This window comes from Oncorhynchus kisutch, linkage group LG26 (assembly GCF_002021735.2).
Source record: "Oncorhynchus kisutch isolate 150728-3 linkage group LG26, Okis_V2, whole genome shotgun sequence".
Classification (NCBI taxonomy): Eukaryota; Metazoa; Chordata; class Actinopteri; order Salmoniformes; family Salmonidae; genus Oncorhynchus; species Oncorhynchus kisutch.
The window spans coordinates 29,426,850-29,498,938 of NC_034199.2; the positions used below are offsets into that span (position 1 = coordinate 29,426,850).

Here is a 72,089-nt window from a genome sequence, read left to right on the forward strand (position 1 = left end):
GAAGATAGATGGGGGGCAATCAATTCACATATGGTGTCCAGGGCACAGCTGGGGGCTGAAGGGGGTCTATAACAAGCAGCAACGGTGAGAGACTTGTTTCTGGAAAGGTGGATTTTTAAAAGTAGAAGCTCAAATTGTTTGGGCACAGACCTGGATAGTATGACAGAACTCTGCAGGCTATCTCTGCAGTAGATTGCAACTCCGCCCCCTTTGGCAGTTCTATCTTGTCAGAAAATGTTATAGTTAGGGATGGACATTTCTGGATTTTTGGTGGCCTTCCTAAGCCAGGATTCAGACATGGCTATGTCATCCGGGTTGGCAGAGTGTGCTAAAGCAGTGAATAAAACAAACTTAGGGAGGAGGCTTCTAATGTTAACATGCATGAAACCAAGGCTTTTACGGTACAGAAATCAACAAATGAGAGTGCCTGGGGAATGGGAGGGGAACTAGGGGCTGCAGGGCCTGGGTTAACCTATACATCACCAGAGGAATAGAGGAGGAGTAAGATAAGTGTACGGCTAAAGGCTATACGAACTGGTCGTCGAGTACGTTCGGAACAGAGAGTAAAAGGAGCAGATTTATGGGCGTGGAAGAATAGATTCAAGGCATAATGTACAGACAAGGGTATGGTAGGATGTGAGTACAGTGGAGGTAAACCTAGGCATTGAGTGATGATGAGAGAGGTTTTGTCTCTAGAGGCACCATTTAAGCCAGGTGAGGTATGGGGAGGGGGGTGGAACAAAAGGGCCAGCCAAGGCATATTGAGCAGGCTGGAGGCTCTACAGTGAAATAAGACAATAATCACTAACCAAAACAGCAATAGACAAGGCATATTGACATTAGAGAGAGGCATGTGTAGCCGAGTGATTATAGGGTCCAGTGAGTAGCTAGACGAGCTGGAGACACTGCAATTCAGACAGCTAGTGGGCCGGGGCTAGCAGATGGGCCTCCAGGGGACGTCGCAACGGAAGAGCCTGTTAAAACCCCCGGACAGTTACGTCGGCAGACCAGTCGTGATGGATCGGCGGGGCTCCGTGTCGGCACCGTGTCGGTCCAGGCCAATTGGCAAAATAGGTTTTGTAGCTCAAGAATTGACTGATGGACCTCTTTGGCTAGCCAGGAGATGGGCCTAGCTCGAGGCTAGCTCCAGGCTAACTGGTGCTTGCTTCGGGACAGAGACGTTAACTAGAAGTAGTCACTCGGATAGCAGCTAGCTAGCTCTGGTGATCCGGTGAAAAGATTCAGAGCTTGTGGTTGGAATCTGGAGATGTGGTAGAGAAAAAGCAGTCCGATATGCTCTGGATTGATATTGCGCTGTGCAGACTGGCAGGAAATGGACCGGGCTGAGGCTGGCTGATGTCCGAGTTAATGGTGATGACCGCTAGCAGTGGCTAAATGATGACTAGCTTTAAAGGAGAGTATGTTCTGTCTGTAGATGGAAATTGAGATTAAATATATATGAAAAATATATACGAATAAAAAGATATATACATGGGACAAGACAAACAGACGACCAACTGCTACGCCATCTTAGAATTACCACAGAACCTTCCAGCAGAACCTTCTATTTAACCCTGAATAGGACACATTACAAAATGCAGTGGATGTATAATATACGTGCTGGTAGGGTCATTCATAGACCCAGTGTTACATACTGTTTGTATGCCTTTGTTTTCTGGTTTTCACAGGAAGAACAGATGGCTGTTTGAACTCTGCTCTCTCCATCTGCTGATACCTACCTACACACACACACACACACACACACACACACACACACACACACACACACACACACACACACACACACACACACACACACACACACACACACACACACACACACACACACACACACACACACACACACACACACACACACACACACCTATTGAAGTGGTGGCTTTTTATTTTTGTCCAATTTTGTTATTTGTTTTTATATGATCTTAACATTTATATTTTATCCAACCATACATCATTTTCAACCTATATACCATCTGCTATGAAATGAGCATCATGTTGGGATTGGCTATAATGTGTGTCTAATGCATTCTGAGGTACAGATGATTTCACTAGGAAGCAATCAACAAAGAAATGACGGAAACAGTGTTTGACTCCTCTGTCATATAATTATGAGATGCATGTGTTTTATATGAGTCTCATGTGTTTTATATAAGCCTGTTTGTTTGTTATGGACTGAAGCTGAAAATTAGAACCTGAGTTTTCTAACCAGTCCAGAATGTTTCTGTGTGGTAATGGTGAAGAGAACATCACACAGACATGTCATATCTGATCTCTCCTCTTGAAAGAGCCCTGCAAGTCCATGCTGAATAAAATTCTACTTACTATGCTGCTCGTTGGGTGTTGGTTCCTGTTCAGGTCACTCCTTGTTTACAGGTTTGCCTATGACTGTACAGACTTTTCTAAAATGTTGGTCTGCAGGTTTGTTTCTTCATCACTTCACCTCACATCAGAAAAAAAAGTCCTGCATAAGTGTGTGCCTGCATAAGTGTGTGCCTGCATAAGAACAGCATGCGCAAGTGAGTGCTGCAGAACAGTCTTGTGGGGGTGCTGGTACCAGTTAGTTTAATAAGGCTCTGTAACCGTCCTAAACACTCCTAACTGCTTCAGGACCTGTCACTAACTGATTTATCAACTTTCATTACTCACTATGGGCCCACAGTGGGTCTGCTATGTGCCCTGCTCTCACACACACACACACACACACACACAGCCCCTGCGCAGCGTCAGGCCCTGAGCTGCGGTCCCTATAATTTATGTTAGTGTTTCCCAGTGGAGCAGATCTCAGTGGAAACTCAGTTAAAGATTCCCTGGCCTCCAATCTGCCCAGTCTACCTCATTAGAACGCTATTTACCTGTTTAACATTAGTGGTTACGCTTTGCCACAGATATAAAGTCATTCAATCATGTTGGACGTTACAGACCACCAAATGTATATTATTCCTCTGAGTTGGCTGAGTTATGAGATGGCAGTAGAGTGGTGTGTGATGCATTAAAAGCATTGTGCAGCAGTTTATGCCTCTAGTCCTGAGAGAGTGGAACCATGTGGTTGGCAGAGTGCTTGGTGAGAGAGAGAGAGAGAGCATGGCCACAGCAGCCTGTTAACCTGGGCATTCACTCCTTATTAATGAAGGGGACTGGGTCTGGTCCTGGGCTCTCTGTCTCTCCCTCTACTTCTCTACTTGCTTATAGTGCAGAACTAGAGAGACACGGGCTCTATTCAATCGATAGCGCTGAAGATCCAACTTTATAGCACGATTGACAATTAAAGGCAATGTTCCCGCGGTCGCGGAGACTGCATTACAGTTAACACTGCATATTTCGGCTCAATCGGAAATTAGCTTTCCGTTTTAACACAGATCTTCCGCGATACTGATTGAATCCAGTCCTAACATACAGTAGCTAGTTGATACAGCCCTAGTTTAACACCGTAGTCCTCGGATGCCCTGTCCTCTCCTGCCTTTGCTTCTTATGTAAGCGATCTTTGTGCTGTAGTGTCAGATAAAAGCTTGTTTAGATTAAGTATGTGTGCTAGAAAGCCCTCTATATTTGACATGTTAGTAATTTATCAGACGCACTTATCCAGAGTGATTAGTGCCTTGCTCAAGGGCACATCACCATAATATTCACCAAGTCCGCTTGGGGATTCGAACCAGCGACCTTTCAGTTACTTACCCAACACTCTTAACCACTAGGCTACCTGCTGTGTAGTGAGCACATTCTTCCTCTTACACTGAACAAAAATATAAACGCAACATGTAAAGTGTTGGTCCCATGTTTCGTGAGCTGAACTAAAAGATCCCAGAAATTGTCCATACACCTAAAAATATTATTTCTCTCAAATCTTGTGCACAAATTTGTTTACATCCCTGTTGGTGTGGCATATCAAGAAGCTGATTAAACAGCATGATCATTACACAGTTGCACCTTGTGCTGGGGACAATAAAAGGCCACTCTAAAATTAACCGTTTTGTCACAACACAATGCCACAGACGTCTCAAGTTTTGAGAGAGAGTGCATTTGGCATGCTGACTGCAGGGATGTCCACCAGAGCTGTTGCCAGATAATTTAATGTTCATTTCTCTACTATAAGCTGCCTCAAACATCGTTTTAGAGAATTTGTCAGTGTGTTCAACCGGCCTTACAACTGCGAACCACGTGTAACCACGCCAGCACAGGCCAACCGGGCAGCCGATGAAACTGTGGGTTTGCAAAATGGAAGAATTTATGCCCAAACTCAGGTCCATTGTCATGCCATTCATCTGCTACAATCACCTTATATTTCAGCATAATAATACACAGCCCCATGTCGCAAGGATCTGTACACTCCTGGAAGCTGAAAATGTCTCAGATTTTCCATGGCCTGCATACTCACCAGACAAGTCACCCATTGAGCATGTTTGGGATGCTCGGGATCGACGTGTACGACAGAGTGATCTAGTTCCCGCCAATATCCAGCAACTTTGCACAGCCATTGAAGAGTAGTGAGACAACATTCCATAGGCCACAATCAACAGCCTGATCAACTCTATGTGAAGGAGATGTGTCACGCTACATGAGGCAAATGGTGGTCACACCAGATACCGACTGGTTTTCTGATACAAAGTACAGTGGCTTGCGAAAGTATTCACCCCCATTTTTCCAATTTTTTTTGCCTTATAACCTGGAATTCAAATGGATTTTTCGGGGATTTGTATCATTTGATTTACACAACATGCCTAACACTTTGAAGATGCAAAATATTTTTTCTTGTGAAATAAACAAGAAATAAGACAAAAAAACGGAAAACTTACATAACTATTCACCCCCCCAAAGTCAATACTTTGTAGAGCCACCTTTAGCAGCAATTACAGCTGCAAGTCTCTTGGGGTATCTCTCTATAAGCTTGGCACATCTAGCCATTCTGCAAGGCAAAACTGCTCCAGCTCCTTCAAATTGGATGGGTTCAATATTTAAGTCATACCACAGATTCTCAATTGAATTGATGTCTGGGCTTTGACTAGGCCATTCCAAGACATTTCAATGTTTCCCCTTAAACCACCCAAGTGTTGCTTTAGCAGTATGCTTGGGGTCATTGTCCTGCTGGAAGGTGAACCTCTGTACCAGTCTCAAATCTCTGGAAGACTGAAACAGGTTTCCCTCAAGAATGTCCCTGTATTTAGCACCATCCATCATTCCTTCAATTCTGACCAGTTTCCCAGTCCCTGCCGATGGAAAAACATCCCCACAGCATGATGCTGCCACCAACATGCTTCAGTGTGGGGATGTTGTTCTCGGGGTGATGAGAGGTGTTGGGTTTGCACCAGACATAGCGTTTTCCTTGATGGCAAAAAAACTATTTTTTTGTCTCATCTGATCAGAGTACCTTCTTCCATATGTTTGGGGAGTCTCCCACATGCCTTTTGGCGAACACCAAACATATTTTCTTATTTTTGTCTTTAAAGCAAGGGCTCTTTCTGGCCACTCTTCTGTAAAGCCCAGCTCTGTGGCGTGTAAGGCCTAAAGTGGTCCTATAGACAGATACTCCAATCTCTGCTGTGGAGCTTTGCAGCTCCTTCAGGATTGTCTTTGGTCTCTTTGTTGCCTCTGATTAATGCCCTCCTTGCCTGGTCTGTGAGTTTTGGTGGGCGGCCCTCTCTTGGCAGGTTTGTTGTGGTGCCATATTCTTTCAATTTTTTAATAATGGATTTAATGGTGCTCTGTGGGATGTTCAAAGTTTTGGATATTTTTTTACAACCCAACCCTGATATGTACTTCTCCACAACTTTGTCCGTGACTTGTTTGGAGGGCTCCTTGGTCTTCATGGTGCCGCTGGCTTGGTGGGGCCCCTTGCTTAGTGGTGTTGCAGACTCTGGGCCCTTTCAGAACAGGTGCATATATACTGAGATCATGTGACAGATTATGTGACACTTAAATAAAGTCCACCTTTGTGCAATCTAACTAATTCTGTGACTTCTGAAGGTAATTGGTTGCACCAGGTCTTATTTAGGGGCTTCATAGCGAAGGGGGTGAATACATATGTACGCACCACTTTTTTTGTTTTTTGTTACATTGTTTTAAACAAGTAATTTTAAAAATTTCACTTGACCAATTTGGACAGTTTTTTGGGGTATGTCCATTACATGAAATCCAACTAAAAATCCATTTAAATTACAGGTTGTAATGCAACAAAATTGGAACAAAGCCAAGGGGGATGAATACCCTTGCAAGACACCATAGCTGTATTCCCAGTCATGTTTTTTTAAGGTGTCTGTGATGAACAGTCATGTGAAATCCATACATTAGGGCCTAATTTATTTATTTTAATTGACTGATTTCCTTGTATGAACTGTAACTCAGTAATTATTTTGAAATTGTTGCATGTTGTGTTTATATTTTTGTCCAGTATAGCTTTCTCTATGCTGCTGCAAACCTTGGCTGGCTGGAGAGAATAAAGTGTTTCCCATATTTGTCTGACAGTGATTAATGGCTTTCACAGTGTTGGATGTGTCCCTGCATGCTCTGGGATTAGACATAACTGGTCCTTCATTATATCATCAGTAGATACTACTGTACCAACACTAGGCTATAGGATGTCACTGTAGCAACAAAGATATAGGACGTATGAGAGATATGGAACAAGCTCAGGTTTTGGAGACCTGTTTAAGGAATAAGTATTTAATGATGGAAAGTGTGTATGTGTGTGTGTGTTAGCAGGTACAGTGGCTGTATGAAGCTTGACTATTTGTTGGCACTCCCTGCCCTCAGGAGTCCAACTCTCTGTCTCGTCCCGCTACACTCACGCCAAGCCACGCACTAGTAACTGGCCCGCACTGGCCAGCAGAGAGATGAACGTCATTATTTATCACAAACGATGGCAGAGAGACTAACATGGCAGTCTCTGGTTATTGTACAGATGATGCTCCAAGGTCTGACATCATGATGTCTTACTGATATAGAGTAACCAGATTTCCACCAGTGCCCAGTTGTAGTGTAAACCTCTCTAGTAATCGGAGATATATGGTAATCAGCTGTTCCAGCAGATTCCTCTTCTTTGAGAGAATAGTTTGATCAACCACAGAAAACATTACATCCTTTATGTAAACAACGAGGGAAAAGGAGTGGTCTTATTATTGGAATAACATTACTGTTACCAAAACCATTATCCAAAAAGATAAAATGATCTTTTTACTGTAAATAAATAATAGCTTGAACTTTTTAAATTTATACTTCTTTATTGATGCATACAGTATGTACAATAATAAGTTATATATACATTTCCATTTGTTTCCATAAAATTGTTTTTGTTTCCATTGTTTCTAAAGTTTAGTCTGTGGAGCGTTTGTGATCCTGAGGTAAGAGGACCAGGTTCTGCACATACAGTACAGTCAGTCATCTTCTGTCACTAAACTACCTACCTAAACCACTAGCCTTCTGTTGACGCTGTGTTTGAATTGAAAATAACAAGGAGAAACTTAAAGAAGCTGTTATGGATACGTGCTAAATGATGAACATTGTACATGCACATTTATTATTCATATACACTACCGGAGTCCAGCCCCTTTAAACGTGGCTAACTTAAAACACCAGAGCAGTGAAGACACACTGAGCAATGGGAGTGTGCCTCCCCAGTCACTCAACCGAAAAAGCATTCTTGGAGGTATAGAAAGGCACTGTTAAAACACTATAAACCAAACACACAGGTGGCTTCTCTTGTTCCTAAAATGTCTGTAGCTGGGAGCTTATCACCATTAGCTGATACAGTGGGGAGAACAAGTCTTTGATACACTGCCGATTTTGCAGGTTTTCCTACTTACAAAGCATGTAGAGGTCTGTAATTTTTATCATAGGTAAACTTCAACTGTGAGAGACAGAATCTAAAAAATCCAGAAAATCACATTGTATGATTTTTAAGTAATTCATTTGCATTTTATTGCATGACAAGTATTTGATCACCTACCAACCAGTAGGAATCTCACAGACCGGCTCTCACAGACCTGTTAGTTTTTCTTTAAGAAGCCTTCTTGTTCTCCACTCATTACCTGTATTAACTGCACCTGTTTGAACTCGTTACATGTATAAAAGACACCTGTCCACACACTCAATCAAACAGACTCCAACCTCTCCACAATGGCCAAGACCAGGGAGCTGTGTAAAGACATCAGGTATAAAATTGTAGACCTGCACAAGGCTGGGATGGGCTACAGGACAATAGGCAAGCAGCTTGGTCAGAAGGCAACAACTGTTGGCGCAATTATTAGAAAATAGAAGACGTTCAAGATGACGGTCAATCACCCTCGGTCTGGGGCTCCATACAAGATCTCACCTCGTGGGGCATCATGAGGAAGGTGAGGGATCAGCCCAGAACTACACGGCAGGACCTAGTCAATGACCTGAAGAGAGCTGGGACCACAGTCTCAAAGAAAACCATTAGTAACACACTACGCAGTCATGGATTAAAGTGCTGCAGCGTACGCAAGGTCCCCCTGCTCAAGCCAGCGCATGTCCAGGCCCGTCTGAAGTTTGCCAATGACCATCTGGATGATCCAGAGGAGGAATGGGAGAAGGTCATGTGGTCTGATGAGACAAAAATAGAGCTTTTTGGTCTAAACTCCACTCGCCGTGTTTGGAGGAAGAAGAAGGATGAGTACAACCCCAAGAACACCATCCGAACCGTGAAGCATGGAGGTGGAAACATCATTCTTTGGGGATGCTTTTCTGCAAAGGGGACAAGACGACTGCACCGTATTGAGGGGAGGATGGATGGGGCCATGTATCGCAAGGTCTTGGCCAACAACCTCCTTCCCTCAGTAAGAGCATTGAAGATGGGTCGTGGCTGGGTCTTCCAGCATGACAACGACCCAAAACACACAGCCAGGGCAACTAAGGAGTGGCTCCGTAAGAAGCATCTCAAGGTCCTGGAGTGGCCTAGCCAGTCTCCAGACCTGAACCCAATAGAAAATCTTTGGAGGGAGCTGAAAGTCCATATTGCCCAGCGACAGCCCCGAAACCTGAAGGATCTGGAGAAGGTCTGTATGGAGGAGTGGGCCAAAATCCCTGCTGCAGTGTGTGCAAACCTGGTCAAGAACTACAGGTCTCTATTATTATGATCTCTATAATTGCAAACAAAAGTTTCTGTACCAAATATTAAGTTATGCTTTTCTGATGTATCAAATACTTATGTCATGCAATAAAATGCTAATTAATTCCTTAAAAATCATACAATATGATTTTCTGGATTTTTGTTTTAGATTCTGTCTCTCACAGTTGAAGTGTACCTATGATAAAAAAATTACAGACCTCTACATTCTTTGTAAGTAGGAAAACCTGCAAAATCGGCATTGTATCAAATACTTGTTCTCCCCACTGTATGTGCTGAGCTTTTTGGCACAAAATGGTTGCCATCCTGTGGAATCACCCAGCATAGTGTCAGAGCCCGGCTGACCATAGCGTTGCTCAGTGCTGGGTCTCCTGGAGTTCTGTCTCCCTGCATTCCTCAGGCTGCAGTAGGCCTAGTCTGTTAGCAGTCTCTTTAATAGTCTCTGGCATCTGGTCTTTACTGGTTCATTGGTTTTAGTGGTTAATTAGGTGCTGAAAGTCTCGACTGTGAACCACAACACTATTATACCAGACCGCCACACGATAACCAATTAGAGCCAGTGGCAGCAGCTGACCGCTTCTGGGTAATAGAGGGTCTGGGGCCACAGGGGTCCTGGCAGAGGTCCATTATGCCATTTTTAAAATCTGATATTATGAAATGTCCTACATGTGATCTATGTAAACAAAAGCAAAAATGTTAAAGAAGGTTATAAAAAGCTTTTGTCGAGCAAGGTTAATTGCCAGTCCATTGCCAGAGGAAGACCGAGAGACGAGGAGGAGAGAGATTGAGATCTGGAGAGGCCTGCTGGCATTCTTCATGTTGAGGGCTAAAACTGTTTGTTTCTGAATGTATGTGCGGGTATATGCACATGCGTCTATTGCATGTGTGTATAGGAATGTGTGTGAACATTAGTGTGTATATGAGTCAGACGCTTGCACACCGTGGTGAGGACAGAGGGACAGTGTTTGTATCTCCTCCTCCCAGTACATCAGAACATAGTGACTCCACAGCATCCAGTCTCTCTATCTGAACCAGTCTGGTGAGCAGGTCTGGGATGCTGTATCCGGCTGTACTGATCCTCTCAAACAGCTGCAGGCCGTCACTCATCCCTCCGATCTCATCCCTCTTCAGGCCAAAGCTCTCTGCCAGGTGTCTCCAGGTCTTCACCACGGCTGCCTCGCTACTGTAGGAGGAGCTCAGCATCCGACTGGCCTTCTCCAGACAGTCAAATGGTAGTTCTGTAGGACTTAGACCTAGGGAGAGGGAGGGTTAGGATGTGTTGTGTTATGGCTAGAGATCAGCATACAAGATTCCTTCGCTAGACAGTCGAAGAGTACTTCTATAGCAGGGGTGGTACACACATTATAAAAGGGCCACATTCGCAGGCCAGACAGAGCCTACTATGTTTGTTTTTACAAAATAATTGGCCATTGTTTTATTAGAAAGAATTTTGCTGTTTAAAATGTCCACTTATGTACAAAGGATGCTGTATATATCATTTTAACATATTAAAACAAAAGATGAGATAAATAATATTTGTCCAGACTTTGCTGCTATGCTTACAGATGTGCATAATATACTGCGACTCTAATCAAAGAGTAGCCTATTTGAAGGGCAGTTCTATAGGGCTGAAACCAGTCGAAGGGCAGTTCTATAGGGCTGAAACCAGTCGAAGGGCAGTTCTATAGGGCTGAAACCAGTCGAAGGGTAGTTCTATAGGGCTGAAACCAGTCGAAGGGCAGTTCTATAGGGCTGAAACCAGTCGAAGGGCAGTTCTATAGGGCTGAAACCAGTCGAAGGGCAGTTCTATAGGGATGAAACCAGTCGAAGGGCAGTTCTATAAGGCTGAAACCAGTCGAAGGGCAGTTCTATAGGGCTGAAACCAGTCGAAGGGCAGTTCTATAGGGTTGAAACCAGTCGAAGGGCAGTTCTATAGGGCTGAAACCAGTCGAAGGGCAGTTCTATAGGGCTGAAACCAGTCGAAGGGTAGTTCTATAGGGCTGAAACCAGTCGAAGGGCAGTTCTATAGGGCTGAACCTGGGGGTGTACGTGTGAGTTCTCACCCTCGGCCACATTGCAGGCTCTAGCATACAGATCCAGGATCTTTTTCCTCCGGCTCTGAATCTATAGGAAGAGAAAGGTAAAGTAATTACAAAGTAATTACATCGCAATATGTTGTAAAAGTACATAGTTGGTTGTGAATGACTGATCTCTCTCACCCCTGTAGCCTTGTTGTTGTTATTGATGATGTTTGCATTGCTATTGCTAATGTTGTTAGCGTTGATAGGGCTGGTGGGGTTGGATCCAGTCTTATCCTTGTTGAGGAGCCCCAGGGAAAGCAGGCAGAGGTCCGGCTTGGTTCCCAGGTTCAGGAGACAGAGGCTGGGGTTAGGATCAGCTGCCCCCTGCCTCTCCAAGGCTGCCTCCTCATCACTATCCATACTACGACTCAACAGCTGCTCGTTCTCTGATGATGCATCATTCTCACTGGGGGAGGAGAGAGAAAATCAAGCTGAGTTGTCAAATCTCCATATCAGTCAGCATTATAACACTAAGCCTTCATGACCTTTTCAACTGATATTTAGCTGTGTCTAGTTATGCTAATGTTATGTAGCTTCAGCCTAATTGTTACACTGTGAGTAGACTCTTGTTTTAGCTTGCATATTTAGCTTTGGTTCCACAGAACGCCACTGACAGTGTGTAACACTGGGACTTTCTCCCAAAAACACCTTGTTGACAAAGATTCTCAGAGATAGTTTTTACATGTGTGCACGTACACACACGCGAACACACACACGCATTGTTTCTCAGTCACCCTACACCCACTCTGGAAGCTAAGACAGTGAGTTAGCACATCCTCTGGAATGTAGTTAGCCACACTGTTTACCTCTGCTGAGTCTAGCTAGGTGATGTAATGCTAATGTTAATGTGTGTGTTGACATGTAACTTGTTCACACAGACCATATACAGTGTGTGCACATGTGACACTGTATGAAAAACACATCGTCTGTGTCTATCCATGTTTACGTGAGTGTATATGTCTGTTCTCATTGCCGTCTGTCATAATGAATAAGGCTTCATTGTCTGCGATTGTGGGGTTGAGACTGAAGAAAGGAGAGAGGGGGAAAGAGAGCAGAGGACAGAAAGGGGAAGGGCGAGGAGCTGTCATCCACCTGGTGGTTTGGCTGCGCTATAGAGTAATTATCTCTCTCTCTCTTTACCCCCAATCTTTCCTCACCTCTCTTTGCCTCTCTCTCCTACCCACCTTCCCCTCGCTCTCTTTATATTCATCCCCCACTCCACTCTCCCTCCCCTCCTCCAGGGCCAATCTGTGCTCAGCTACCTCACCCTCCAAAGCCACATAATCACTCAAAAATCCTCAAGTGAACTTGTTTTTTCCATGCCCACGCAAGGGGACACACACACACTGTCTCCCCACTAAAAGGGCTGGCAGCGATGCTCTGCTGCAGTGACTTGTCCTGTGGTAGTCTAATTACAGGCAGATTCCGAAAAGCAGATAAAATAACCTCTGTCTGTGAGGCCCCCAGTCAACCACTACACTGTAAAACCAGGAAGCATGTGACACGTTCATAACCTAAACATCAGTGTTTAAAACTGAAACATTAGGCATTTAGAACTGCCAATAAGTGTTCTCATCTTAAACACAGGCGTTTAGAATGCTTGATTAAACATGAAAGTCTGTTTCTTTCCAGTCAGTTTCCAACCACGAGAACACCCATATCTCCTTAGTGTTCAGATTTTAACCACTAGTGTTTTAACCACTGTTTAGAATGACTTTAGTCATTAGAAATTGATGTGACTTTATTTGCTTTAAATTCAGATCAGTATTAGGAATGTCTGTCACCTTACCTACATTTCAGCACTGAACAGGACATTTGATTCAAGAAATATTTTAAATCAAGTGGTGGTGTTGTTACTCAACTGTGTTGAGTTCATTTCCGTTAACGCTGAGTGAAAAAGACGTGGGAAGGGCCTCATTATCATATTTCCCAGAATGCTTTGTTGTAGGTTGCTCTTTAGAATAGTTTGTTTCAATATCTATGTTTACTCATGCATATTGATTGATTCATTTATCTTATACTATACAAAGATAAATAATTTAAATAACTGTTTCTAAACTAATCCAGTCTGTAAGAGGTTGGATTTATTGCACCAGTTACTGAGCTATTTGTTCCAGGTTAGATGGTTTAGGTCAGGGGTGTATAACTCATTCCATGGAGGGCCTAGGGTCTGCTGTTTTTGTTTTTACTTTCAAGTAAGCCCTAGACAACCAAGTGAGGGGAGTTCCTTACTAATTAGTGACCTTAATTCATCAATCAAGTGAAAACCTGCACACACTCTGCCCCTCTGTGGAATGAGTTTGACCCGTGGTTTAGGTAGTCTTGTTTGTTAAGTCCTTCACCATAGCAGCCATTCTGAGTGCAGGTTGTGGCTGATTAAAATATTCCAATTAATGGATATCCTCCCTCTGGCTGGAGGAAGGAATTACAAATCACTTCAAAAACCAGCATATTGTGTGTACATGTGACTTGTGATACTGTATGAAACAAACATCGTCTGTGTCTATCCATGTTTACATGAGTGTATATAGGTCTGATGTGGTCCATGAGCCAGGATTTTCAGACCACAATGTTGAGGATAACTAGGCCATAACTAAAGGCTTTATGAAACATGCAACATGTGGTGATAAAGGGTTTACTTAGAATTCAAACACATTCACTTAGGCAGTCACTTGGTGAAATTATTGAATGCAACAACTATGTCTCTGTTACTAACAAACACAGTCAAGGGTCAGAATCTCTCACATTCATTCGAAAGGCATGCTGGGAAATGTGCAAATACGGCTTTACACCCTACAGTGTTAAAACAACAGCCCCAGTGTTTAGCGTTTAAAACCTAAATGCCTTGTGCTGAATAAACGTGTTCATGTATTTAAAAAGTCTTACAGAGAATAAACATGTTTTCAATCTACACTGTGACGCGTTTTCATAGAAATTAAAAATACCTTGACAGGTTCAGATTCTAAACATTTGGTTTTACAGTGTACACAACCCCTACGCAACTCAGACATGCACATAAACAAGCTTGCAGACACCCCCCCCCCCCCCCCCAAACACATGATCTTAGTGATATTGGTAACCATTGCATTGTGTCAGTTTGTGTGTTTGATGTTTGTCATGTATGCAGGTGATCAGGATACCTTACCTTTTCACCGTCTTCGGAGGCGTAGGTTTGAGTTTGTCAAATTCATCCTTTTCGGAGAAAATTACAACATTGTCTGAAAGAAAGAAAACATATTTTGTAAATCAAATGTTATTTCTCCCACAGTTCTTTTAATTCTGGTAAAAGTCAGAAATGATCATCAAAATAACCTGGGGCATAAAGGGCCCATTATTTTCAAAATAAATCAATTAACATGACTAGTGTTCAAATGCAATCATATCAAAGTTTAAAGCCTATAAGTGTCTGGCACTGTCAGCCTAGATGGTGTACGCCTCAGAGACGTCTCAGACAGACTCATAGCTCCCAGCTCTACTGGAAATGTCAATCATAGAGACTTATGAGACAGCTGCTTAATGCACACACATGCACGCACACTTGCCCCAAAACATACACACACGATACAGTATGCTTTCACCAATACACGGAGAAAATGTAAACAGACATTCAGTTTTAAGAATAAAACACTTATGTTTGTGATTCTTTTAATTTGCAAACCCAAACACGCAGGTTTGATTCCTAAACCTAAAGGACTATATGTATAACTATTACCATACTGGAGGTAAATGGTAGGCCTATGTGAGATGACAGTAGGTTAGTGCGAGGGGAAGTGCGAGGGGAACACTGACGGCCTAGAGCTAGCGCCACAGTCTAATCTAAACATTCCACCATGCTGCGCTCACTGCACATGGAATGTACTCCTCACCATTGTCAACCACACACACACACACACACAGACCCCAGGCATGACAGACAGCCATCAGGTATGAGAATGTCTCTTTATGTTAGTCTAATAAACCAGACTATAGATTAAGAATGTCTCTTTATGTTAGTCTAATAAACCAGACTATAGATTAAGAATGCCTCTTTATGTTAGTCTAATAAACCAGACTATAGATTAAGAATGTCTCTTTATTAGTCTAATAAACCAGACTATAGATTAAGAATGTCTCTTTATGTTAGTCTAATAAACCAGACTATAGATTATGAATGTCTCTTTACGTTAGTCTAATAAACCAGACTATAGATTAAGAATGTCTCTTTATGTTAGTCTAATAAACCAGACTATAGATTATGAATGTCTCTTTATGTTAGTCTAATAAACCAGACTATAGATTAAGAATGTCTCTTTATGTTAGTCTAATAAACCAGACTATAGATTATGAATGTCTCTTTATGTTAGTCTAATAAACCAGACTATAGATTATGAATGTCTCTTTATGTTAGTCTAATAAACCAGACTATAGATTATGAATGTCTCTTTATGTTAGTCTAATAAACCAGACTATAGATTAAGAATGTCTCTTTATGTTAGTCTAATAAACCAGACTATAGATTAAGAATGTCTCTTTATTAGTCTAATAAACCAGACTATAGATTAAGAATGTCTCTTTATGTTAGTCTAATAAACCAGACTATAGATTAAGAATGTCTCTTTATGTTAGTCTAATAAACCAGACTATAGATTATGAATGTCTCTTTACGTTAGTCTAATAAACCAGACTATAGATTAAGAATGTCTCTTTATGTTAGTCTAATAAACCAGACTATAGATTATGAATGTCTCTTTATGTTAGTCTAATAAACCAGACTATAGATTAAGAATGTCTCTTTATGTTAGTCTAATAAACCAGACTATAGATTAAGAATGTCTCTTTATGTTAGTCTAATAAACCAGACTATAGATTAAGAATGTCTCTTTATGTTAGTCTAATAAACCAGACTATAGATTATGAATGTCTCTTTACGTTAGTCTAATAAACCAGACTATAGATTAAGAATGTCTCTTTATGTTAGTCTAATAAACCAGACTATAGATTAAGAATGTCTCTTTATGTTAGTCTAATAAACCAGACTATAGATTAAGAATGTCTCTTTATGTTAGTCTAATAAACCAGACTATAGATTAAGAATGTCTCTTTATGTTAGTCTAATAAACCAGACTATAGATTAAGAATGTCTCTTTATGTTAGTCTAATAAACCAGACTATAGATTAAGAATGTCTCTTTATGTTAGTCTAATAAACCAGACTATAGATTAAGAATGTCTCTTTATGTTAGTCTAATAAACCAGACTATAGATTAAGAATGTCTCTTTATTAGTCTAATAAACCAGACTATAGATTAAGAATGTCTCTTTATGTTAGTCTAATAAACCAGACTATAGATTAAGAATGTCTCTTTATGTTAGTCTAATAAACCAGACTATAGATTAAGAATGTCTCGTTATGTTAGTCTAATAAACCAGACTATAGATTAAGAATGTCTCTTTATGTTAGTCTAATAAACCAGACTATAGATTAAGAATGTCTCTTTATGTTAGTCTAATAAACCAGACTATAGATTAAGAATGTCTCTTTATGTTAGTCTAATAAACCAGACTATAGATTAAGAATGTCTCTTTATGTTAGTCTAATAAACCAGACTATAGATTAAGAATGTCTCTTTATGTTAGTCTAATAAACCAGACTATAGATTAAGAATGTCTCTTTATGTTAGTCTAATAAACCAGACTATAGATTAAGAATGTCTCTTTATGTTAGTCTAATAAACCAGACTATAGATTAAGAATGTCTCTTTATGTTAGTCTAATAAACCAGGCTATAGATTAAGAATGTCTCTTTATGTTAGTCTAATAAACCAGACTATAGATTAAGAATGTCTCTTTATTAGTCTAATAAACCAGACTATAGATTAAGAATGTCTCTTTATGTTAGTCTAATAAACCAGACTATAGATTAAGAATGTCTCTTTATGTTAGTCTAATAAACCAGACTATAGATTAAGAATGTCTCGTTATGTTAGTCTAATAAACCAGACTATAGATTAAGAATGTCTCTTTATGTTAGTCTAATAAACCAGACTATAGATTAAGAATGTCTCTTTATTAGTCTAATAAACCAGACTATAGATTAAGAATGTCTCTTTATGTTAGTCTAATAAACCAGACTATAGATTAAGAATGTCTCTTTATTAGTCTAATAAACCAGACTATAGATTAAGAATGTCTCTTTATGTTAGTCTAATAAACCAGACTATAGATTAAGAATGTCTCTTTATGTTAGTCTAATAAACCAGACTATAGATTAAGAATGTCTCTTTATGTTAGTCTAATAAACCAGACTATAGATTAAGAATGTCTCTTTATGTTAGTCTAATAAACCAGACTATAGATTAAGAATGTCTCGTTATGTTAGTCTAATAAACCAGACTATAGATTATGTCTGAGTCCAAATCTGGTAATGTAAGTAAAAGTGTGTGTTCTGTCGTGTGTTTTTCTGTTAACTAAGTAGTGTTGTCTATCTGTGTGTGTGTGTTGTGTCGTTGTGTCTGTGTTGTGTAGTGTATATGTAGCCTCACCTGGAACATCTTTCTTATCCTCCTGTTTGTTGGTCTGAGCCTCCACTGCCTTCACCACCTGACCAGAGCAGCATGCTGTGAACACACACAGAGAGAGAGAAAATTTAGTGTACGTGCACACTGATTGTTACCCTGTCCACTGTGTGTGTGTACAGGTATGTGTGTGTGAGTGTTATCCTGCCCACTGGGTTTCTGTGTGTGTGAGTGTTATCTTGCCCACTGGGTGTGAGTATGTATGTATGTATGTATGTATGTATGTATGTGTGTATGTGTGTGTGTGTGTGTGTGTGTGTGTGTGTGTGTGTGTGTGTGTGTGTGTGTGTGTGTGTGTGTGTGTGTGTGTATGTGTGTATGTGTGTATGTATGTATGTATGTATGTATGTGTGTGTGAGTGAGTGAGTGAGTGAGTGAGTGAGTGAGTGAGTGAGTGAGAGTGAGTGAGAGAGATCCTGCCCGCTGGGTGTGCGTGTGTGAGTGTTATCTTGCCGTCTGGGTGTGAGCGTATGTGTGAGTGTTACCCTGTCCGCTGGGCTTGGCTTTGAGGATGTAGAACATGATGATGAGGACAATGGCGATGGCCATGATGAAGATGGTTGACATGGCGATGATGAGAGCAGTTGCTAGGTGACCCTGTCCTGTGGGGTCTTTGTGAGGGTGAGGGAACATGGTGGTACTGCTGGTTGAGACACTGGGGGCTTTGCCTGACAGCACAACTTTGGTAAGCATGCCTGGAACACACAGATACTACACAGTTACAACACAGATACTACTTCTGTATCTGAAGGAAGCCATGCAAGGGGGACATGTTTTGGTTTTTGGCCTAGCACTACATAGCTGATTCAAATAATAAACTAATCATCAAACTTTGATCATTCAAGCAGACCACCGTAGTCCCTGTGCCCAAGAACACCAAGGTAAACTGCCTAAAAGACTGCCGACCCGTAGCACTCACGTCTGTACCCATTAAGTGCTTTGAAAGGTTGGTCATGGCTCACATCAACACCATTATCCTAGAAACCCTAGGGACCACTCCAATTTGCATATCTACCCAACAGATCACTAGATGATGCAATCTCTATTGCACTCCACACTGCCCTTTCCCACCTGGACAAAAGGAACACCTACGTGAGAATGCTGTTCATTGACTACAGCTCAGCGTTCAACACCATAGCGCCCTCAAAGCTCATCACGAAGCTAAGGATCCTGGGACTGAACACCTCCCTCTGCAACTGGATCCTGGACTTCCTGATGGGCCGCCCCTAGGTGGTAAGGGTAGGTAACACAATACATCCGCCACACTGATCCCCTACAGGGAGCCCTGGAAGGGTGCGTGCTTAGTCCCCTCCTGTACTTCCTGTGCTTCCTGTTCACCCTTGACTGCATGGCCAAGCACGGCTCCAACACCATCATTAAGTTTGCCGACGACACAACAGTGGTAGGACTGATCACCGTCAACAACGGGACAGTCTGTAGGGAGGAGGTCAGAGACCTGGCAGTGTGGTGCCAGGATAACAACCTCTCCCTCAACGTGATCAAGATAAAGGAGATGATCGTGGACTACAGGAAAAGGAGGGTTGCGCATGCCCCCATTCTCATTGACGGGGCTGGAGTGGAGCAGGTTGAGAGCTTCAAGTTCCTTGGTGTCCACATCACCAACGAACTAACATGGTCCAAACACACCAAGACAGTCGCGAAGAGGGCACGCCCAACGCCTATTCTACCTTAAGAGACTGAAAAGATTTGGCATGTGTCCTCAGATCCTCAAAAAGTTATACAGCTGCACCATCGAGAGCATCCTGATTGGTTGCATCACCGCCTGGTATGGCAACTGCTCAACCTCCGACCGCAAGGCACTACAGAGGGTCATGCGAACGGCCAATTACATCACTGGGACTAAGCTTCCTGCCATCCAGGACCTCTATACCAGGCCGTGTCAGAGGAAGGCCCTAAAGATTGCTAAAGACCCCAGCCACCCCAGTCATAGACTGTTCTCTCTGCTACTGCACGGCAAGCGGTACCGGAACGCCAAGTCTAGGTCCAAAAGTCTTCTTAACAGCTTCTACCCCCAAGCTATAAGACTCCTGAACAGCTAATCAAAATGGCTACCCAGACTATTTGCATTGACCCCCCCATTTTTATGCTGCTGCTACTCTTTTTTAAATTATCTATGCATAGTCACTTTACTGTACACATTACCTCAATTACCTCGACTAACCTGTGCCCTCGCACATTGACTCTATACCGTTACCCTCTGTATATAGCCTCGTTACTGTTTATTATTGTTGCTCTTTAATTTTTAAAATGTATAATTTTTTAAACTTCAGTTTATTTTAGTAAACTTAACACTTCTTTTTCTTCAAACTGTATTGTTGGTTAAGGGCTTATAAGTAAGTATTTCACTGTAAGGACTACACCTGTTCTATTCGGCGCATGTGGCAAATACAATTTGATTTTATTTGAATCAGCTGTGTAGTGCTAGGGCAAAAACCTAAATGTATACCCCTTGGAGTCCCGAGGCCGAGTTTGGGACACGCTGCCCTTCGAGGTTGTTGATTGACTGTTTTCTTCAGCTTTAATGGAGCTGTAAACTCCTGAATCAACTTTTATTCTCGTTTTAAATCAGGCACTACCAAGTCCCTGTGGTCTCTCTCTCATCCCCCCCCCCCCTCCCCCACACACACACCTCTTTTGGTCAGGGTCATCAGTGTTCTGGGTGTTTGTTTATTTTCTGTGGGTAATATACAAGTCCTGTTTGTTTAGTGGAGGGTGATTTCACATCTTAGTCACTGTTCTGTTCCTTTGCTGTGAACCCTAGAGCCAGGAAGACTAAGGCTTTCCTACTGGCAATCAGAATAGACCAAGGCTTTCCTACTGGCAATCAGAATAGACCAAGGCTTTCCTACTGGCAATCATAAAGGACCAAGGCATTCCTACTGGCAATCATAAAGGACCAAGGCTGTACTACAGGAAGACATTAGAATAGACCAAAGCATATCTACAGGCAGACATTAGAATAGACCAAGGCTTTCCTACAGGCAGACATTAGAATAGACCAAGGCTTTCCTACAGGCAGACATTAGAATAGACCAAGGCTTTCCTACAGGCAGACATTAGAATAGACCAAGGCTTTCCTACAGGCAGACATTAGAATAGACCAAGGCTTTCCTACAGGCAGACATTAGAATAGACCAAGGCTTTCCTACAGGCAGACATTAGAATAGACCAAGGCTTTCCTACAGGCAGACATTAGAATAGACCAAGGCTTTCCTACAGGCAGACATTAGAATAGACCAAGGCTTTCCTACAGGCAGACATTAGAATAGACCAAGGCTTTCCTACAGGCAGACATTAGAATAGACCAAGGCTTTCCTACAGGCAGACATTAGAATAGACCAAGGCTTTCCTACAGGCAGACATTAGAATAGACCAAGGCTTTCCTACAGGCAGATATTAGAATAGACCAAAGCTTTCCTACAGGCAGACATTAGAATAGACCAAGGCTTTCCTACAGGCAGACATTAGAATAGACCAAGGCTTTCCTACAGGCAGACATTAGAATACACCAAGGCTTTCCTACAGGCAGATATTAAAATAGACCAAGACTTTCAGCTTCATATCCTTGAAAGCTTCTGGACATCTTCATGCTGCTTCAGAATGTTTATTCACTGATCAGATTAAATCTATTATTGTATGAAACTGCTGCATATATATTAAATGATGACCTGGGTTCAAAGTTCAAACCTAGCCTGTTACAGTATATGGAGTACATGACGGTAAACAGGGGACAGACAGATGGTATAGATATGTATAGGTGTATATAGCCAAGAGAGGAGGTCCAGACTTACAGTGTGGTCCGAACTTATCGACACCCTTGATAAAGATGAACAAAAATAACTGTTTATAAAATAAATTATTCAAATACTAAGCTATATTGTATGCTTACATTTTTTGTTATACTTTTATACTAATACAATTGCTCAGAGAAATATATTTTTGTTTAACAAGTAATACTTTTATTCTCTCAAAAAGGTAATTCTAATTTCAACAGCACACCCACCACTGACGTGTGTGGCCAGAGAGCTCTATATTCATGTCATCTGATCAAAGCACTGTTTCTAATCCAAGTGCAAATGCTGTCCAAGTGCAAACTCCAGGCATTTACATTTGTTGGATGACATGAAAATAGAGCTCTTTCGCCACGCACACCAGTGGTGGGTTTGGCGTCAAAATGAGAATGCATGAGCAGAAAATAACCCCATACCTACTGTAAAATATGGTGGGGGGGTCTTTGATGTTGTGGGCCTATTTTTCTTCCTGGGGCACTTATTAAGGACAACGGCATCATGAACTTTACACAGTACCAGAACATTTTAGCCATAAACCTGGTTGCCTCTGCCAGGAGGCTGAAACTTGGCCGTAAGTGGATCTTCCAGCAAGACAATAACCCCAAACACACATCAATATCCACAAAGAAATGGTTCATTTTCCACAATCAACATTTTGCAATGGCCATCTCTGTCTCCGAACCTGAACCCCACTGAAAACATGTGGTGTGAATTGAAGAGGGCAGTCCATAAGCCCAGACTGAGGACATCATCTGGAAAGATGGTCTAATATTCTTCCCAATGTGTCCTCCAAGTCATAAAACATTGTAGAAAAAGGCTCAGTGCCGTTATCCTCCCAAGGTCAGGTATTGAACGCTATTAGAAACAGGGGTGTCAATCATTTTGGCCCTTACCTTTTTGAGAAAACAAAAATATCACTTCTGAGCAATTATATTTCCATAAAATAATCTAATTTCCCCAAAAATGTGTGCATACACTATAGCTCAGTATTTGAATTATTTATTTTGTACAGTCATTTTTTCGAATCTTTATCAAGGGTGTCAATAATTTCGCACCCCACTGTATACATCCTAGAGAGGACAGGCTGCTGCTGAAGAGAAGCCCCAGGACAGGCAGAAACATGTTAATCATCTTTTTCATGCCCTCCAAACGTTTAAATTATTACACCACGCGGTGCTGGGAGCTAGCTGGGAGCCGCGGTCTCACACACACACACACACACACACACACACACACACACACACACACACACACACACACACACACACACACACACACACACACACACACACTGATCTGGAAGCCAGGGTAATTTACAGATTACTTGGTGAGTGCTGGCCTGCCTTCACCCTGAGCTAGTAACTCTACGCTTCAACTACATATTTCTGGTTTGGGTATTTTCAAGACTTTCAAAACGGTTAATCAAAATGTACCCTCACACGTCTCTCCCTCCCTCTTTCCTTCCCTAACTCTCTGCCTGCAAGAAACAGTTAGCTGCTTGTTGAAAAGTGTGTGTTTGTTGTTTTACACTCGTCTGTTCTCATCCCTCCCTCCTCTCTCTCCCATCCTCCTCACAGCAGGGTCCAGTCTGTTTAAGGTTGCCATATTTCAAAACACAGTCATTAAAATGACACAATAATAATGATTTCAATTTCCGGGCAAAACAATATGCCAGGGAGTGTTGCTTTGAGCGACGGACACTAAAAACAATTCCTGGGGTCGAGCACCACTATGAGGAAGCAGCTCCAGACCATGGTGAGATAACATCATGCTGTTGCTCCCTGTGTTCTGCTCTGTTTGTCTGTGTTCATTAACTGGTCCCAGCCCTCCGCAGCCCTCACTCGCCTGACCTTACAAGTATCGCTCTCGGTCCCTCTGTGACTGTCTCTGACCCTCTCTGGCCTGGGTTCTGGTTCTGTTTGTGTTGTAGAACTTGTAGGTATAAGAAAACGTACACTCTTTAGTGTTGCGCGGTGCATTTTGACACGAGTGACAGACCATCCCATACAGGTTCCTGGGCCGGTTCTCCTGGATGTAATACCTGACAGAGAGGAAGCACAGAGAGAACATTTAGAGAACAATAGTGATACATATTATTCTCTTATTATACACAGAGATATGTTATTAAGATACACAGAGATATGTTATTAAGATACACAGAGATATGTTATTAAGATACACAGAGATATGTTATTAAGATACACAGAGATATGTTATTAAGATACACAGAGATATGTTATTAAGATACACAGAGATATGTTATTAAGATACACAGAGATATGTTATTAAGATACACAGTGTGAATATGTAAGTATTTGAGAGAAGTGTCTCAATAACAGCTGGAGGTGAAAAGGTTAAACTGATGCCCAGAGGGGAGAGAGAGCTACTGTATCCCATTAGGTTAGATAGAGATATTATTTAGCCCTGAGCTGTGACAGAGGGAGAGGAAGAGAAGGGAGGCTGCGCCTCTAGCGCAGACCATCTACCATTAATCAGAGAGGACTATTAAACCACTTTCAATCAAACATGCACACCAGATCTCCAGGATGAAAACCAGGACCACAAAAGCATTAAACCTGAGATTAGAATGCCATTCTACTAAAGATGTGTTTGGTGAGGACTTAAGTAAAGTATGATTTAATAAAGAAGCATTTAGATTCCAACCCCGACAAAGGCAGGCAGTGTTCAGTATTCCCCCAGTACAGTGAGATAGAGTTATTAAAGCAGCCAGTAATGCTAAAACACTCTAGTCTGTATATTGACTTTAAACTCAATTGAAACCCAAGAATGTCTTTGAGGTGGTACAGTCACTGAACAACATCATATGGTAGAGAGAGTGAGAGAGAGGGAGGTGGGGGGGAGGGGTGGAGAAGATCAGAGAATTGAGCCGGTCCTGTAACAGTTTATATCTTCTCCTGCCTCCATGTTTGTGGGTGACCAGATGGTAATTGAGGCGGATAGCGTGGCCAATGGAGGGTTAGACCAGGCTGTGACTGTGTGATATGAAGACGTGGGGGGGGGGGGGGGAACAGGGGTGATGTGGCAGAGAAGTGTCCTATGAAGTGGTTCTGTCTTATCAATGTCACTCTCTGACAGCGGTGGTATGTATGTGTGTGCATAAATGTACACTACCGTTCAAAAGGGGTCACTTAGAAATGTTGTTGTTTTTGAAAGAAAATCACATTTTTTGTCAATTAAAATAACATCAAATTGAACAGAAATACAGTGTAGACATTGTTAATGCTGTAAATGACTATTGTAGCTGGAAACAGATGTGTTATGGAATATCTACATAGGCGCACAGAGGCTCATTATGAGCAACCATCACTCCTGTGTTCCAATGGCACGTTGTGTTAACAGGCCTTCTTTAGACTAGCTGAGTATCTGGAGCATCAGCATTTGTGGGTTTGATTACAGGCCCAAAATGGCCAGAAACAAAGACCTTTCTTCTGAAACTCATCAGTCTATTCTTGTTCTGAGAAATTAAGGCTATTCCATGCGAGAAATTGCTAAGAAACTAAAGATCTCGTACAACAGTAAAGATGCGACTCCGGGAGGCTGGCCTTCTAGGCAGAGTTCCTCTGTCCAGAGTGTGTTATTTTGCCCATCTTTAATCTTTTCTTTTTATTTGCCAGTCTGAGATATGGCTTTTTCTTTGCAACTCTGCCTAGAAGGCCGCATTCCAGAGTCATCTCTTCACTGTTGACGTTGAGACTGGTGTTTTGCGGGTACTATTTAATGAAGCTGCCAGTTGAGGACTTGTGAGGCGTCTGATTCTCAAACTAGACACTCTAATGTACTTGTCCTCTTGCTCAGTTGTGCATCGGGCCCTCCCACTCCTCTTTCTATTCTGGTTAGGGCCAGTCTGCTCTGTTCTGTGAAAGGAGTAGTACACAACGTTGTACGAGATCTTCAGTTTCTTGGCAATTTCTCGCATGGAATAGCCTTCATTTCTCAAAACTAGAATAGACTGACGAGTTTCAGGAGAGAAGTTATTTCTTTCTGGCCATTTGGAGCCTGTAAACAAACCCAGAAATGCTGATGCTCCAGATACTCAACTAGTCCAAAGGCCCGTTTTATTTCTTCTGCAATCAGAACAGTTTTCAGAACAGTTTTCAGCTGTGTTAACATAATTGCAACATGTTTTCTAATGATCAATTAGCCTTTTAAAATGATCAACTCGGATTAGCTAACACAACGTGCCATTGGAACACAGGAGTGATGGTTGCTCATAATGGGCTTCTGTATGCCTATGTAGATATTCCATAAAAAATCTGCCATTTCCAGCTACAATAGTAATTTACAACATTAACAATGTCTACACTGTATTTCTGATCAATTTGATGTTACTTTAATGGGCAAAAATGTGCTTTTCTTTAAAAAACATGGACATGTTTAAGTGACACAAACTTTTGAACGGTAATGTATGTGTGTAAATTTGCATGCCTGCGTGTCTTCAAATGTGTGTGTGTTGTCTTATGTGTGTGTTGTCTTGTGTGTGTGTGTGTGTGTGTGTACATACCCAGGTAAGCAGGGTCCACAGTCTGCATCATTGTCTGGTGTCCCAGGTTTGAGTACTGTAGCACGGTACAGACCTTCACAGTCCTTATGTCTCCTGCAGATCTCATACTTTCCCTTCGAGTACTTCCCCGGCGGACACGACACACACATAAAGTCCTCATCCTTAGTCCCATAGCCACAGTTCTGCAACATCACAAACAGGCAATAAAATGTGATTGGTTACAAGAACAGGACATGAGTCGTTCTGAACATTTTCATTCGGGGTGTTGGTGTAGTTTGTCTAGTGTGTGTGTGTGTGTGTGTGTGTGTGTGTTTGTACTGCACTACATGTGGCGATAAAGAGGAAATTTATGTTCTAGTATGGAATAAAGTGGGAGGTCATCATAAACAGTCCCAGACATACTCACTTCTCACAGTGGGGAGTTGTGACAACAACCAATACCCTGCATAGTCTGACAGGCAGACCATTGTTTGATCTATCTTTATTAAAACAGTTGAAGCTCCAACCTGAAGCCAAGCTGCTACTTGTCCTACAGACTTCAGAAACACTATATTCCGACTTCCTACTTTATTGGCTTGTCCAATATATCCACTTTGATCCTCTGATAAAAGCTGGATTAATTTATCAGTAGGATTCTGTCAGGGTGGATCAGCCCAGCTTTAGGTCTCTTGGTTGACTTTACTTCTGTTGGTTCATATAAACCTTCTCCAATAGAAGCATTTTTGTCCTGTCTCCATGGTCATTGTAAACCAGCGTGTATCACTGCATTAAGACCATCTGCTGTATCAGATCACATCAGATCTATGTGGTAGAGTGCTGTTTCATGTGTATGTGGGGGAACTAGATAGCTACACTAACTACTGGAACAACACACTACTTTTTTAGCAAAACAAAATATGGGTGAAGTAGACAACTTCCTTCCTTTTTTGTCATCAGACCTGCATAATTAACACTTGAAACATTGTTTTTGTGTTTAATAGGCTAAATTACACATTCTGTTAAAAGCTAACTCCAGAGTGATCTGTTGTTGCAATTTGTCGATATGATAATTTAACACGAAGTAGTGAATTACTTTTTCTAAGTAACTTCAGTTAGGTAAACTATATTTTTCTTAAAACTTCTTAGGGATAGCCCCCTTTTTTCCATTTTCTCCTAAAATGACATACCCAAATGTAACTGCCTGTAGCTCAGGCTCTGAAGCAAGGATATGCACATTCTTGGTACCATTTGAAAGGAAACACTTTGACGTTCGTGGAAATGTGAATTAAATGTAAGAGAATATAACCCAATAGATCTGGTAGAAGATAATTTCAAAGAAAAAAAAAACATTATTTAAAAAGAAGATTCTAACACCATATTTGAAATGCAACAGAAAGGTCCCACATCTAGCCACTCTGGTTGTAATTCCGATGGTGTCCACAAGATGGCAGCAGCGTACGTGCAAAGTTTCAGGCGGATAACTTGAAGTATGAGCAAACTACGTAACATTTAGTGTGAAGTCACCCAGGTACATTTGGGAAAATCGTGAAGGAGACGTTTACATTCACATTACATTTTTCTGCAATATCGTCAAATCTGTATACTTGGACTTTGACTTAGCTTCTCCAGTATTAGTAGCCATATTATAAGTTCAACATTTGCAAAATACCCAGTATTCAGAACTTCATAACTCTCTATATTCTTATCATTTTTTGTCCAAAAGGAAAAGTCTTGCTATCGCACAAGGTTAGCGGCTACATTTTGCGACAGATACGGGGTTTAAGCCCAGCTTATTGGCTATCTAGCTAATTTAGTTTGACCCCGATTGGTGCTTATTTGACAAAGATACAGTCGATCAAGTCAAGATCGCCCGCGTCATCGGCGTGCCACGAAGGCGTCGCTCTCTGATCACATTTGGTGTCCTATAGGATATACGACACCCCTAATTATATAGTGAAGTCTGGTTACGTTCTAGGATCTCTGAGGAATAAATACGAACGTGATTTGACTGGTTGTAACAACGTTTAGGGTTAGATTTTCACAGATTCCTTTCTCTGCAAATTAAACGAGTGGAAATACAAAATTGATCGTGCATGCTATATGGACCTTTTAAGGATATGAAAAATGATTTTATCTAACAAATTGACACTTCATGTTATCTCTGGGACCATTTGGATGATACATTCTGAAATCTTGCTCTGATTTAAGTACACATTTGACCTTCAGAGGTGAATTTATCAAAACTATCGGGGGGGGAAAGTGTTTTGTTGTTAGGAGCTCTCCTCAAACAATAGCATGGCATTTTTTCGTAGTAATAGCTACTGTAAATTGGACAGTGCAGTTATATTAACAAGAGTTTAGGCTTTCAGCCGATATATGACACTTATATGTACCGACATTTGTTGTTTCTCTAAAATCAGTGATTGTGACACAAGGCGCTGAATGATTTACAACTGTCGCGTTGACGGGACACCTTTCTTTAGTAGAGCCTAACTTCTTCCAGTGTGAAATGGTGGATTGGTAAACAATATTTTTTAAGTAGCTTTCCCAACACTGCTATTACTACTGATCCCATATGAAAAAATGAGCTAAATGCCAAGTTAGTAATGTTAGTAACGTGTATGCTGGGAGACGGGAAGCAAGTACAGGAAGTGCAAATGTAATAATGAATAAAACATGGAACAAACAAGAAACCCGAATAGCATACAGACATAAAACTTAAACAATAACACCTGAGGAAAGAACCAAGGGGAGTGACAGGTATAGGGAAGGTAATCAGGAAGGTGTGGAGTCCAGGTGAATCTCATGAGGCGCAGGTGCGCGTAACATGCTGACCAAACCAAAAGTTATTTTGTTCACCCACACCAGACACAATCAGGATATGCGGATTGAAATATCAAAACAAACTCTGAACCAATTATATTAATTTGGGGACAGGTCAAAAAGTACTAAACATTTATGGAAATGTAGCTAGCTAGCTTGCTGTTGCTCATTTTTACTTGGATATTAACATCGGGTTGCTTTTTTACCAGAAATGGACAAGATCCTCTACTCTGACAATTAATCAACAGATATAACGGTAAACCAAATTTGTTTCTCATCATCTCTCCTACTTCCTTTTCTCCAGTATTACTCTGACTTATTTTTCTTATTACATGCTGACCACACCGCTCGCGTCGAGTGCAAGAGCATTGCAAAATAAATAACACATACATGTTATTCAATCATTGCACCCACACTGCTCGCTCCAGCAAGCTTCTGCATTGCCAGGCGCTAAAATAGAACTTAGTTCTATTTGTGACGCTCAGCGCGCTGCAGGTCCTGCCTCTCCCATCTCCTCATTGTTAGCTAATTGCCATAAATGTTTAATGGTTTTGACCTGTCCCCAAATTAATATAATTGTCCTGGTCGCGTCTGGTGTGGGTGAACAAAATCAATTTGGGCGCAATGGCGCACGCAGATGCACACGTGCGTGCTGTTTGGTCAGCATGTAAAGATGGTGGCAGGTGTGCGTAATAATCTGGCGAAGTGGAGCGCTGGAGAGGGAGAGCTGGAGTACACATGACAATGTTGCTGCTCTGTTTCGTAAGTTCTTACCCAAATCTGCAATCATGAGCAGATATTGACATTTTCTGTAATTGTACAGGAGAGTTGAATAACTACAATTTAACTTTACAAGTTTAAAGAGCTGACTATTCAAACAGTTAGCCATGTCTGTGACTGTAGATTTACAGAGGGCTCCTTTTGTTGTGTGTGTGTGTGTGTGTGTGTGTGTGTGTGTGTGTGTGTGTGTGTGTGTGTGTGTGTGTGTGTGCGAGGTGTGTCTCCTTATTAAGACCCAGTGAGGCTCTGTTTATTTTGGCCGGGGGCTGATGACTAATGGCTGCTGACAGGCTACTACATCCTACCAAAGGGGATTCAATATTTGGGAAAAATCCAAATGGAATGACAAACCGTGAAAATTGTTCATTCCCCTTTCTGAATCTGAGCATGCATTCTGGGATTTAGCTGGTAACTCTTTGATGTGGGAGGTGTACCTTTGTGTATACCAGTGAGTCAGGTAAACTTCCTGGGTGGTCTGAGCAGACAGATAGAGAGTAGGGCTGTTACGGTAATGGTGACATGGTAACTAGGTTTCTCCAAGCTCTGATGCTGCTGATGGTCATTAGTAGCCTACCAAAATGTATAACTGCCTGGTACTCAGCACGCTATTGTCCCTCTAATCACCCTGACATCAATGCAAATGTTTTATAAAAATCTAATCAAACACTTCATGAGAGCCCATGAGCTCATGTTGCTCAACATTTCTATACGCTATGCCATTGCGTGAGAAAAAACAATTGTTTTCATGGCCTCTATTAAAAAGGGGATCCCATCAGCTTTCTATAGGCTAGGCCTACTATATTTATTTCTCAACTATCCTAATATTAAGCACATTACTTCACTTTACAACAGGAGTGTAGCCTACATGGCTGGCATGAATATTAAACACGGGAAAAGTGTTCTCCATTCGCTATTTAAGTGTATAGATCACATGTATTTGTTCCCCATGCCCCTGTTCTAAGACAGGTGCATTATAATGGTCCATTCTAAATCAAAATGAATTCCACACATATATTATTTAGTATATGTAAAGACAACATTAAATTAAGAATAGTCTGATGGGTGACAATATTAGCCTATCATTGTGAATTATCTATTATCACTTGTGATAAATCATAGTCGCACACCTCATGTAGCCTAGCCCATAGCCCTATATGTTTTAATAAGGTTAGTATCACACCTCATGTAGCCTAGCCCATAGCACTATATGTTTTAATAAGGTTAGTATCACACCTCATGTAGCCTAGCCCATAGCACTATATGTTTTAATAAGGTTAGTATCACACCTCATGTAGCCTAGCCCATAGCCCTATATGTTTTAATAAGGTTAGTATCACACCTCATGTAGCCTAGCCCATAGGCCTATATGTTTTAATAAGGTTAGTATCACACCTCATGTAGCATAGCACATAGGCCTATATGTTTTAATAAGGTTAGTATCACACCTCATGTAGCCTAGCCCATAGGCCTATATGTTTTAATAAGGTTAGTATCACACCTCATGTAGCATAGCACATAGGCCTATATGTTTTGATAAGGGTTGTAACACAACTAAAGTTGCCAAATAACTTCTTAAAATTAAGCACATTAATCTGCTTTACAGATTAGAGCCTAACTGGCATACATAGGCGACGCATGAGTTTCAAGTTTGGGGAAGATAATTTTCACCATCCAAAATGCACCTTTATATAAAGCATAATCGGATTTGCAGTCACTTTTGAGAACAGTGTTTTCCCGCTAATTGATTGCATTTTGAAACATTTGCGCTTAGAGCCTACTGCCGTGTGCACATTTCTGTGCTTATAATGTGAAGAAATAACCTAACAGTTTATCAATATTTTAAGCTAAACGTTCTGATCTGTTGCATCAGCCTCATTACTTTTAAAATGTATTTTTGATGCGAGTGGTTGTATTAATTTAGGATCTATCGCATTCCACAACTGTCCCAGAGTATGTTTGGAATATTTCTTTCTTGCACAGAAGGACAAGTTGACCAATAGAATAGATCAACTTTTGTACTATGGGGGATAGTAGATTGACATAGGCTAGTGCTTTGCTGTTTGTTAGGCCTACTCATCTTGTTGGCTGATGAAAAGTAGGCTAAATGTGGACAGTTCTTCTAACATCTTCAATATGTGCCTCAGAATTCAATAAGAGGGACACAGTTGCTCTGTCTGTCTTCGCTTGTAGCATACTTCTTAGCTGTGAGAAAGACCCGATCATGTGACGCATTGGTTAATAAGAATGTAGATATCTGAGAGAGCCATGTGAGTGAGAAGTGCTTCGGAGCACGGCAGCCGGGAATTCTAATTATTATATTCAGCCCAAAGGCACAAAGGGCATGGATTTTTTTAGGGGGCATTACGGCCACACGAGGGGGGATGCCGCTGGGAAATTCGAGGCCTGGTGAGAATTTTATCAAGTGCTTGTCAAATTGTGAATGAGAGACTGATGAAGTGTGCGCAGCCTGGACAAGAAACAAATCAGAGATCATGCCTTTCTTGCAACTTTTTCAAATCATAATTAGAGTCGCATCATGCAGCCTTAGAATGTATAAAAAATCAAAACATATAGCCCAACATTTGTATCACAACTAAAGTATAAATAGTTCTAAATTAAGCATATAGGAGGACCTGTTTCTTTGTTAACTGCTCAACACAGAATAACCACGTGCACATTTCCTTGGAAACTGTTTGGAGAAAATATCATTTTTATTTTATTCAGCTATGTTCAATTGTATTCGTCATACTGTAAAATAATAAAAATGTATGCCACAGAATTCTAAGCAAACCTTGTCCGCTAAATGAACTAGGCATAGCCATATCAGGGCCTAACATATTGTCCGGTATGCGTAAATGGCTGTAAGGGAGTCAGGTGCAGGAGAGCAGATATCGGGTAGCCAGCGGAGCCTTTTATTTAGGCAAACCAAAAGCACACGGCAAAGTGGACACGAAATAACAATATGGGTTAACATAACCCAGAGCAACAGACTAACGTGTGGATGACATGAAACAGAATAAACAAGACTAACGTGTGGATGACATGAAACAGAATAAACAATACGGGTTAACATAACCCAGAGCAACAGACTAACGTGTGGATGACATGAAACAGAATAAACAAGACTAACGTGTGGATGACATGAAACAGAATAAACAGTACGGGTTAACATAACCCAGTGCAACAGACTAACGTGTGGATGACATGAAACAGAATAAACAATACGGGTTAACATAACCCAGAGCAACAGACTAACGTGTGGATGACATGAAACAGAATAAACAATACGGGTTAACATAACCCAGCGCAACAGACTAACGTGTGGATGACATGAAACAGAATAAACAAGACTAACGTGTGGATGACATGAAACAGAATAAACAGTACGGGTTAACATAACCCAGAGCAACAGACTAACGTGCGGATGACATGAAACAGAATAAACAATACGGGTTAACATAACCCAGCGCAACAGACTAACGTGTGGATGACATGAAACAGAATAAACAATACGGGTTAACATAACCCAGTGCAACAGACTAACGTGTGGATAACATGAAACAGAATAAACAATACGGGTTAACATAACCCAGCGCAACAGACTAACGTGTGGATGACATGAAACAGAATAAACAATACGGGTTAACATAACCCAGCGCAACAGACTAACGTGTGGATGACATGAAACAGAATAAACAATACGGGTTAACATAACCCAGTGCAACAGACTAACGTGTGGATAACATGAAACAGAATAAACAACACCACACAAAGACATGGGGGAAACAGAGGGTTAAATACACAACACATAATGAGGGAAATGAGAACCAGGTGTGTGGGAAAACAAGACAAGAGGAAAATGAAAAATGGAAGGGCGATGGCTAGAAGACTGGCATCGTCGACCGCCGAACAAGGAGAGGCATCGACTTCGGCAGAAGTCGTGACACATATGGACAACTCAGAGTATGCTATTCTGTTCTTCTGAAATAGACTACATTTTCTTTCTATCATGTTTCTTTAGACCTGTCTAAAATAAATAATGAGAGTAGGGCTGGGAGTAGGGCTGGGAGGCAGGTAGCAGCGGTCAGGGTTCACATGCACCTGACATGCTACATTATCTACTCATTACACTCAAGTCATTACATCTCAGGAAATGTGTGTGGGTGGGTGTGTGTGTGTAGGTGTGCTCTTTTTTAAAATTTGTTTCTTTAGTTTGTGTGTGTGCTTGTGTGTCTCACCATGTGGGGCTCCTGTCCAGGTTGGCATTGAGGGCAGGGCTGGCAGCTACTGAGGGTCTGGTTGTAGAACTCAAACTCTCCACAACTACTGTACTCTGACCTGAGAAAGGGAGGACAGGACACCTAAAAGAGAGAGGAGGCGGGGTTAAAAGATAAAAGCGTACAAAGAGTCATAATGTGTGCTTTATTCAGGTTCTTGGTTATAAATTAAGATTCTATTTTTTGTTCTGTTTTCAACTTACTACAGGATTCTACATTTGATTCTGCTAAGATTTTATTTACTACAGGTTTTAATAAGTCATTCTAATTAAATTCAAAGAGAATATACTAATCCCCTTGGGAACCCAAACTCAGTAGTGACTCATTATGGGTACTGTGCTTCTACACCTGCATTGCTTGCTGTTTGGGGTTTTAGGCTGGGTTTCTGTACAGCACTTTGAGATATCAGCTGATGTACGAAGGGCTATATAAATACATTTGATTTGATTTGTATATAACCTGTATATAGCTTCACTATTGTTATTTTATTGTGTTACTATTTTATTTCTATCTATTTGTTAATTTTCTTACTTTTTTAACTGCATTGGAAAGGAAAGGGCTTCTAACTAAGCATTTCACGGTAAACTCTACATTTGATTTGATTTTGAACCATTAACGTGGCCTTCAATCTTCACACATGCGTTGACACGTTTACAAGTGCATTGACACGTTCACATGCCTTGTTGAACGTGTCAATGTGTGAACGCACGTGTGAACACGTGAATGCTGGAATAAATGAAAACATATGTCTGCCAGAATTGCCTCTGCCTTGTGTTTTTCATGTCTCAGTTATCACGGGTTCATCATGTCGTCTTTTTTCATGCTGCGGGCGGGAGCAGGAAGTCAGACGAACAACTTCAGGATACATTTTTTTTTTGTCCTGCTGATTTTAAAACATGTGTCTTTCTATTTGTTGGTCATTATATTCAAGGCTATGAAGTCACATTTGTCACATTATTCACACAAGTCTTGCTTGCGCAATCTCATTGTTCATTAATGTGTCTCCTCTTCCCAGCTTGGGACACCATGGGTGTGTGTGCGCGAATGGAGGCTGCCTGCGCGCTGTGATAGCCAGTTCGTGGTGACCTGATTCAAATAATACGTATTTAATTATAGGCTGTTAAACTTGTTTTCATTAGAATGGCATTTTTTGGGCCAGAGTTAATTTTACACTGCTCTACAAAAGCAACGAAGGCAAAAACATCATATGTTTGATCATGAAAGATCATATGCCTATAGGTTTGCTGAATGCAAAGACCAATTGAACCTTTATTTTGATTTCATCAGGTTTAGTATTTAACCAGGTATTTGACCTTTATTAACCAGATGGTCAAATTGAGATTAAAATGTAAGAATAACCTACTCAATAGTTGTTGTTTTTTTCTCATTAAAACGAAGCAAAACAGTTAATATCATGCAAGCAACCTATAGCCTACAGAAATAAACAACAGGGGTGATTTTCACTGCATGCCGGCTACAAACACAAAAGGTTTCATTAAACTATATTTGTTCTTTCCATGATATTGTAAAATCTTGCAAGTTAAAACAGTACACAACAAGTGATCTCAAACATAAATTGTTTGAATTGATTGCATAAATTGATAAACATAAATTGCATGAATTGATGAAGATGCTTGAGGAAACTTCACATGAGCAGCTTATGATGGCAACCAAAGAGCTCATTATGACTAGACAGTGGTGCAACTTTGGTTTTAGAAATAGGGGGGACATCATTTTTACTTGTATAATTTAAAAAAAACACTCCAAACAGTCTACCCGAACGCTCGGATGTGTCCGCATGGTCCTAAAGCACACCGGTGCCTCGTTTTGTATCACATTCCAATGATAAAACTGGGGGGGACAAAAATGCTATTTTAGAATGTGGGGATGCAGTGTTTTTAGCTAGCCCTGTCGTTTATTTGAGATTAACAGTTTTATTGAGAGAAAAAAAATCTAAATATTTCTATTACATGTTCATCTCAATGACACACCTGTTTAAATAAAGGTGAAAAAGTTATTAACCTTGTTAAATAAAAATACATCTTCAAATGAAATTATATGAATGGTATCTGTGTGCAGCAACATGCCATTTCATTATCATTGCTTTCAATTAGATTATTTGTTGTTTTACATAAGTGTGAAATTAACAAAACAAATGTAAACAAAATTGAATTAAATATATTCCCACAAAAATGTTAATGCCTTTATTCTGTGTTAAATATCCATGTGTTTAGTAAAAAAAAAAGTGAAGGTATCTGTCTGCCTCTTATTGCTATATTGGCTTATCCATTCCAAACTTCTTCTTAACTAGGCTATCTAGAAGGTATCGGTAGGCTATGATACATTTTGTGACCACCCCCAAAGAATTAGCCTACATTCTACTGATATGGTTATAACGTTCCAGATACATATTGTGCATTTATGTCTCTGGGTGTAGCTATGCATTGTACAAAAACTAGCTACAAAGTATGTGAACTGAATGGGATGCTGATTGTCTCAATTGTCTCTTCCTGACATCTTGCCTTGCATTTTATGACCATGACTGCTAGGGCCAGGACAATACCACTAGCACAATACTCGTTAGTAGTGTGGCAAGGAAACAAAACACGAAGTAGATTTAATTTCTTAAGGAAAACAACCCTAATGTTAGAAACAAACATTATTATGTTGTCATCCAGAGTCATATTTATTTATTTTCTATTCTATAGCAGAGAATATTTTACATACAGAAATCTGCTTCGTATTTGATTTTTTGCCATGGTAGAAATATAGCGATACTGTATAGTCCTGTCCGTAATGACTACAATAAACACATTGACTGACCCATCTTACCATGCAAGTTTTATAACCCTGGAAGATTCCACTGTACAGAAATAAGTTAGTAGACTAGTTATAATCAACATGCAATCATATTGATTTTTGAATGGCAAACTTGAAATACAAGTGAAATTAATTAACTTCTTCCTTTACCAGGGCAAGAGATGCCCAAAAGTATATGATCTGTGAAAACTGCTTGCTTGAGCTCTTCGAACATTGTCTATCTTCTAAAAACGTCTGTGAGAAGAATTTGAACAGGTCTGTATGCCAACGGAATTGTGCCATCATCATGTCCCAAGTTCCCCATCCTCCCAAATGAAGGTGCCACCAACCTCCTGTGATGTTAGCTAAACTTTCCCCTAACCTTAACCCTTTAACCTAACTCCTAAACTTAACCCTAACTTTAAACCTAGCCCCTAGCCTAGCTAACGTTAGCTAGTTAGCCACTTAGCCATCTAGCTAGAATTCGTAACATATCATACGTTATACAAATCCATAATATATCATCAGAATTATAATTCGTAACATTTCATACGAAATGGGTGATGGACATCCCCAAAGTAATAAAATACAATAAGAAACTTAGCATATCATAGAGGAACTCCATCTCCACAGAGGAACTCTGGAGCTCTGTCAGAGTGACCATCTGTTCGTGGTCACCTCCCTGACAAAGGCCCTTCTCCCCCGATTGCTCAGATGGCCGGGCAGCCAGCTCTAGGAAGAGTCTTGGTGGTTCCAAACTTCTTCCATTTAAGAATGAAGGAGGCCGCTGCGTTCCTGGGGACCTTCAAAGCTGCAGAAATGTTTTGGTACCCTTCCCCAGGTCTGTGCCTCAACACAATCTTGTCTCAGAGCTCTACGGACAATTCCTTCAACCTCGTGGCTTGGTTTTTGCTCTGACATGCACTGTCAAATGTGGGACCTTATATATACAGGTGTGTGCCTTTCCAAATAATATCCAAGCAATTTAATTAACCACAGGTGGACTCCCATCAAGTTGTAGAAACAAGAGGAGGAGGAGGAAGAGGAGATGGTAGGAGGTAGAAGGGGGAGGAAGAAGGATTAGTTGGGATAAGGAGGAGATGGAAGAAAGAAGATCAAGGGAAGAGGTGGGAGGAGGAAGAGGAGATGGGAGGAGGAGTAGGAAGCGTCAGGAGAAAAAGGTAGGAGGAGGGAGCGTGTGGCTGGTGAGAATGAAAGGATGTGGGATACCAATGGGCAACCACTCAAACCCCAACATGTGACAGTAGTTATTCCAACCAAGCTCAAGATCCAATGCGAAATTCGATGTCCTTCCAGGTACCCAGGACCCAGCACATTGGGAGATGCGTTCAAAACCAGCCTCTAGGGGCAACAGTGAGCACTATTGGTGTTGCAGATATCTCCCTCTCTCCCTTTCCCTTTCCCTTTCAACCTTTCCCTGTCCCTGTCCCTCCCCCTCCCCCCAGGAGTGGCTTTAGTGGGGATCATTAACTGAGCTCTGAGGGAAGTTAAACTCCTAGGAATACAGCCAACACAGATACGCATGCTCACTAACACACATATGCACAACCAACAGGTTTCAACATCAGAGGAAGAGAGAAGCGATCCAGACCCAGATTATAACTACTCTCTTAGAGCTCCACTGAGAAACCTTTGATGTTTCACAACCTCTGGCAAAGACCTGCTAAAGTCTGGCTGTACCTCTGCCAGTGTGTCTGTGTATCTGTTACACTATTGTCTTTATCCTCAGTTTGTTTCATTGCTGAAGATGGGCGAGGATGAGGAGAGGAGGGGGAGGAGGAGAGAGACAGGAATTGGAAGAGTAATTTAAGAGATACTCACCAATAACAAACAGAGGAAGAGAGACTCTTTCTGACTTCCTTTCTGTAACATCTTCACACCTTCCACTGAGAAAGAGAGAGGAAGAGAGAGAGCCAGAGAGAAAGAGAGTCAGATGTACAGTACATGCATTTTGAAACCCGTGCCTCATACCCCTACCATGTCTCATAGTGCGTGTGGGTTATACTCCATTGAGTGTGTGTGTGATACTGCTCTCTACTTCAGGTTATTATTCCTCTGCCCTGCTGATGTGATGAGATCATTAACAATTCCTCTATTAAAGCCCGGTCACTGAGGAGAGAGAGAGGGAGTGTGTGAATGGGTGAGAGCAGCCTGGCAGAGGAGGAGAGGATCAGCCTGTTAAACCTCTGACACAGATGTATTATGGGTAAACAGTCATTAGAGGGACTGTGCTATTTGCTTTAGTTACTGTCACATATCTAGAAACCCCTTTAAGTCCTCTGCCAGCACATATTTACCACACTTATACAGGCACTGTATGTCACAGGGAAACACACTCTCTCTCTCTCCGATCTGTACTTACGGAGGTATACAAGCATTCACAGGTACATTGAAGAACATATAAAACAAAAATGTGACCAAACTTCAAACATGATTTATCCCTTTTTGTTCATGAATTTAAGGAATAATGTCAATGTAAAGGATTTAATTGTTTATAGCAACACTACGTGTGTGTGTGTGGTTGTGTGCGTTCCTATGTGTGTATTGCGTCCATCTGTGTGTGTATGTTTGCCAGGCTCAGTCCTTACCTACAGGAGACTGATTTTTATTGGCCCACTCCAAGCGCTACAATAACAGTGAGCTCGTATTTCTCTTAATAAAGGATGTGTGCGTGTGTGCCAATAAAGTATAAATAATGTCGTCAGTGTTATTGGAAGGCGATGCCTTGGTGAGAGAGAGTCTTTTCCCCCAGAAACACCAACTATGTAAAGCGGAGTTAAACAGAGACATTAACAGCAGGTCAATAAACACACAGGATCTCAGATCAGTTTCAACACTGTCCAGGCTCAGGGAAACTCTGTGTCATTAGGGACATTCTTAGTTACAGGTTTGTTTATTTGTGCAGTTTAAAGTGCTTTTATAAACAGATCCAGTCTTGTCTCATTCTGTGAGAGTGCAGGTTTTCTGACACACCACATTAATGACCCACTGCAACCTTTAACGGAGTTGTATTATTGGATGTAAACAAACACAGACTTTTACTGCAGCCTAATTGCTCCCACCACAGCTAGTGTGCTCTCTCTCTTTCCTTCAGAGGCTGTGTGTGTGTTTGTGCATACATGTGTGTGTGCTGGCGTGCTGAAGAGTGGGTGTGCAGGCAGGCAGTAAATCCTGCAGCCCTGCAGTCAGAAGGAGGACTGAGCTGTTGCCTTGTTTACCTGCCTGTTTACCTCTGTTATAAACCATAGCATGCATACACATACACAGAGCTAACTTTCTGACAGACCACTGGGCTTGTTCACATTCACTATGGTTGCACAACAAACATCATAAATCAGGCCTTTTGGCATTGCACGTGCAATCGTATTCAGAATGTACCTTATTCAGAGTGTTAAGTGAGCCACACCAGCCAAAGAGAATGATCCACTAGTCAGTCAGTGTCTCAGTGTGTCCCTCCCTCCCTCCCTAGTGGCATGGGAGGCAAGTAGTCTAGCTGTTAAGAGCGTTTGGCCAGTAACCGAAAGGTCGCTGGTTTGAATCCCTGAGCCAACTAGGTGAAAATCCTGTCAATGTGCCCTTGAGCAAGACATTTGCCCAGGATAAGAGTGTATATTAAATGACTAAAATGTAAATGTAGTACAACGGAAGTGTAGATCACTCTCTTACACAAACACACAGAACATAAAGTTAATTAAACAAACCCAGGATCGGATGGGAAAATCCACGTAAGACATTCTGTCTCAGACCCATAGCTCACAGCAATCTAAGGCTGTCTGCCTGTCTATAGGGGTCATTATATTCACTGCAAATATGTATTTGAATAGTAACTATGACACACAGTCTCTGCATTGGAGAGGTTGTGTCACACACATACTGTAATTATTGTTATCAAGTAAATTTCTCATGGAGTCTCTAACAGATAATTGCAGCATATACAAGAAAAAACAGGTTGAAAGAGGGAGACGGAATTGACAGAGAGAGAAGTGACAGGCTTTTCATTTGTGGTTTCACAGACATTAAGAGGCTGTAGTGTTGGTGTACTGTAGTGTACTGTAGTGTTGGTGTGTACTGTAGTGTTGGTGTACTGTAGTGTCGGTGTGTACTGTAGTGTTGGTGTGTACTGTAGTGTTGGTGTGTACTGTAGTGTCGGTGTACTGTAGTGTCGTGTGTACTGTAGTGTTGGTGTGTACTGTAGTGTCGGTGTGTACTGTAGTGTCGGTGTGTACTGTAGTGTCGGTGTGTACTGTAGTGTCGGTGTGTACTGTAGTGTCGGTGTGTACTGTAGTGTCGGTGTGTACTGTAGTGTCGGTGTGTACTGTAGTGTCGGTGTGTACTGTAGTGTCGGTGTGTACTGTAGTGTTGGTGTACTGTAGAGCTGGTGTGTACTGTAGTGTCGGTGTGTACTGTAGTGTCAGTGTACTGTAGTGTTGGTGTGTACTGTAGTGTCGGTGTACTGTAGAGCTGGTGTGTACTGTAGTGTCGGTGTGTACTGTAGTGTTGGTGTGTACTGTAGTGTTGGTGTGTACTGTAGTGTTGGTGTGTACTGTAGTGTTGGTGTACTGTAGTGTTGGTGTACTGTAGTGTTGGTGTGTACTGTAGTGCTGGTGTGTACTGTAGTGTTGGTGTGTACTGTAGTGTTGGTGTGTACTGTTGTGTTGGTGTATTGTTGGTGTGTACTGTAGTGTTGGTGTGTACTGTAGTGTTGGTGTATTGTTGGTGTGTACTGTAGTGTTGGTGTGTACTGTAGTGTTGGTGTATTGTTGGTGTGTACTGTAGTGTTGGTGTGTACTGTAGTATTGGTGTGTACTGTAGTGTTGGTGTGTACTGTAGTGTTGGTGTACTGTAGTGTTGGTGTACTGTAGAGTTGGTGTACTGTAGTGTTGGTGTACTGTAGTGTTGGTGTACTGTAGAGTGTGTGTGTACTGCAGTGTTGGTGTACTGTAGAGTTGGTATACTGTAGTGTTGGTGTACTGTAGTGTTGGTGTACTGTAGTGTTGGTGTACTGTAGAGTGTGTGTGTACTGCAGTGTTGGTGTACTGTAGAGTTGATGTGTACTGCAGTGTTGGTGTACTGCAGTGTTGGTGTACTGTAGAGTTGATGTGTACTGCAGTGTTGGTGTACTGCAGTGTTGGCGTACTGTAGAGTTGATGTGTACTGCAGTGTTGGTGTACTGTAGAGTTGGTGTACTGTAGAGTTGGTGTGTACTGTAATGTTGGTGTACTGCAGTGTCGGTGTGTACTGTAGAGTTGGAGTGTACTGCAGTGTTGGTGTACTGTAGTGTTGGTGTACTGTAGAGTTGGTGTGTACTGTAATGTTGGTGTAATGTAGTGTTAGTGTACTGTAGAGTTGGAGTGTACTGCAGTGTTGGTGTACTCTAGTGTTGGTGTACTGTAGTGTTTGTGTACTGGTGCGTTGGTGTGTACTGTTGGTGTACTGTAGAGTTGGTGTACTGTAGAGTTGGTGTACTGTAGAGTTGGTGTGTACTGCAGTTTTGGTGTACTGTAGTGTTGGTGTACTGTAGTGTTGGTGTACTGTAGAGTTGGTGTACTGTAGTGTTGGTGTACTGTAGTGTTGGTGTGTACTGTAATGTTGGTGTACTGTAGTGTTAGTGTACTGTAGAGTTGGAGTGTACTGCAGTGTTGGTGTACTCTAGTGTTGGTGTACTGTAGTGTTTGTGTACTGGTGCGTTGGTGTGTACTGTTGGTGTACTGTAGAGTTGGTGTACTGTAGAGTTGGTGTGTACTGCAGTGTTGGTGTACTGTAGTGTTGGTGTACTGTAGTGTTGGTGTACTGTAGAGTTGGTGTACTGTAGTGTTGGTGTGTACTGTAGTGTTGGTGTACTGTAGTGTTGGTGTACTGTAGTGTGTGTGTACTGCAGTGTTGGTGTACTGTAGAGTTGGTATACTGTAGTGTTGGTGTACTGTAGTGTTGGTGTACTGTAGTGTTGGTGTACTGTAGAGTGTGTGTGTACTGTAGTGTTGGTGTGTACTGTAGTGTTGGTGTACTGTAGAGCTGGTGTGTACTGTAGTGTCGGTGTGTACTGTAGTGTCAGTGTACTGTAGTGTTGGTGTGTACTGTAGTGTCGGTGTACTGTAGAGCTGGTGTGTACTGTAGTGTCGGTGTGTACTGTAGTGTTGGTGTGTACTGTAGTGTTGGTGTGTACTGTAGTGTTGGTGTGTACTGTAGTGTTGGTGTACTGTAGTGTTGGTGTACTGTAGTGTTGGTGTGTACTGTAGTGCTGGTGTGTACTGTAGTGTTGGTGTGTACTGTAGTGTTGGTGTATTGTTGGTGTGTACTGTAGTGTTGGTGTGTACTGTTGTGTTGGTGTATTGTTGGTGTGTACTGTAGTGTTGGTGTGTACTGTAGTGTTGGTGTATTGTTGGTGTGTACTGTAGTGTTGGTGTGTACTGTAGTGTTGGTGTATTGTTGGTGTGTACTGTAGTGTTGGTGTGTACTGTAGTATTGGTGTGTACTGTAGTGTTGGTGTGTACTGTAGAGTTGGTGTACTGTAGAGTTGGTGTACTGTAGAGTTGGTGTGTACTGCAGTTTTGGTGTACTGTAGTGTTGGTGTACTGTAGTGTTGGTGTACTGTAGAGTTGGTGTACTGTAGTGTTGGTGTACTGTAGTGTTGGTGTGTACTGTAATGTTGGTGTACTGTAGTGTTAGTGTACTGTAGAGTTGGAGTGTACTGCAGTGTTGGTGTACTCTAGTGTTGGTGTACTGTAGTGTTTGTGTACTGGTGCGTTGGTGTGTACTGTTGGTGTACTGTAGAGTTGGTGTACTGTAGAGTTGGTGTGTACTGCAGTGTTGGTGTACTGTAGTGTTGGTGTACTGTAGTGTTGGTGTACTGTAGAGTTGGTGTACTGTAGTGTTGGTGTGTACTGTAGTGTTGGTGTACTGTAGTGTTGGTGTACTGTAGTGTGTGTGTACTGCAGTGTTGGTGTACTGTAGAGTTGGTATACTGTAGTGTTGGTGTACTGTAGTGTTGGTGTACTGTAGTGTTGGTGTACTGTAGAGTGTGTGTGTACTGTAGTGTTGGTGTGTACTGTAGTGTTGGTGTGTACTGTAGAGTTGGTGTGTACTGTAGTGTTGGTGTGTACTGTAGTGTTGGTGTACTGTAGTGTTGGTGTGTACTGTAGTGCTGGTGTGTACTGTAGTGTTGGTGTGTACTGTAGTGTTGGTGTATTGTTGGTGTGTACTGTAGTGTTGGTGTGTACTGTTGTGTTGGTGTATTGTTGGTGTGTACTGTAGTGTTGGTGTGTACTGTAGTGTTGGTGTATTGTTGGTGTGTACTGTAGTGTTGGTGTGTACTGTAGTATTGGTGTGTACTGTAGTGTTGGTGTACTGTAGTGTTGGTGTACTGTAGTGTTGGTGTGTACTGTAGTGCTGGTGTGTACTGTAGTGTTGGTGTGTACTGTAGTGTTGGTGTATTGTTGGTGTGTACTGTAGTGTTGGTGTGTACTGTTGTGTTGGTGTATTGTTGGTGTGTACTGTAGTGTTGGTGTGTACTGTAGTGTTGGTGTATTGTTGGTGTGTACTGTAGTGTTGGTGTGTACTGTAGTATTGGTGTGTACTGTAGTGTTGGTGTGTACTGTAGTGTTGGTGTACTGTAGTGTTGGTGTGTACTGTAGTGTTGGTGTGTACTGTAGTGTTGGTGTGTACTGTAGAGTGTGTGTGTACTGCAGTGTTGGTGTACTGTAGAGTTGGTATACTGTAGTGTTGGTGTACTGTAGTGTTGGTGTACTGTAGTGTTGGTGTACTGTAGAGTGTGTGTGTACTGCAGTGTTGGTGTACTGTAGAGTTGATGTGTACTGCAGTGTTGGTGTACTGCAGTGTTGGTGTACTGTAGAGTTGATGTGTACTGCAGTGTTGGTGTACTGCAGTGTTGGCGTACTGTAGAGTTGATGTGTACTGCAGTGTTGGTGTACTGTAGAGTTGGTGTACTGTAGAGTTGGTGTGTACTGTAATGTTGGTGTACTGCAGTGTCGGTGTGTACTGTAGAGTTGGTGTGTACTGCTGTGTTGGTGTACTGTAGTGTTGGTGTACTGTAGAGTTGGTGTGTACTGTAATGTTGGTGTACTGTAGTGTTAGTGTACTGTAGTGTTAGTGTACTGTAGAGTTGGAGTGTACTGCAGTGTTGGTGTACTCTAGTGTTGGTGTACTGTAGTGTTTGTGTACTGGTGCGTTGGTGTGTACTGTTGGTGTACTGTAGAGTTGGTGTACTGTAGAGTTGGTGTACTGTAGAGTTGGTGTGTACTGCAGTGTTGGTGTACTGTAGTGTTGGTGTACTGTAGTGTTGGTGTACTGTAGAGTTGGTGTACTGTAGTGTTGGTGTGTACTGTAGTGTTGGTGTACTGTAGAGTTGGTGTACTGTAGTGTTGGTGTGTACTGTAGTGTTGGTGTACTGTAGTGTTGGTGTACTGTAGAGTTGGTGTACTGTAGAGTTGGTGTGTACTGCAGTTTTGGTGTACTGTAGTGTTGGTGTACTGTAGTGTTGGTGTACTGTAGAGTTGGTGTACTGTAGTGTTGGTGTATTGTAGTGTTGGTGTGTACTGTAATGTTGGTGTACTGTAGTGTTAGTGTACTGTAGAGTTGGAGTGTACTGCAGTGTTGGTGTACTCTAGTGTTGGTGTACTGTAGTGTTTGTGTACTGGTGCATTGGTGTGTACTGTTGGTGTACTGTAGAGTTGGTGTACTGTAGAGTTGGTGTGTACTGCAGTGTTGGTGTACTGTAGTGTTGGTGTACTGTAGTGTTGGTGTACTGTAGAGTTGGTGTACTGTAGTGTTGGTGTGTACTGTAGTGTTTGTGTACTGTAGTGTTGGTGTACTGTAGTGTGTGTGTACTGCAGTGTTGGTGTACTGTAGAGTTGGTATACTGTAGTGTTGGTGTACTGTAGTGTTGGTGTACTGTAGTGTTGGTGTACTGTAGAGTGTGTGTGTACTGTAGTGTTGGTGTGTACTGTAGTGTTGGTGTGTACTGTAGAGTTGGTGTGTACTGTAGTGTTGGTGTGTACTGTAGTGTTGGTGTACTGTAGTGTTGGTGTGTACTGTAGTGCTGGTGTGTACTGTAGTGTTGGTGTGTACTGTAGTGTTGGTGTATTGTTGGTGTGTACTGTAGTGTTGGTGTGTACTGTTGTGTTGGTGTATTGTTGGTGTGTACTGTAGTGTTGGTGTGTACTGTAGTGTTGGTGTATTGTTGGTGTGTACTGTAGTGTTGGTGTGTACTGTAGTATTGGTGTGTACTGTAGTGTTGGTGTACTGTAGTGTTGGTGTACTGTAGTGTTGGTGTGTACTGTAGTGCTGGTGTGTACTGTAGTGTTGGTGTGTACTGTAGTGTTGGTGTATTGTTGGTGTGTACTGTAGTGTTGGTGTGTACTGTTGTGTTGGTGTATTGTTGGTGTGTACTGTAGTGTTGGTGTGTACTGTAGTGTTGGTGTATTGTTGGTGTGTACTGTAGTGTTGGTGTGTACTGTAGTATTGGTGTGTACTGTAGTGTTGGTGTGTACTGTAGTGTTGGTGTACTGTAGTGTTGGTGTGTACTGTAGTGTTGGTGTGTACTGTAGTGTTGGTGTGTACTGTAGAGTGTGTGTGTACTGCAGTGTTGGTGTACTGTAGAGTTGGTATACTGTAGTGTTGGTGTACTGTAGTGTGTGTGTACTGCAGTGTTGGTGTACTGTAGAGTTGATGTGTACTGCAGTGTTGGTGTACTGCAGTGTTGGTGTACTGTAGAGTTGATGTGTACTGCAGTGTTGGTGTACTGCAGTGTTGGCGTACTGTAGAGTTGATGTGTACTGCAGTGTTGGTGTACTGTAGAGTTGGTGTACTGTAGAGTTGGTGTGTACTGTAATGTTGGTGTACTGCAGTGTCGGTGTGTACTGTAGAGTTGGTGTGTACTGCTGTGTTGGTGTACTGTAGTGTTGGTGTACTGTAGAGTTGGTGTGTACTGTAATGTTGGTGTACTGTAGTGTTAGTGTACTGTAGAGTTGGAGTGTACTGCAGTGTTGGTGTACTCTAGTGTTGGTGTACTGTAGTGTTTGTGTACTGGTGCGTTGGTGTGTACTGTTGGTGTACTGTAGAGTTGGTGTACTGTAGAGTTGGTGTACTGTAGAGTTGGTGTGTACTGCAGTGTTGGTGTACTGTAGTGTTGGTGTACTGTAGTGTTGGTGTACTGTAGAGTTGGTGTACTGTAGTGTTGGTGTACTGTAGTGTTGGTGTACTGTAGAGTTGGTGTGTACTGTAGTGTTGGTGTACTGTAGTGTTTGTGTACTGTAGAGTTGGTATACTGTAGTGTTGGTGTACTGTAGTGTTGGTGTACTGTAGTGTTGGTGTACTGTAGAGTGTGTGTGTGTACTGTAGTGTTGGTGTACTGTAGAGTTGGTGTACTGTAGTGTTGGTGTGTACTGTAGTGTTGGTGTACTGTAGAGTTGGTGTGTACTGTAATGTTGGTGTACTGTAGTGTTAGTGTACTGTAGAGTTGGAGTGTACTGCAGTGTTGGTGTACTCTAGTGTTGGTGTACTGTAGAGTTGGTGTGTACTGCAGTGTTGGCGTACTGTAGAGTTGATGTGTACTGCAGTGTTGGTGTACTGTAGAGTTGGTGTACTGTAGAGTTGGTGTGTACTGTAATGTTGGTGTACTGCAGTGTCGGTGTGTACTGTAGAGTTGGAGTGTACTGCAGTGTTGGTGTACTGTAGTGTTGGTGTACTGTAGAGTTGGTGTGTACTGTAATGTTGGTGTACTGTAGTGTTAGTGTACTGTAGAGTTGGAGTGTACTGCAGTGTTGGTGTACTCTAGTGTTGGTGTACTGTAGTGTTTGTGTACTGGTGCGTTGGTGTGTACTGTTGGTGTACTGTAGAGTTGGTGTACTGTAGAGTTGGTGTACTGTAGAGTTGGTGTGTACTGCAGTGTTAGTGTACTGTAGTGTTGGTGTACTGTAGTGTTGGTGTACTGTAGAGTTGGTGTACTGTAGTGTTGGTGTGTACTGTAGTGTTGGTGTACTGTAGAGTTGGTGTGTACTGTAATGTTGGTGTACTGTAGTGTTAGTGTACTGTAGAGTTGGAGTGTACTGCAGTGTTGGTGTACTCTAGTGTTGGTGTACTGTAGTGTTTGTGTACTGGTGCGTTGGTGTGTACTGTTGGTGTACTGTATAGTTGGTGTACTGTAGAGTTGGTGTACTGTAGAGTTGGTGTGTACTGTAATGTTGGTGTACTGCAGTGTCGGTGTGTACTGTAGAGTTGGAGTGTACTGCAGTGTTGGTGTACTGTAGTGTTGGTGTACTGTAGTGTTGGTGTACTGTAGAGTTGGTGTACTGTAGTGTTGGTGTGTACTGTAGTGTTGGTGTACTGTAGTGTTGGTGTACTGTAGTGTGTGTGTACTGCAGTGTTGGTGTACTGTAGAGTTGGTATACTGTAGTGTTGGTGTACTGTAGTGTTGGTGTACTGTAGTGTTGGTGTACTGTAGAGTGTGTGTGTACTGTAGTGTTGGTGTGTACTGTAGAGTTGGTGTGTACTGTAATGTTGGTGTGTACTGTAGTGTTGGTGTACTGTAGTGTTGGTGTGTACTGTAGTGCTGGTGTGTACTGTAGTGTTGGTGTGTACTGTAGTGTTGGTGTATTGTTGGTGTGTACTGTAGTGTTGGTGTGTACTGTTGTGTTGGTGTATTGTTGGTGTGTACTGTAGTGTTGGTGTATTGTTGGTGTGTACTGTAGTGTTGGTGTGTACTGTAGTATTGGTGTGTACTGTAGTGTTGGTGTGTACTGTAGTGTTGGTGTACTGTAGTGTTGGTGTGTACTGTAGTGTTGGTGTGTACTGTAGTGTTGGTGTGTACTGTAGAGTGTGTGTGTACTGCAGTGTTGGTGTACTGTAGAGTTGGCATACTGTAGTGTTGGTGTACTGTAGTGTTGGTGTACTGTAGTGTTGGTGTACTGTAGAGTGTGTGTGTACTGCAGTGTTGGTGTACTGTAGAGTTGATGTGTACTGCAGTGTTGGTGTACTGCAGTGTTGGTGTACTGTAGAGTTGATGTGTACTGCAGTGTTGGTGTACTGCAGTGTTGGCGTACTGTAGAGTTGGTGTAATGTAGAGTTGGTGTGTACTGTAATGTTGGTGTACTGCAGTGTCGGTGTGTACTGTAGAGTTGGTGTGTACTGCTGTGTTGGTGTACTGTAGTGTTGGTGTACTGTAGAGTTGGTGTGTACTGTAATGTTGGTGTACTGTAGTGTTAGTGTACTGTAGAGTTGGAGTGTACTGCAGTGTTGGTGTACTCTAGTGTTGGTGTACTGTAGTGTTTGTGTACTGGTGCGTTGGTGTGTACTGTTGGTGTACTGTAGAGTTGGTGTACTGTAGAGTTGGTGTACTGTAGAGTTGGTGTGTACTGCAGTGTTGGTGTACTGTAGAGTTGGTGTACTGTAGTGTTGGTGTGTACTGTAGTGTTGGTGTACTGTAGTGTTTGTGTACTGTAGAGTGTGTGTGTACTGCAGTGTTGGTGTACTGTAGAGTTGGTATACTGTAGTGTTGGTGTACTGTAGTGTTGGTGTACTGTAGTGTTGGTGTACTGTAGAGTGTGTGTGTACTGCAGTGTTGGTGTACTGTAGAGTTGATGTGTACTGCAGTGTTGGTGTACTGCAGTGTTGGTGTACTGTAGAGTTGATGTGTACTGCAGTGTTGGTGTACTGCAGTGTTGGCGTACCGTAGAGTTGATGTGTACTGCAGTGTTGGTGTACTGTAGAGTTGGTGTACTGTAGAGTTGGTGTGTACTGTAATGTTGGTGTACTGCAGTGTCGGTGTGTACTGTAGAGTTGGAGTGTACTGCAGTGTTGGTGTACTGTAGTGTTGGTGTACTGTAGAGTTGGTGTGTACTGTAATGTTGGTGTACTGTAGTGTTAGTGTACTGTAGAGTTGGAGTGTACTGCAGTGTTGGTGTACTCTAGTGTTGGTGTACTGTAGTGTTTGTGTACTGGTGCGTTGGTGTGTACTGTTGGTGTAATGTAGAGTTGGTGTACTGTAGAGTTGGTGTACTGTAGAGTTGGTGTGTACTGCAGTGTTGGTGTACTGTAGTGTTGGTGTACTGTAGTGTTGGTGTACTGTAGAGTTGGTGTACTGTAGTGTTGGTGTACTGTAGAGATGGTGTACTGTAGTGTTGGTGTACTGTAGAGTTGGTGTGTACTGTAGTGCTGGTGTACTGTAGTGTTGGTGTGTACTGTAGTGTTGGTGTGTACTGTAGTGTTGGTGTGTACTGTAGTGTTGGTGTACTGTAGTGTTGGTGTGCTGTATTGTTGGTGTGTACTGTAGTGTTGGTGTGTACTGCATTGTTGGTGTACTGTAGTTTACTGTAGTGTTGGTGTTCTGTAGTGTTGGTGTATACTGTAGTGTTGGTGTACTGTAGTGTTGGTGTGTACTGTATTGTTGGTGTACTGTAGTGCTGGTATGTACTGTAGTGTTGGTGTGTACTGTTGGTGTGTACTGTAGTGTTGGTGTACTGTAGTGTTGGTGTATACTGTAGTGTTGGTGTACTGTAGTGTTGGTGTGTACTGTAGTGTTGGTGTGTACTGTTGGTGTGTACTGTAGTTTTGGTGTACTGTAGAGTTGGTGTACTGTAGTATTGGTGTGTACTGTAGTATTGGTGTGTACTGTAGTGTTGGTGTGTACTGTAGTGTTGGTGTACTGTAGTGTTGGTGTGTACTGTAGTGTTGGTGTACTGTAGAGTTGGTGTACTGTAGAGTTGGTGTACTGTAGTGTTGGTGTACTGTAGAGTGTGTGTGTACTGCAGTGTTGGTGTACTGTAGAGTTGGTGTACTGTAGAGTTGGTGTACTCTAGTGTTGGTGTACTGTAGAGTTGGTGTGTACTGTTGGTGTACTGTAGAGTTGGTGTACTGTAGAGTTGGTGTGTACTGCAGTGTTGGTGTACTGTAGTGTTGGTGTACTGTAGTGTTGGTGTACTGTAGAGTTGGTGTACTGTAGTGTTGGTGTACTGTAGAGTTGGTGTACTGTAGTGTTGGTGTACTGTAGAGTTGGTGTACTGTAGTGTTTGTGTACTGTAGAGTTGGTGTGTACTGTAGAGTTGGTGTGTACTGTAGAGTTGGTGTACTGTAGAGTTGGTGTACTGTAGAGTTGGTGTACTGTAGTGTTGGGGTGTACAACTGATGGGAATCAGAGATAGAGTTCACCACTAACTCCTACACTATAAATTGTCAATCACTTTAAGAGGGAGATTGAGTCCATGCCCTCTTTTTTTCATGGCTTCAGAAGACAGGTTGGGGGAGTGGTGGATAAGTGGTGATAGCAGGCGGTTGGGGGCTGAAATTAGCTTAATTGAACCACAACCTGTGTGTGTGTGAGAGTGAGTGAGTGTGTGTGTGTGTGTGGGAGACCCAGTGGCGCTGCTGGGCTTTCAGGATAAAGATAAGAAAATGTTACTTTTTGTTTTGATGAACTTGTCTTCTGAAAAGGAAGTGAGAGCTGCCAAACGACTCTGCCCCGAGGACCTCATTATCAGACTAATCGAACACATTCAGCACACACGCACACACACACCCAGAAGCTTTCATCAGGCTCTAGCCAAGCTCCTCAATCCCCTGCGAGTCCCCGGCGCCCCACACACCCAACACACTCACACTGGAATGTACTTCTCTATTTGAAGAGCGTATCTCTCTCCCTTCTCTCCCCATTTCTTTCTCTATCCCTCTCTCTCTATCCCCTATCCTTCTTGCTCCGTCTCACTCTTTCCCTTTTCTCTCTCTCCCCCTTCCGCTCTCTGCCCCTCTCTCACTCATTTCCTTTCCCTATCTGTCCCCCACTTCTCCCTCTGTCTGTCCCCCCTCCCTCCTTCTCTGTCATCCTTCTTCCCTCTCCCTCCCTCTCTCTCTGTCCTCCCGGTTAGGACATGTCTGTTTTGAAAGCCAACCTCAATCTCCCAAGGCCCCGGGGAATTAATCTTCTAACGAGAGTTAATCTCACATAAACACACAGAGTCATTATCTGTGTCAATAACGGCCTGACAGACCCACATCCCGGGCACAAACCAATACTTTCTACAGACCGACACCTCGGGCACAAATCAATACCTTCTACAGACCGACACCTCGGGCACAAACCAATACTTTCTACAGACCGACACCTCGGGCACAAATCAATACCTTCTACAGACCGACACCTCGGGCACAGATCAATACTTTCTACAGATCGACACCTCGGGCACAAATCAATACTTTCTACAGACCGACACCTCGGGCACAAACCAATACTTTCTACAGACCGACACCTCGGGCACAAACCAATACTTTCTACAGACCGACACCTCGGGCACAAACCAATACTTTCTACAGGCCGACACCTCGGGCACAAACCAATACTTTCTACAGACCGACACCTCGAGCACAAATCAATACTTTCTACAGACCGACACCTCGGGCATGGCTTATAATACTCTACTAGACCCCACAGAGTTCCTGTTACAACACAGCTTACAGAGGCGCTCACACACAGATACCTTTCCGGACACAATTATACAGGGGTCACTGCTGGAGTGGAGAATCCACTCTCTCACTCACTCATTCTCTCTTTCTCTCTCAATTCAATTTCAACATATGTTTACATTGCCAAAGCAAGTGAAATAGAAAATAAACAAAAGTGAAATAAACAATAAAAAATGTAAAATAAACATTACACACACAAAAGTTCAAAAATAATAAAGACATTTCATATTATGTCTATATACAGTGTTGTAATGATATGCAAATAGTTAAAGGACATAAGGGAAAATAAATAACCATAGATATAGGTTGTATTTACAATGGTGTTTGTTCTTCACTGGTTTCCCTTGTGGCAACAGGTCACACATTTTGCTGCTGTGATTGCACACTGTGGTATCTCACCCAATAGATATGGGAGTTTATCAAAATTGGATTGGTTTTTGAATTATTTGTGGGTCTGTGTAATCTGAGGGAAATATGTGTCTCTAATATGGTCATACATTTGGCAAGAGGTTAGGAAGTGCAGTTCAGTTTCCACCTCATTTTATGGGCAGTGTGCACATAGCCTGTCTTCTCTTGAGAGCCAGGTCTGCTTTTGGCGGCCTTTCGTTTGCATATAGTCAAAGATTTCCTTAATTTTGGGTCAGTCACATTGGTCAGGTATTCTGTCACTGTGTACTCTCTCTCCAAATAGCATTCTAGTTTGCTCTGTTTTTTTGTAAATGCTTTCCAATGTGTCAAGGAATTATCTTGTTTTCTCATGATTTGGTTGGGTCTAATTGTGTTGCTGTCCTTTGGTTCTCTGGGGTCTGTGAACAGAGCCCCAGGACCAGCTTGCTTAGGGGGCTCTTCTCCGGGGTTAATTTCTCTGTATGTGATGGCTTTGTTGTGGAAGGCTTGGGAATCGCTTCCTTTTAGGTGGTTATAGAATTTAATGGCTCTTTTCTTGATTTTGATAATTAGCGGGTCTCTTCCTAATTCTGCTCTGCATGCATCATTTGGTGGTTTACGTTGTACACAGAGGATATTTTTGCAGAATTCTGCATGCAGAGTCTTAATTTGGTATTTGTCCCATTTTGTGAATTTTTGGTTGGTGAGCGGACCACAGACCTCACAACCATAAAGTGCAATGGGTTCTATAACTGATTCAAGTATTTTTAGCCAGATCCTAATTGGTATGTCAATTTATATGTTCCTTTTGATGGCATAGAAGACTCTGGGTTGAGGTCAGTGATAAAGTAGTCTACAGTGCTACTGCCAAGAAATTAGCTATAGATGTAACTACCATAGGAGCCCCCTCGAAGCCTACCATTGACTATGTACATACACAGCGTCCGACAGAGCTGCAGGAGTTGTGACCCATTTTTGTTGGTTATGTTGTCATAGTTGTGCCTAGGATGGCATATGGGGCAGGGAATGCCGTCACCTCCAGGTAGGTCTTTGTCCCCCTGTGTGCTGAGGGTGTCGGGTTCTTGTCCAGTTCTGGCATTTAGGTTGCCACAGACTAGTACATGTCCCTGAGCCTGGAAATTGTTGATCTCCCCCTCTAGGATGGAGAAGCTGTCATCGTTATTAAAGTATAAGGATTATATTAGGGGGATATAGGTAGCACACATGAGGACATTTCCTTATTAATTTTAAGCCAGATGTAAAATGTTGCTGTTTTGACTAATTTAATAGAGTGGGTTAGGTCTGCTCTATAGTAAATAAGCATACCTCCTGAGTCTCTTCCCTGTTTCACACCTGGTAGTTTGGTGGATAGGACTTCCAACTCTCTGTAACCTAGAGGGCAACCAGTGGGTCCATCTCCTTATACCATGTTTCTTGTAGGATGACAATGTCTGTATTTCCAATTTCTATGATGAAGTCAGGGTTCTGGCTCTTTAGGCCAAAGGCAGATGACCTCAGACCTTGTATATATCAGGATGAGATAGCAAAAGCTTCCTGTTCCATAGTGTCTAGTGTTGTTTTTGTGTGGTTTATGCACAGACTATCACAGTAGATATGAGCAGAGTATGTTGAGCATCTGATACATGCCTCTTAGATCGCAGGATGGGAATTGTTTGGGTGCAATAGTGGAGGTTGGGCCTGTTGCTCTGCTCACGGTCTGGGCATAATTATGTCCTGCTCTCATGTTGAGGTCTGTGCTGCAGGGGCCGAAGGGGCATAGGTCTGATATGGTGTGGCCTATATTCTGTGTGGCCAGGGTTGGCTTGGGGTAGTCTTAGCTGGTTGGGGTTTGCCTGGTGATGCTGTGGTCTGGGTGTAGGTCTTCTTGGTGTGAGTTCTCTTGGTGCAGGTCCTTCCGGAGTGGGTCTTGCAGGTCTGGGAGGGTGTCTCGCTGGTCTGGGCGGGGTGTCCGTTGCTCTGTTGCTCCTGTATGAGGTGTTAGGGCTACGGTTGAGGGTGACGTCCTTCAGGGTCCTGGCAAAAGTTGGGATTGCTGCCTTGTAGAGGTGGACCTGGTCGTAAAGGCAGTTCAAGTCCAGGGTGGAGTGGTGGGCCAGGTAGATATTAGGTTTTGAGGCACAGTCTCTTGAAATGCTTGCATTCACCCGCTGTATGGTGGCAGGGTAAAAGTATTTTCGTGTTAGCAGGGTGGAAATAACCACTTGTGTGTCTCTCTTCAATAACCATCACTAATCAGCAGGATGGAACACGTTGAGCTGCTGTATTCAACGACAGATGGGTATTTATCAGTATCACGTTGATTGAAGGTGATCTAGTATTCTTGTAACATCCCTGGCACACAGTTTCATTTATTATGTATCCTCACCCGTCAATGAGCAATGTAAAATGCTTTGAGTGTTGGAAAAAGTGCTTTATAACTCCAGTCCATTGTGTGTCATCATAAGCATTAGTCATATGCAACAAACATTTTCCATTACAGCAGTTAAGCAGAGTGAATAGTAGCCAGCTGACGCTTGATCTGATCTAACCCGACAGAACTATCTATAACTATTAACTGTTATTAAGTCATTACTGATCCTGGACCTGTCAGGGCTGTCAGTGTTGGTCTACAGACAGACTGATTTATTGGAAAATCCCCCTAGAGACCCAGGAGGGGCAATCATCTTCTACACACACACACACACACACACACACACACACACACACACACACACACACACACACACACACACACACACACACACACACACACACACACACACACACACACACACACACACACACACACACACACACACACACACACAGAAGGTAAGCACCAGAACAACAGCTGTCTTCAGATAGCATCTGTCTTATCTTTCTCTCTCTCTCTCTCTCTCTCTCTCTCTCTCTCTTGGGTAAATCTATTTTAATTCAATCCAATTTTGACAGCACCACTTTTGATTCCATGTTAAAAATGATGACATTTTAATTTCAAAACATTAATATAATATTTTGACAACACTGTTTGTAAGCTTTAAAATAATCTCAAACTCAACCGTTTTTATTTCCCAGTGATGAAGACATGGATGTCTCATGGTAGGGTGGGGTATGCAGAATGGGTCAATTTAGAGAACCTTTATCTCCTGAATTCAAACCCTAAAGTGACAGAATGTTCAGAATAATCCTAGATATCCAGTCTAGTTTAACTTTCTATGTGAATCCTAATGTTCATGCAGCAAAATGTGTTTGAGTTATTTCTGTAAACCTGGTAAACAGATTTGATTGTTGTTTTTTTCTGTTCCCCAACTTTATCCCTAACCATGAACCCCTGGTCTTATCCCAAGCTCCCTTCCTCTACATGAATCCTATCTCTCTCTAACCCCAACCCCCGTTCCCTGATCTCTCTGTGGTAACAGATGTGATCTATCATCTAAAGGACGCAACGGAAATGAATGTTTAACCCCGTAATGGATATTTACTGTGAGTTGATAATGACTCTGTCAGATTAGGATGTGGCTTCTCTAACAAAGCAATCAGGGAGGAGATGAAGCCAAGAACCCAATTAAACCCTTTCTCACACAGACGCGTGCATATTTGCGCGCACACACACACACACACACACACACACACACATACAAGTACACGTGTGCACATATGTGTGCATGCACAAATACAAAGCGCATGTGGTTCATATGCCTGTGGTTTAATTCTGATGACAATGAAACAAATACTTTAATGAAGTGAAGTGCTGGACTCTTGGCATTAGTCTCAACCTTCTGTAGTCAATGTCTGTTTTCCATTCTAAAACCTTCTCTCCTTTTCTCCTGTACTTTCCTCTCCACATTTTGCCCTCTCCTCTCTGTCTCTCTCTCACAAACGTACGAACACACACACACACACAACACACCATCCTGCTGCTTCCAACTAATGAACAACTCCTAAACACAATCAGTCAGATACTGGAGGATTTCTCCTTTAAAGCCAATTATTCCTCTTTAATACATACAGACCTGCCAAATGCTCTCATATCTCAAACACATGTTACCACTACAACTAACCTCCATGCAGAAACATCATAAACAGGGCTGGGGGAAGGGAGAACATTGGGTACTGAAGACAGTTTGTTCTCATTAGAACTAAACACTTTGCAGCCAACAAACAGCACAAGTATTAAATACACATTGAAATACACATGAAAATACACCCAGGCATTAACAGCAGTTGGAAGTGAGTAGGTGGGTGCGGAAGGGATTGAAAGGATAGAGTTTGATTTCTTTACTGAAAGACTACTACACTGTAAAAAAACAAAAAAACATGTTGATTCAACGTACAATTGGAAGGCAACCAGCTGTGAGTTTGCTCAACAAAATGTTTACACACAAACATTTTGGAGCTGGTTGCCTTACAATCGTACATTGACTCAACATATTTGTTGTTCTTTTTTATGGCGCATCATCATAAACATCAGATGATTCATGGAGATGAAGCTTATATCAGATTGTTTCCATGTTTTCAGAGAAACTCCAGAGTTATTAAACAGGTTCATATCATCACAAGGCTGTACTGATACAACTGTGTGCATGCAAGTAGGTGTGTGTGTGTGTGTGTATCTGGTGTAGTCTCTTCATCTCTCTTCATCTCTGATTGCTTTAATTACAGACTGACTATCCCCTTTCAGAGTGCAGGAAAAACAAACTCTTAATGCACATTAAAAGGAGTTGTAACACACACACACCTCCAGCCACACCACTCAGTAGTCCCTTTGATTTCTGTCTTACGTGATCTGTCTTTCATCGTCGCCTCTCCCTGATCCCTCTCTTCTTTACCTCCACTGAGGCAGAACATCTCTCTCTCCATATTACCTTCGTCTAATGCTTTATCTATTGAGCGTTATTGTAGGTGGGCGGGTCCATTTACTGTGTCTAACTCATTAGCAGGTGGGAAAAACGGTTTCGGTCTGCGTCTCTCTGTTCCTTAGTCTTTAGCATGACAGCAGAACGGCTGACCATCTGTCTGTCAGTCCATTTGTGTTTAGTGTGGGGTGGTTATGGTGTCTGTAGCACAAGAGTCGAGGGGTCGGAGAGGGGCTGGGCTCTAGTGAGTAGTGGACTCCGAGCAGTGGGCTATGGGACCCTGGGCTTTGGTCTGACGGACTGGACTGACAACGTCTCATTAGCCTCAAACAGCCAGACATACAGTAGAAGAGAGAGAGAGAGCAGTGACCCTTCTGACCCTTCTCCCTCTTCTCTCCTCAAATACATTAGGTTATAACACAATTATTACTGAAAGTGAATTGATGCATGGAGGATACACTCCTTCAATTACACACCATGTTAATATATGGACATTGGATCTGCTTAGATTACAGGGTATTTTGAAAGTTAGAACAACATCTGTTACAGGTCAGCTCGTATGGTTATCTATTTACACATTTAAGGATAAGGAGTTCAACATCCTCTATTGAGACGAGCTCAATCACCTTACAGGGAGATATCTGTGAATCTGCTTAAAAGCTTGAGTGTTACATTTGAATCTATATTAGGATACATATTGTTTGAATTTAATATTATCTGACATAATGAGAACTTTCTGCTACGTGTATCTGGAGACAGGATATGTGTTTGTTCTCCAGAAATCTGCATTAAATTGTAAACTTAATATAGCCTATTAGGTCTAGGCTTGTCAGGCACAAGTCACCATTGTCCTTGTACAGAACATTCTAAACCTTCAAAATAAGATATGATGTCTTTAAAAAATATATAGAACTACATTTTTTTAAAGTTTAAAATGTTATCAGCAGAATTTCAGTGATACAGCTAAATTCCTTAATATGCTACTAAAAAAGCTATTAGCCTATCCGAATTATTACTACGCAAATATTAATATTATCATTGCTACTTTTGTTGTTATTATGATCAGTATTTCCTTTCATTCATTTAATCCTGCGGCGCCATACTAAAGCTTTGAAGATGAGTTACACTTTTTCTTTCTGACGTTTCTTCTTTATTTATCCTTTCTACCTCAAACATGAAAAACTGCGGCGGTGTGCCGGGGGGAGAGGGAGAGGGTACGGAGAGCAGAGACACAGAGAGGGATTGATTTCCACCCTCAGCGCTGCAGCCGTAGTTCAAAGCTCCAGACTTCAGAGAGCGTCAGGACCCAGCATGTCGAGCCCGGGTTAGGCTGCCTGTCTGCGGCCAGGAGTTCCCCCAGGGCCCGGGGAGGGCGAAAACCAGGCGGCACCGTCAAAATAATTATGCGGAGAGGATTGAGAGAAGAGTAAAGCACACACCGGGATCGGGACCGATCAGGACCCGTCGCTGTCTCAGAACCCGCTGTCTCTCTCGGGAGATGAGAGGTGAACTAAGAGCCCATGCTCTCTTCATGTAATTCATTATCTCCACGATGGTAGGCTACATCCCTAATGGATTAGTAATAAACCTGGTGCCCTAAACGTTATTACTTCCCAACATACCACTTAGCGACCACACACACTCACACACTGCGCTCTATTATCACGCAATCAACTACAGGTCTAATATAAACTGAAATACCGGTATGAAAAAGAAAAAGAAACTCCGGTTTAGAGCAATTACTAGGCTATATTATCAAATATTTAAGGAAGATAAACAGGCCTATTTAAATATGTAGATAATTTGACATTTGTCCATTTATATCTTTACAACAGTGGCTAACTTTTCTGAATATTTGCTTCATTTTCGACCAACAAACAATGTAACACATGCAGTTATTTTCGAAAATTTAAATTACAGTTAAGTAGGCTATATATGTGTCTGCAGCATAAATGCTCCAGGAATTTCCCCAAATCTTGCAGCAATCCCGTTTTACATTCCAAAGCACTTTACCTGCGTGTAGAGTGGAGTTGAGACGGGACAGGTCTGGCGGCGTGTAGCCTATCTCTCTGAGCGGACTGCTGTAGCTTAATGATCAGACTGTATTGAGCCGACTGACAGGCATCACCAATATCTAAACAACTGTAAACAAATCCTTCGTTAATCTTGCTGTTTTCAGCCCACGGTGTGCATGGCCGGCGATCCAGAGTAGCTCCTCCTCACAGGAAAATATACATTTTCCCCGCCCTAGAAGATGAGAATCAACCTGATGCAGGTAGCGAATGGTATTTATGTGCCTCCACAACTCCACTACGACATCTAGAGGTGAACCCTAAACAATACATCTCCTCTTGGTAGGCTATTGAATGAACCTATTCTAGCTACTGTTAGGCTACTGATGTGGTGAGACGGAGACCATTCAATAAATCTACTCACATGTATCTGCATCTATCCTTTCATCAGTGTGCCCTCAAGCTAATTGAGAGAGAGAGGAAGGGAGAGGAGGGGGTTGTGTTTGTATCTGGTATCCGTGTTGTTGGTCCATAAATAATAGGGGAGCGTTAAACTTCGTACTTTGTACCTTGAAAGAACATGAAAGCTTCAGACTCTGGTTCATGTGTCTAAGATTTGAAATGTTCCTTCTGGTTTATGAGTGTTGAGTTATTGATGTGATGTTTATTTATTTGTTTATCAGTCGGCGCCAGTTGTTTGGGACGGACCGAACCCTGGACTTTCCCTGAGGCACGAGAACTGACCAAAGAGACTCCACCACTCTGTCTCGCTGTCTGTCTTCTCTCCTTACTCTGCCCGGTCTCCCTCTCCCCTTCCCCTCCGCTCCTCCACAGGAAAGAGCAGATAAAAGAGGTGCTTAGAGCTTCTGAGGAGAGAGAGGTGTGTTTGAAGAGCTAACTCCTGTAAGTCCTATAATTATACCTTTCTGCCCCCCCCCCTCTCTTTCGCTCTCTCTCCTCTCACTCCTCTCTCTCTCTCTGGCAGCTCTGAGCCCGGTGGCCCTCTCATCCTCTCATCTCTGATCCTCACAGGAGCAGCTTCCTTCCTTCCTGACCGACCGACAGACAGACAGACTGACAAACAAAGAGACCAGTGAAGAGCAACAGAGCCTCACTGGGATGAAAACACCTATCATATTACATTACTCCAGATTACTACTACCATAGGACCACAGCCAGAGCAAACAGAACCCCAGTCAGCTGTCTTCTAAAGCCAACAGCGATAAGGCCAATATCAGGTCTTTAATAAAGACAGCTGGTGTAGGAGGAAGTTATCTAGCTACTGAAGCCAAAACAAATATCGCAGACTTCTTCTCTCTATTTAAAGTTTAAACTATATTTAGCCATCCATGTAAGTCACAGGAGTTCCAGGCTCCTGACGCTTTGCATGATGGGTACTCTGTAAAGGTGGGCATATTCTATCCTCTCCTGTAAATACACATCCTCATACACACAACACACACACGCACACATACGTATATGCTGTCCTCTAACCACTGTACTCTTCAACAGGAGAGCAAATTCTGTTACCATGGTGACTGCAGTGTCAGCTAACCTAGTTTCCACGGTGGAAGGACATTGGGTGAAGAGAGAAGGCTAGCCTATTGGTAACATTATTGATGTACAGTCAGTTTTAAATATAACAACTTTACAACTGTTTTCTTTACAACACTCAGACACAGATTTTCAGTGGTGAATTGTGTTTGGGATGGTTAGATGAAACACGCATAACATGTGGGCAGGAGAGGGAGGGGCTAGTTACACACACACACACACACACACGTAGAAACGTACTTGCTTGCTTATGGTGGGCCATCATATCGATGATGACATTCCATATCTGCCTCTATTTGGGAGTCTTTGTGTGACTGTAAAGTCCAATCGTTGACACACATCGTCTGTTTCAGACGGGGCATGTGAAGTCTCTGACTGGGGGTGTAGGTGAACACACACACACAGCCGCCTCTTCCTATTCATAGACTACACGCTGCTAGGGGGCCCCACGACCCCCCAAAAATATAATACAAATGTTTTTTTTAGGAACTAAGATAGTTTGAAAAGTAGAATACACAAGGTGCAATGATTTAATTTGGTAGTGCATCAACAGTTTTCCACTTGTTATGTCAGTCACTCAATTAACACCCATGTCAGAAAAACATTTTGTATTGCTAGTGATGGGTTCTGGGTTCTGACTCCTAAACTTGGAATAGTGTTAATTATCAGATATCCTATTGAAATATTGAGTGCTATAGTCTAGGAGGGTCTACCTACACCAGAAGTTAATGGTTATCTGTAGGAGGAATGAATATGGTGGAGGCAATTAAGCTTGGATTGTACTGAGTGAAGGAAAGACGATCACATGTTGGCAGGCACTGATAAGGGTGGAGAGATGTGGTTTAGTGAGGAAGGGGGCCAAGGTCAGGTCAGATCACGTTAAGGGAGAAGGAATAGTTTATTTCCTGCCTAGCAACAAAGATGTCATGTTTAGAGATAAGGGGGAGATTCCACCCCAAATTGGGGTATATATGGGACGGCAGGTAGCCTAGAGCATTGGGCCAGTAACTAAAAGGTTGCTGGATCGAATCCCCGAGCTGACAAGGTAAAAATCTGTCATTCTGCCCCTGAACAAGTTAACCCACTGTTCCCAGGTAGACTGTAATTGTAAATAAGAATTTGTTCTTAACTGACTTGCCAGGTAAAATATATATATATATATATACTACCGCAGGTTGAACCATGTCTTTGTCTTATGCAGCTGTATGACCCAATGGGTGAATGAACTTGGTTTAAGCTTTACTAATCCTCAGTGAGTTTTACTAGGTTCATTTAGAACCTAACACTAGGTAAGGTATTCTACCAGCTATCTAAACCTTGTAGTAGGCCTAATCATCACCAAATTACCGACCGGGCACGCAGGGCATGTGCTCATGGCCTCCAAGGGCCTCCAAGGGACCCCTTCACTCACACAGATGTGATATGAACATGGCATAAGTCATGGCAAAATTTGTAGAATTGCAGAAAATTTGCTTAAAAACTGCAAAAGCTTCTCACCGCCCCATGACAAAATGTGTAGAATTGCAGGAAATGTACTTTAACACTGCCAACATTTGATCTTTTACCAAGAGGGGGGACACTAAAACGTTTTGCTTGTGATGTGGGGGCCCCCCAACCATATCTCACTTAGGCCCTCCAAAAGGCCAGAGGTGGCCCTGCACACAAACACACACACACACACACACACACACACACACACACACACACACACACACACACACACACACACACACACACACACACACACACACACACACACACACACACACACACACACACACACACACTACCTGCACGTCAGGAGGTTTAGGCCCTGTGCTCGTCTCTGTGGGTGGTAGATAACAGTGCCGCCCCTTAGCCAGGCAGGATGTCTGATCTGTGGAACTCAACTCACAGCCTGCCACTTAATACCCCCTCCCCCCCCACCACACACACACACCCTAGGGCAGGAGTTAAACGTGAGAAACAGGTAGAGACAGACAGAGACAGAGACTAAATGTACTGTGCAGCTGACAGACCTTCTCCTTCCTCAGCCATGAGGCTCTAACAGGAACTTAGACTGCATCTGAAGTGGTACTCTGTTCCCTGTAAGGCTCTGTGAAATAGGAGTGCACTATGGTGTCATTTCAAACCAGAAACATGGTTTGGGTGGCAACTAGGAATATGTGTGTGTGTTCAGTCCAAGAGCAACCTCTTAGATCTTACAAGATAGGCTCAAGCAGTTAATACTTTTCATCAAAACATCTGGGCTATGGATCAGTTCAACATATCACCAGCAGGCGCCGCTAGAACCCCTCTGTTACCATCAATACTAGGCTACCCTCTGTCCACAATACAAACAACAGATATTTCTTTAGATGTCAGCAGGGTGGCAGTATCTTCACACATTTGTCCGCTCTGGTCTGACTGATGCGTAGCCGCAGGAAGTAGGGGTGATGAGGGTGCTGCAGCACTCCCTGAAATATCTGAATGAAAACACATGTTAATATTAATCACAATAGTAGTGCAATGGGCCTTTACAAGTCCTGTATTAGCAGACCTATATAGCCAACTAGCGAGAAAAAAAAAATCTGAGGACCATCCTCCTCAGGGAATTTCATAAAAAGAAATGTTTAAAACATTAAAGTTATCAGTTTTAAATAAAGCTATACTAAATGTATTCACGTCACCAAATAATTGATTAAAACACACTGTTTTGCAATGAAGGGCTACAGTAGCCTCAACAGCACTCTGTAGGGTAGCACCATTTGACTGAGCCATGCCACCTTGCCCGTCCAACATTTCCTCATTTCCCAACCCTTCTAATGCGACTAGCCCCAATGCTTCTCCCTCTTTTCCCCCCGCCCCGCAACAAAGTTTCTCCCTGCAGGCAGTCACTGAGTCCGAGGTGCTAAAAGAGCTCCTTAACATGACCCCAAAAAGCCATCTGGGTCAGATGGTTTAGACCCTTTCGTCTTTAAGGTTGCTGCCCCTATCATCACCAAGCCTGTTTCTCCTTTCTGGGGAGGTTCCCATTGCTTGGAAGGCAGCCAAGGTTCGTCCTTTATTTAAAGGGAGAGATTAAGCTGATCCTAACTGTTATAGGCCTATTTCTATTTTGCCCTGTTAATCAAAAGTGTTGAAAAACTTGTCAATCATCAACTCACTGGCTTTCTTGATGTCTATAGTATTCTCTCTGGTATACAATCTGGTTTCCTCTCAGGTTATGGATGTGTCACTGCAACCTTAAAGGTCCTCAATGATGTCACCATTGCCCTTGATTCTAAGCAATGTTGTGCTGCTATTTTTATTGACTTGACCAAGGCTTTTAATACGGTAGACCATTCCATTATTGTTGGCTGGCTAAGGAGTATTGGTGTCTCTGTGGGGTCTTTGGCCTGGTTTGCTAACTACCTCTCTCAAAGAGTGCAGTGTATAAAGTCAGAACATCTGCTGTCTCAGCCACTGCCTGTCACCAAGGCTCGATCCTAGTCCCCACGCTCTTCTTAATTTACATCAACAACATAGCTCAGGCAGTAGGATGCTCTCTCATCCATTTCAATGCAGATGATACAGTCTTATACTCAGCTGGCCCCTCCCTGGGTTTTGTGTTAAACGCTCTACAACAAAGCTTTCTTAGTGTCCAACAAGCTTTCTATGCCCTTAACCTTGTTCTGAACACCTCCAAAACAAAGGTTATGTGGTTTGGTAAGAAGAATGCCCATCTCCCCACGAGTATGATTACTGCCTCTGAGGGTTTAGAGCTTGAGGTAGTCACCTCATACAAGTACTTGGGAGTATGGCTTGACGTTACACTATCCTTCTCTAAGCACATATCAAAGCTGCAGGCTAAAGTTACGTCTAGAATTGGTTTCCTCTAAAGTAATCGCTCCTCTTTCACCCCAGCTGCCAAACTAACCCTGATTCAGATGACCATCCTACCCATGCTAGATTAGAGAGACGTAATTTATACATTGGCAGGTAAGAGTGCTCTCGAACGGCTAGAGGTTCTTTACCATTTGGCCATCAGATTTTCCACCAGTTATCCTTATAGGACACATCAATGCACTCTATACTCTGTAAACTGGTCATCTTTGTATACCCGTTGCAAGACCCACTGGTTGATGCTTATTTATAAAACCCTCTTAGGCCTCACTCCCCCCTATCTGAGATACCTACTGGAGCCCTCCTCCTCCACATACAACACCCATTCTGCCAGTCACATTCTGTTAAAGGTCCCCAAAGCACACACATCCCTGGGTCGCACCTCTTTTCAGTTCGCTGCAGCTAGCGACTGGAACGAGTTGCAACAAACACTCAAACTGGATAGTTTTATCTCCATCTCTCCATTCAATCATGGACACTCTTACTGACAGTTGTGGCTGCTTTGCGTGATGTATTGTTGTCTCTAACTTCTTGCCCTTTTTTCTGTTCTCTGTACCCAATAATGTTTGTATCATGTTTTGTGCTGTTACCATGTTGTGCTGCTGCCATGTTGTGCTGCTAAAATGTTGTTGTTATGTTGTGTTGCTACCTTGCTATGCTGTTGTCTTAGGTCTCTTTTTATATAGTGTTGTGTTCAAATCAAATGTATTTATATAGCCCTTCGTACATCAGCTGATATCTCAAAGTGCTGTACAGAAACCCAGCCTAAAACCCCAAACAGCAAGCAATGCAGGTGTAGAAGCACGGTGGCTAGGAAAAACTCCCTTGAAAGGCCAAAACCTAGGAAGAAACCTAGAGAGGAACCAGGCTATGAGGGGTGGCCAGTCCTCTTCTGGCTGTGCCGGGTGGAGATTATAACAGAACATGGCCAAGATGTTCAAATGTTCATAAATGACCAGCATGGTCAAATAATAATAATCACAGTAGTTATCGAGGGTGCAACAAGTCAGCACCTCAGGAGTAAATGTCAGTTGGCTTTTCATAGCCGATCATTAAGAGTATCTCTACCACTCCTGCTGTCTCTAGAGAGTTGAAAACAGCAGGTCTGGGACAGGTTGCACGTCCGGTGAACAGGTCAGGATTCCATAGCCGCAGGCAGAACAGTTGAAACTGGAGCAGCAGCACGGCCAGGTGGAATGGGGACAGCAAGGAGTCATCATGCTAGGTAGTCCTGAGGCATGGTCCTAGGGCTCAGGTCCTCCGAGAGAGAGAAAGAAAGAGGGAAAGAGAATTAGAGAGAGGATACTTAAATTCACACAGGACACCGGATAAGACAAGAGAAGTACTCCAGATATAACAAACTGACCCTAGCCCCCGACACATAAACTACTGCAGCATAAATACTGGAGGCTGAGACAGGAGGGGTCAGGAGACACTGTGGCCCCATCCGATGATACCACCGGACAGGGCCAAACAGGAAGGATATAACCCCACCCACTTTGCCAAAGTTCAGCCCCCACACCACTAGAGGGATATCTTCAACCACCAACTTACCATCCTGAGACAAGGCCGAGTATAGCCCACAAACATCTCCGCCACGGCAAAACCCAAGGGGGGGGCACCAACCCAAACAGGAAGATCACATCAGTGACTCAACCCACTCAAGTGACGCACCCCTCCTAGGGACGGCATGAAAGAGCACCAGTAAGCCAGTGACTCAGCCCCTGTAATAGGGTTAGAGGCAGAGAATCCCAGTGGAAAGAGGGGAACCGGCCAGGCAGAGACAGCAAGGGCGGTTCGTTGCTCCAGAGCCTTTCCGTTCACCTTCACACTCCTAGGCCAGACTACACTCAATCATATGACCCCCTGAAGAGATTTGTAACGGCAGATCTCCTCTTCGTCTGAAGAGGAGTAAGGGTCGGACCAAGATGCAGCGTGATAAGTGTTCATGATGATTACTTTAATAAAAACTCTTAACACTGTAAAATACAAAACAATAAATGTGAACATGAACGAAACAGTACCGTGTGACGACAAACGGACACAAACACCCACAAACCAACAGTGAAACCCAGGCTACTTAAGTATGATTCTCAATCAGAGACAACTAACGACACCTGCCTCTGATTGAGAACCATACTAGGCCGAAACAGAAACCAAACATAGAAAAACAAACACAGACTGCCCACCCCAACTCAAGCCCTGACCATACTAAATAAAGACAAAACAAAGGAAATAAAGGTCAGAACATGACAAGATGAGTCTTCAGTAAAGACTTAAAGGTTGAGACCGAGTCTGCATCTCTCACATGGGTAGGCAGACCATTCCATAAAAATGGAGCTCTATAGGAGAAAGCCCTGCCTCCAGCTGTTTGCTTAGAAATTCTAGGGACAATTAGGAGGCCTGCGTCTTGTGACCGTAGCGTACGTGTAGGTATGTACGGCAGGACCAAATCAGAGAGATAGGTAGGAGCAAGTGTTGTCTCTCTTGTCGTGATGTGTGTTTTGTCCTATATTTTTTAGATTAAATGTTTTAATCCCAGCCCCAGTCCCCGCAGGAGGCCTTTTGCCTTTTAGTAAGTCGTCATTGTAAGTAAAAATTTGTTCTTAACTGACTTGCCTAGTGAAATAAAGGTAACATTTATTAGAACAATTTTTTAAAGTAGCCGGAGGACAGCTAGCTTCTGTTCTCCTCTGGGTACATTGACTAGGAGGCTCATGGTTCTTACCTCCTTCCACAGACTTCCACAGTAATTATGACAACTTCCGGAGGACATCCTGATTTTACAAATGTATTGCCACTGGTGCCCACCTGTGTAAGTGGTAAACTGCTTACTGACTGTATACTGCAACGTTACTACAAGATTGTAGTGGGTTTACTAATGCGTTAGGTCTATTAGCTATGTTGACTATGGCATTACTTTAGCTAATATGGTGACAACGATGTAGGCTGTGTGTAGTGGTTATGATATGGTTTGGCTTGGAAAGTTTTTTTGCCTGGTCACATACAGCTGATGTGTTGTGCATTGAAGTCCAGTAGCGAAAGGAAATAGTGAGAGGAGGAGAGAGCATAGGCATGAAAAGGAATACAACTTGGCTGCTATGAAAGTGAACTGTGGTTACGTGTGATCAGAGGATTCCACAGACTCTGTTGAAAAACGTTTCTTAAACGGAAGCAAACGGAACGAAACGGGGATTAACAAACCTGAATTTGTTCAATAGAAACTCTCATTTGCAACTACTGGACTAATGATTACACCCTAGATCAGCTAGATGCAGTCAATAGTGTCTGTCCATGTGTCACTGTCTGACACACAGTCTGACACATGTCACTGTCTCTCGACCCGTGTGCACCTAAGTTGTAAACTTTCATTCATAGACTAGGTTGTTGCAACCTCATGAAGGGTATAGAGAAAATTTGAGTATCATGTAGTAGCCTAACCCTATTGATGTTACATTGAGCTTGGTGAATGGAATATGAATGACAGTCATCCAATATGCTGTAATAGAAATAAAGCCATGCTCATCAAAAAATGGAATCGTCCTCCTTCATTTTAAATGGCACCGACCGTCACTGGTGTTGGTTATTCTGTGGTAGAATTACCTACTCTCCTAATGGAGTCTACCAAATATCTGGTTCAGTTCGCTTATTGACTTGACACATTATTTATAAAGATAAGCCACACTACTAGCGCATCAGAGATGGTGACAGGTTTTTGGGATAATCTGTGTTGCATTATACCACTTGAATGCATTCCACACTCTGTTCATCCCCATAGAATAACAGTAACATCACACTCTCTTTCTCACACACACACACACACACACACACACACACACACACACACACACACACACACACACACACACACACACACACACACACACAGAGAGAGAGAGAGAGAGAGAGAGAGAGGGAGAGAAAGAAGAGAGCGAGAGGGGCTGCCTGGTTGCCTGCATGGGCTTCGTTGTGGGAAATTGCACAGCAGAGCGTGACCTCACTGCATTCTGCACAGCTGTGCGAGCAAGCAAAGAGAGAGAGAGGGCGAGGAGAAATAGAAGAGAGAGCGAGAGGGGCTGCCTGGTTCCCTGCACGGGCTCTGTTGTGGGAAATTGTGCTTTTAAACAGCCTTACGCCGATATGCATTCTTCAGTTTCTGGTGCATTACACGCGCAACAAGAAACCAACACGCACTCGGTTAACGTCATTAATAACGCAGTGTGAGATGGACGAGTCGTCTCTGTTGGATCTATTGGAGTGTTCAGTGTGTTTGGAGCGGCTGGACACTACAGCTAAAGTCCTGCCTTGCCAACACACCTTCTGTCGCCGCTGCTTGGAGAACATACTCAGCTCCAGGAACGAACTGAGATGCCCAGAATGTCGCATCCTAGTCGGCTGTGAGGTGGATGATCTTCCCGCGAATATCTTGCTGGTCCGTCTGCTGGACGGGATCAAACAGCGGCCACGGAATGGAGGCAGTACCAGGCAGTCCCTGGTGGGAGGCGGGCGGTCTCAGGGCTGTGCAGCCGGGATCAGCGCCTCTCCCCCGGGCAGTGGGATCAGGGACCTGCCGGTGGCCACACGAAGCCCCCCGGTCAAGGTACGTGGCTCTGCTACGGTCTAATCTGACGTCGTATTTGGGCTGGTTGGCTGCCAACTTGCTGTACAGAATGTTCCTTGGCTGGAGTCCTCCAGAACAGAGTTGCTGTAAACATGTGTGGGGGGTGATATTGCATTATAGCTGGGAATCTGTTTGGGAAATCTAATGTGACATCAGGAAGAAAAGAAACCACCTCAATGTTAAATACAATAAAGTGCTGAAAGACATCAGTGATATCCACCCCTGGCCCCTGCAGCTAAAGACAATTATAGAGGGAGGGAGAGAGGGGGTGGGGAATAATGGAAAGAGAGAGTACTTCACCTGTGCTATTCATGTTGTTGCTTGACAGACAAGCCAGGTGTAGACAGAAATGGTTTAGTTACCTCATTGGCTGGCTGTGTAGTCTAGAGCTGCAGCAGTATAGCATGTTTCATAACATAGACTGAACAAAGCAACCAGAACAATGACATGGTTGGATGTTGGGGTTCTTCCTTATACACAGTCTAGTTTGATTAATATGATAACAGATGTTTGGGCCCATTATGTTTGTTTGTTTGAAAAGGTTAATGTCATGCCATGTCATGTCTTTGGCCCAAGTAGTGTACATAGTATACAAAATGTAACTCACAATCCTCTTTGATTGTGAGTTCCGGCTCCCAAGTAGCGCAGCATCTAAGGGACTGCATCTCAGTGCAAGAGGCGTCACTACAGTCCCTGGTTCGATTCCAGGCTGTATCACATCCGGCCATGATTGGGAGTCCCATAAATTGGCCCAGCTTTGTCCAGGTTTGGCCGGGGTAGGCCGGGATAGGCCGGGGTAGGCCATCATTGTAAATAAGAATTTGTTATTAACGGACTTTCCTAGTAAAATAAAGGTTAAATAAAAAATAAAAATAAATGATTAACATACCAGTGTTTCTTCTTCTCATACTTCCCAGTCCACTGAAGGGGAGCAGGGTGACTATTGAACATACGGACAGTCTAGGACTGAGAGACAGAGTGTCTGGTGGGGTGCAGCCAGCAGACCTGCCAGAGCCACCAGCAGAAGCAGTAGAATCTAAACACTGATCGTAGATGTGTGGAATGCTCCGAGGCAACCATCTCTCTCTCTCTCTCTCTCTCTCTCTCTCTCTCTCTCTCTCTCTCTCTCTCTCGATGTGTTAGTTTAAGATGTCTCCTTCAGACTAGACAGCCAGGCGTAGCTGTGCTTTATTCATCTGAGCACTCACACTCTGGCAAAGACACCCTCAACATTTATTAAGGAGCAGGAATCTCATTTAGTGTGTGTATGTGTGTGTGACTGTTTGTATATATATATGTGTGTGTGTGTGTGTGTGTGTGTGTGGCTGCTTCAGTTTGAAGGATGAAGAGCAGGGAGGATTCAGAGGGAACCTTTTGTCTTTGCTGACACAAACACACACACACACACAGTCGCACAGGGAGAGCCTATGATATGGAGAGCCCATTGAGGGGAGCCAGACACATGCAGTATTAATGTGGTCATAATGAAGTATTAATGCAGTATTCATGTGGTATTAATGAAGTATTGGTAAAGGGAATCTGTAACGTAATGAGTGTCTGGTTGTTGATTCTGGCTAATCTTGCATGGTATTAAACTGACTGACAGGACCTATGGCTGTCTGGCAGAGACATAGTATACATTGCTGCCTGGCCTGATGTAATACACACATACAACAATATAGTATTGTTGTACTTGTATGAAGAGAGAGAGAGAGACTTATAGTGGGAGAGAGGGAGAGAGAAAAAGGGAGAGAAATGCAGAACAAAAAGAGAGGGGTGTACAAGCTGGGGGGTGGAGATGCAGATAGTGTATAGGCTGGGGTTGGAGATGCAGATAGTGTATAGGCTGGGGGGGTGGAGATACAGATAGTGTATAGGCTGGGGGTGGAGATGCAGATAGTGTATGGGCTGGGGGTGGAGATGCAGATAGTATATAGGCTGGGGGGGTGGAGATGCAGATAGTGTATAGGCTGGGGGTGGAGATGCACATAGTGTATAGGCTGGGGGTGTAGATGCAGATAGTATATAGGCTGGGGGTGGAGATGCACATAGTGTATAGGCTGGGGGTGTAGATGCAGATAGTATATAGGCTGGGGGGGTGGAGATGCAGATAGTGTATAGGCTGGGGGTGGAGATGCAGATAGTATATAGGCTGGGGGGTGGAGATGCAGATAGTATATAGGCTGGGGGTGGAGATGAACATAGTGTATAGGCTGGGGGTGGAGATGCACATAGTGTATAGGCTGGGGGTGGAGATGCAGATAGTATATAGGCTGGGGGGGTGGAGATGCAGATAGTGTATAGGCTGGGGGTGGAGATGCAGATAGTATATAGGCTGGGGGGTGGAGATGCAGATAGTGAATAGATGGGGGGTGAAGATGCAGATAGTGTATAGGCTGGGGGGGTGGAGATGCACATAGTGTATAGGCTGGGGGGTGGAGATGCAGATAGTATATAGGCTGGGGGTGGAGATGCAGATAGTGTATATACGCTGGGGGGTGGAGATGCAGATAGTATATAGGCAAGGGGGTGGAGATGCAGATAGTTTATAGGCTGGGGTTGGAGATGCAGATGTGTGTGTAT

At 42.7% G+C, this 72,089-nt stretch overlaps 2 protein-coding genes across 4 annotated transcripts in view; one reads left to right on the forward strand and one right to left on the reverse strand.

The window, feature by feature from the left end:
* Nucleotides 1–7,212: 7,212 nt before the first annotated feature.
* On the reverse strand, nucleotides 7,213–59,660 carry edar (ectodysplasin A receptor). Of its 3 annotated transcripts, none has more exons than XM_031806148.1 (11): nucleotides 59,469–59,660; nucleotides 38,566–38,630; nucleotides 33,886–34,008; nucleotides 26,066–26,247; nucleotides 23,499–23,584; nucleotides 18,217–18,426; nucleotides 17,699–17,773; nucleotides 14,324–14,396; nucleotides 11,317–11,584; nucleotides 11,161–11,221; nucleotides 7,213–10,350 (listed from the first exon to the last, which is right to left on the reverse strand). In XM_031806148.1, the coding sequence occupies exons 2-11, from the start codon at nucleotides 38,614–38,616 to the stop codon at nucleotides 10,022–10,024; spliced, it is 1,458 nt and encodes a 485-aa protein (XP_031662008.1). In that variant the 5' UTR covers nucleotides 38,617–38,630; nucleotides 59,469–59,660; the 3' UTR covers nucleotides 7,213–10,021. The 3 variants fall into 3 exon arrangements, with proteins under 3 accessions (XP_031662008.1, XP_031662007.1, XP_031662009.1); XM_031806147.1 differs by lacking the exon at nucleotides 59,469–59,660 and adding an exon at nucleotides 57,381–57,702; XM_031806149.1 differs by lacking the exon at nucleotides 59,469–59,660 and adding an exon at nucleotides 57,338–57,701 and having other exon boundaries at nucleotides 9,287–10,350.
* A 9,193-nt stretch (nucleotides 59,661–68,853) lies between these two features.
* LOC109877777 (E3 ubiquitin-protein ligase SH3RF3) overlaps nucleotides 68,854–72,089 on the forward strand; it is a 127,886-nt gene continuing 124,650 nt past the window's right edge. Inside the window, exon 1 of the mRNA XM_031806086.1 lies at nucleotides 68,854–69,485. Within this exon, the coding sequence (XP_031661946.1) occupies nucleotides 69,111–69,485 (375 nt within the window). The 5' untranslated portion in view covers nucleotides 68,854–69,110. The remainder of the gene's footprint in view (nucleotides 69,486–72,089) is intronic.

What these genes read in the sequence shown, in the direction of transcription:
- edar (XM_031806147.1), bottom strand. Translation starts at nt 57,459, where the DNA reads ATGGAGAGAGAGATGTTCTGCCTCAGTGGAGGTAAAGAAGAGAGGGAT. An exon ending in GACGATGAAAGACAGATCAC is followed by an intron (nt 38,631 to 57,380) that starts GTAAGACAGAAA and finishes TCTCTTTCTCAG; the next exon opens with TGGAAGGTGTGAAGATGTTA. An exon ending in TCTTCCTCTGTTTGTTATTG is followed by an intron (nt 34,009 to 38,565) that starts GTGAGTATCTCT and finishes TCTCTCTTTTAG; the next exon opens with GTGTCCTGTCCTCCCTTTCT.